Raw genomic sequence first — 67,939 nt, forward strand, 5'->3', positions numbered from 1 at the left:
GGAGGAGGAGGGCACAGGGAAGGAGGAGGAGGAGGACACTGGAGGAGGACACACCGTGGAGGAGGAGGAGGACACACAGTGGAGATTGAGGAGGACACACTGTGGAGGGGGGGAGGACACAGTGGAGATTGAGGAGGACACACAGTAGAGGAGGAGGACACACCGTCCGTGTGTGACGGGGATGGGGTTGGAGTCTGTCCCCTTTGGAGAGTTGTCTGTTTGGAGCTGAGAGTGCAGCTGCAGCTAAGCCCCGGTTTGGAGGGGTGGCTGAGAGGCCGGCTAGGGGCTGCCTTGGGTTGGGGGCAGCAGGGGAGTGCAGGCCTAGAGTTGCTCCAGGATGCTGGGCTAGTGAGCCAGTGCGTGACCCAGGGCCAGTGTCCCTTGGAGATGGCCCGAGTGCCCCGCTCCACTGAGGACCACGCCAGTGGGCCGCTGAGTGACGCAGAAGACTTGGTTGGGCTACAACGGGCCAACCTTGGCCAGGCTCATGCTTGGGGTGGAGAGAGGACCCTGTGTCTGTGGGGTGCTCTGAGTGGACATGCAGGGAGGCGGGGTGAGACCAGCAGACTGCCCGGGCCACCAGGGTGTGAACCCCGCCTGGAGCCAGGAAGGAGTCACTGGGGCAGCTCTCCTTAAGGGCAGAGTCCCGTGGCCAGGGTGTGTCAGGCTTGCAGGGTGCCCGTGGCAGTGTGGTCTGGTATCCTGGACTGGGGAGGGGTCTCCTGCCCTGAAATGAGGGGCTCCGAGGACAAGGACGCCAGCCAGTGATGATGTACTCCGCGGGGTGGTACCTGGGACCCCCGTGGAAACGCCAGGCCCCTGTCACCCTCCGTGGTCCCCTCTGCCAGCTCTGGCCGGTGTGGCCCTAGTGCAGCAGTGCTGGTACCAGGCGGGTGACCTCCACCACAGCTTGGTCTCGGGACCCTTCTGTCCCCCGGTCCCTGAGGGTGGGGTCTTGTCCCCCGGAAGTGTCCGCCTGGGTGGCGTGTGCGTGCGTGTCCCTGCTCATGCTCTCTGCCTGCTCTCTCTAGGGCTGAGGGTCCTCGCCCCGTGACCTTCGCCCCACCAGGATCTGAGCCCCGAGCACCTGGGCCCGCCATGCCACTGCCACCTGTGAGCCCGGGGCCTCCGCTGATGCTGCTGCTGCTGCTCCTGGGATGTGTGTGGGCCACGGGGGGCTCTGCCCAGGCCGGCCGGCGTCCACAGCCGGCCTTCCAGACCTTCGCGGTCAGCGACTGGGGCCTCACCCACCTGGTGGTGCACGAGCAGACGGGGGAGGTGTACGTGGGCGGGGTGAACCGCATCTACAAGCTGTCGGGGAACCTGACGCTGCTGCGGGTGCACGTGACGGGCCCCGTGGAGGACAACGAGAAGTGCTACCCGCCCCCCAGCGTGCAGTCCTGCCCGCACGGCCTGGGCAGCACCGACAACGTCAACAAGCTGCTGCTGCTGGACTACGCCGCCAACCGCCTCCTGGCCTGCGGCAGCGCCTCCCAGGGCATCTGCCAGTTCCTGCGGCTGGACGACCTCTTCAAGCTGGGGGAGCCGCACCACCGCAAGGAGCACTACCTGTCCAGCGTGCGGGAGCCGGGCAGCATGGCCGGCGTGCTCATCCCCGCACCGCCCGGCCAGGGCCAGGCCAAGCTCTTTGTGGGCACGCCCATCGATGGCAAGTCCGAGTACTTCCCCACACTGTCCAGCCGCCGGCTCATGGCCAACGAGGAGGACGCCGACATGTTTGGCTTCGTGTACCAGGATGAGTTTGTGTCCTCACAGCTCAAGATCCCGTCGGACACGCTGTCCAAGTTCCCGGCCTTCGACATCTACTACGTGTACAGCTTCCGGAGCGAGCAGTTCGTGTACTACCTCACCCTGCAGCTGGACACGCAGCTGACCTCGCCGGACGCCGCCGGCGAGCACTTCTTCACCTCCAAGATCGTGCGGCTCTGTGTGGACGACCCCAAGTTCTACTCCTACGTGGAGTTCCCCATCGGCTGCCAGCAGGCCGGCGTGGAGTACCGCCTGGTGCAGGATGCCTACCTGAGCCGGCCCGGCAGCTTCCTGGCCCGGCATCTGGGCGTCTCGGAGGATGAGGACGTGCTCTTCGCCGTGTTTGCCCAGGGCCAGAAGAACCGCGTGAAGCCCCCCAGGGAATCGGCGCTGTGCCTGTTCACGCTCCGGTCCATCAAGGAGAGGATCAGGCAGCGTATCCAGTCCTGCTACCGGGGGGAGGGCAAGCTCTCGCTGCCCTGGCTGCTCAACAAGGAGCTGGGCTGCATCAACTCGGTGAGCACAGCCTGCGCTGCCCCAGGGGGACGTGGATGGGAGGCGGATGCCGCCGGGACCCGGTGGCTCTGGGTCATGCTCGTTCTGCAGGCTGGGGTTCCAAGGCTCAGAGAGGCAGATTGGGGCCCCATAGACCCCTCCCCGGACCCCACTGTCCCTAGGGAACTCTTGATCTCCCCGCAGCTCCCTGGCTGTCCACGTGCCTTCCAGACCCTCGACCTCTAGTCCAGCTGTGGCCTTTCCAGGATGCTAGGGTGAGGATGCCCAGCCATAGCCATGCTGGCATTCTGTGGTCAGGGGAGGTGAGGCTGGCCGGGTCTGTGCTCCACCAGCTGCTGTGCTCTCGGGGACAGGAGCTGTTCCCTCCATGAGGGCTCCCGGCTCAGGCCAGGTCGCCTGAGCGGGCTGCCAGCCTCCAGCCCCACGCCTCCACCGGGCCTGGGGCCTCCTCTGGCTGCAGGTCTCCCATCTCTGAAGTGGACGCAGCAGGTCAGGTTGGCAGGGCCCTCTCCCACCCCCAGGTCTGCCCAGGAGTGTGAAGGGCACCTCCCTGTGGTTTCTGGAGAAATGCATGTGTCCCCACGTGCACACCATGCTTTGGCCTCTCTTTGGAGTGCCTGCCCAGCCTCGCCCTCTCTCCTCTGTCTAAGACCTGCCTCTTCCTCCCCCAAGGGCTCTCAGCCAGCCTCAGCCCGACCCAGCATTCCCTGCCCTGTTCTTGGGTGTCCTCTCCTAGCAAACCCTGTCCCCAGAGGGGGACCGTCCGGCTGACCTCTTGGCTGTCCTGTTGCCCTCCCCATCCATTCGCTCTCTCCTCTGGCCTCAGAGGGAGCAGCCCCCCTCCCGCCTGGCCTCTAGCCAGCTCCGGAACCTCCCTGTATCGATTGCTTCCTGCACACACAGCAGCCAGCCCCTTCCTGTGCCTTGAAGGTGGGACCCGCGCACTCCTGCCTTAAATAAACCTGCACTGCCTCGGCCCTGGCCTTGCCCGACCTGGCCTTGCCCGCCTTGGCCATCTCCTCTGTCTGGTCTTGGGGCCCTGGAGTGGGTGGCCCTGCCCCTCCTCCCCTCCCCTGTGCCCAGGCCCCTCCTGGACACGCTTGTTGGGCCTGGGCAGCTCTCAGAGCTTCGGTGTGTCCAGCGAGCCTAGGAGTCCCCGGGCCTGTGTGGTAGTAGCTGTGTCTGGGTCTGATGTCTGCGTGCTGGCTCCTGGAGGGCCCTGCCGGTGGCAGAGGTGGCCTGCCTGAGCCTGGAGAAGGCGCTGTGGCCCGGCTCTCATCCTGTGCCCTCTGCAGCCCCTGCAGATCGATGACGACTTCTGTGGACAGGACTTCAACCAGCCTCTGGGGGGCACAGTCACCATCGAGGGCAGGCCTCTGTTTGTGGACAAGGATGACGGCTTGACGGCCGTGGCCGCCTACAGCTACCAGGGCTACACAGTGGTGTTCACCGGCACTCGAAGTGGCCGCATCCGCAAGGTCAGGCCCGTGTGTGCAGTGGAGTGGGTGACGGGGTGGGGTGCCTGTGGGGATGCCCCGGGCCCGCTCCGCGGGTGACGGGATCCGAGGGGTCGCCCTGTGATGTGGAGATGGGCCTGGTGAGGGAGGAGGGGTCTGAGGGGCCGCCCTGTGGTGAGGGAGGAGGCGGATGTGTTTCTCTGCCAGGCTGGTGGCCTCCCGCAGCCAGGGGCCTTCCTGCCGGCCCCTCTGGGGGTTCCAGGGTGGGTGGGGCAGGTCCCGGGCCCCATGCCTCCAGGTCCAGCCTGGGTCCACTTGGCAGTATTCTGGGGCCGAGTACTGAGGCCAGCTGTGTGCCCAGTGCCCTTGGAGAGCTCCTGCTTGCAGGGAGCATGGCAGGGCAGGCTGGCGGCCTCTCCCCACACTGGGACGCCGGGTGATCTGGTGTCTGCTGAAGCAGCACTCTGCCTCATCCTCATCGCCTCCCGCCCCCGCCTGCCAGGCCAAGGGCAAGGGCGAGGGGAGGCCGCCTTCTCCTCCGCCCCGCCCTGGCGCCATGGCACGGTGCGCGGAGCTCAGGGCTGTGGTGCCTCTCTGGTTTCTAGCTTGTCCTTTCCACCTGGGAGTGTGGAGTGCTAGGTGGAGCTGGGCTGGAGGGGGGGGGGTCTTGCAAGCTGTGGGGGTTGGTGATTGCCCCACAAGGCATGGTGAGGACAAATTCCTGGCTGCGCTGAAAGGTGGGTGCTCCGAGGCCCAGGCAGGAGCAGGGAGGCAGGACTGGCATGACGGGCGGTGCCATGGGTACACGGCCTGGGGTCAGCGCAGGGCGCACAGGGTGGGGTCCCCTGTGGGTCCTGTTCTCAGCCAGAGGCTTTGGGGATGGGGGGCGAGCCCCCAGATGAGGGCAGGTCCTCTGGTGTGAGTCTGGGCGCTGTGGATGGGCCCTTCTTTCTGTGCCTGGGAGACCACGGGTTACTGAGCCACAAGAGCTGGGGGACCCTAAGGGTCACCGTCGTGTCCAGGAGGCCGTCACAGTGAGGCTGTGTGCCTGTGTACCTCGGCGGGGCCATCACCCCGCAGCCCAGAGCCCTGTACGTGCTGCCCAGAGCCTTCCCCTTGGGCACTGGCTTTTCCTGCCCAGGTGTCGTGGGCAGCTCTTGAGTGGATGTGCTTTCTAGGGTGTCTGGAGTCCCTTGCCAGAGGCTGAAGCCTGTGCTTGGGGAACTAGGGCTCATTTGTTTGGAGTTCTGCAGTGAAGCATGTGTGTGCTCCCTACCCCAGGACGGAGAGATGGCCTGTGGGGGGAAGGGAGCCCCTTCTGAGGGCCCAGGACGGAGAGATGGCCGGTGGGGGGAAGGGAGCCCCTTCTGAGGGCCCAGGACGGAGAGATGGCCGGTGGGGGGAGGCCGCCCAGCAGCTGCCCAGACCCACCGGGGTCTTTTCTCAACGTGGTGCCAAGGGCCCAGATTAGGCTTGTTCTGTCACGTGCTGTGACCTCCCGCCCGCCCAGCCTTCCTGACCCTCAGTGTACCTACTTCCAGGTTTCACAGGCCCCTGCTCCCACTGAAGTGCTCGTGGAGCATTCCCACTCCGGCATGGCTCAGGGGCCTCATAGCAGCTCCATTGTCTGTCTGACAGATGGGGAACCCGCTGCAGCACCTCATGGCTCATGCTCGGGGCTGCTGGCTGAAGCATTCTTGCTCTTGTCTCCCTCTCTGTGGGGCCATTTGGGACGCGGCCGGGCCTGCAGAGGGCCCTCCCTCCTCTCGGTGGTCCTCTGTGTCCTGCTCTGGGCCCTCAGCGGCCCCTGTGCCCTGAGTTTCCATTCCTGCACCGGGGCGGGCCTGGCTGTCTCCTCCATGGCCCGCGGCCCCAGAGGCCGTGAAGGACACTTGCTCCCTGTGGGTGTGCAGGCTTCTCTTGGCCGGACCTGGCCTTTGGGAGGCAGAATTCCCACCGTCCTCACCTCCCCCGCGCCACACTGCTGGGTGTGGGTGTGCCTGGGCTCCTGTGGCTGTGGCCAGCCCTGGCTTGGGCTGGTCCTGGCTCCTGGCCTGTTTACATGGAGGTTCCTCCTGCCCCGGGGATGTACTGCGGGAGCTCTGCGTTGCCGTGGGAGCCTGGATGCGGGGGGACCCCAGCCCCTGGCCTGGCTCAGAGGCCGGCCAGCCAGGTTGGCCCCTCCCCTCTTTCCCAGGCCTGGGCCTGGCAGGGCTTTAAAAAGCATCTCGGGAGCTCGAGGGCTGGGCTGGCCCTGGCCGGGCCCTGCCAAACGGGTTGTTGTGTAAAATTGTAGCCGGTTAATTTAAGACCTGCCAACTTGAGCTGCTCAGGGTTGGCTGCGGTGCCCCTGCCCCTCCCTGTAGGGGTGCCCCAGCGACCTTCCTACCCCTGCCCCCACCCTTCCCAGCGTGCTCCCCTAAGGACTCTGTGCTCTGTGGGTCACCCCGGGTGGCCCCGGGGATCCTGTGGAGCTGGCCCAGGCCTCTGCGGAGGAGGCCCGTGCGCCCTGTGGTGAGGAGACGGTCATCTGAGCCCTCGCTCCACTGCAGGGCCTGCTGAGGCTCAGCCTGGCCCTCCGGCAGCCTTGCCATCTGCCTGAGCGTCCGGTTTTTCAGGGTGATCTGGGTATCTGTGTCTAGTGTGAGATCTCTTCATTGTTGAATGCTGGCTACTGGCCTCGTGTGCCCGTGCCCACCGGTTGTGGCTAAGGACCCAGGCTGGTCATTGTGCAGCTTGGTCCCCGGCGTCCGGAACCAACGCTGGGCACAGGGTGGCCAAGCTCCATGCCCTTGGGCCTCCTTTCCTTCACAGAACCTGGCCATGCCCCTCCCCAGGCGCTGTTTGGCCGCCATGTCCCTCTGTGGCAATGCATGTCCACTTGTGGGCTTCCTGCTGCAGTCCACTGGTGTCGGAGCAGGACTACAGAGCTCCTCCCTATACCTCAGACCCCCACAGCTTGCCACCTGCTCCTGTCCAAGCCTCTGGGCCTCAGTGCTCGCTGGAAGCCCTGAGAGCTGGTTTCCTCTCGGGCTTGCAGCCACGGCATCTCCCTGCTTCTCAGCCATAGGGGGACAGGCTCGGCTCAGCTCCCGCAGTGCTGCTTCTGGAGCTCTCTGGACTCTGGCTGCAGCCTCGCCCGGCCCTCCAGGGCCTGAGCTGCCCAGGCCTCGGGTGTATCCGGCAGTCTGCGCTCGGGCGCGGTGTGGGGCTGTGTCCTGCTGAAGTGACAGGCGTGAGGGTGCACCGGCACCGGCAGCACGGTCTGCAGAGCCCCTCAGGAGCCCTGGCCGACCTTGGGCTTGGGCTGAGCCACGCAGGTGTTTTCTTTGTCTGCCTGCGGCCGGGCGAGGCTGCCTCCTTGAGTGTCGTACCTGCACCAGAGCTCTGCTCTGCGGGGTGACATGGCTTCTCGTGGCTCTGTTGGAAGCACTGAACGGGGCACCCGTCCAGGAGTCAGAGTTCTCAGGCTCCTTCTCCCTTTCACCTCTGGATCTGAGGACCGGGTGGGGGCGGGGTCTGCTGAGCCGGTCCTCAGCTGGCTGTGGGGTGGAGAGGCGAGCTGCCTGCCCCCGGTGTGTGGGGTGTGGGGTGGCCCTTTCACAGGCAGGGCCTCCGCTGGCCGTGCTCTCCTTTCTGGGTCCTGCCAGGGATAGCAGGGGTGACATTGACGTCGGGAGAGGCCTCCATGCCCTGAGTCCTGCATGTGCTGTCCTTGCTGCGTGTCTCAGAGTCGCTGGTGCGTGAGCGGCCACCAGCTCTGCTTCTGCTTCCCAGCAGCCAGCGGTCTCCCCGTGCATGCTGGGAACCGCGTGGCACAGGGTCCCCAGCCCTGCCGTGCTCCACGGGCTCCTGCTGGAGCCGCTGCCCCCCCTCCCCCGGGGCTCGGGGAGCTCAGGGAGCTGCCGAAGTTTGGCTCAGGTGACCAAGGAGCAGATGAGGGTCAAGGGGCCTCTCGGGTCCCAGCTGGAGACCAAGCCCATCAAACCTGTGCAGTTGGAAGCCATGCCACACTGTTTTGGCTTCTGATCAGTGCTCTCTTGGGGTTGGTGTGGTGTGGCCCCCAAAGCAATCAGTGGCTTGGCCCAGTAGCTGTGCACCTACCCCATAGCAGAGCCGTGGTTTGGGGGTCTCCTTCTGGGCAGTTTCCATACCTTCTTTGCTTTGCGTTTGTGAGCTCCTGAGTTATTAAACATCCTGTAGGGTTGAGGCTAGAGCTGGTTCAGGCAACTCCTGCTCCCTGCCTCCTGTGGGGCTCCTGGGTCCCCGGGCCCCAGGGCTCCAGGCCTCTGCGGGCTGGGAAGAACCCACTGCTGGCTTTATCAGCATCAGAACCCTCCTGGCCCGTGAGTGTAGCCAGACCCCAGGAGTGGGGCTTGCCCAGCAGGAAAGAAGCTTGACAGGAGTGAGGAAGGTCACAGAGAAAAGAGGGCCCCCCACCCCCCAGACCTCGCAGGGTCCTGGGAGGAGAGTGAAAGAGACTCCCACACCTCTGCTGCCCTCCTGTGACCACCTCAGCCCTAGAGACCAAACTCAGATCAGCCAGTACCCCCCGAGTAGGGAGGGGGGGTCTTGGAGCCCAGCCCTGGCTGCCAGCACCGGGTGGCAGGGCAAGGCACTCTCCCCACCCAGGTCAGGGCCACGCTAGGCAGGCCCCTGCCTCGGGCAGCTAGGGCGCGTGCCGGCCTTGGCACACAGCCTGGATGGCCCAGACATCTTCCTTCACGCCCCCGCCTGCCCTCACCCGGAGAATGGGCCCTTTGTTGGCTCCAGGCTGGGTGGACAGCTGACCTGGCCGGGCTGTCAGCTGCCTGCTTGCTGCAGCAGTTGGCTGGGCCCCGGTGGCAGTGGAGCAGGCAGTGGCCTCGCTAACCTGGGCCCGGGGCTCCCCGCACAGGTCAGGCCCACTGCCCGCTTCTGCAGGAGGATCGGGGTGCTGTGGGGTGGTGCCTTGTTTGGGGCAGGTTCGTGCCTGGCTCCTTCCTCATCAGCTCGGAGTCCGTAACAGACTCCCTCGAGGACCAGGGCAGCAAGTGCAGAAGCTGAGTGGCGGCCGCTGTGTCGCCTTGCGCTGGGGTGGGCCGGTGTCGAGGACCACACGTTCTGGTGCTGAGTTCAAGAAGGCTGGGGCAGGGATGGAACTGAACTCCTGGCTGCAGAGGGGTCCCCAGCCTGAGGGCAGTCGCCTCAAACGTGGAATCCACCCCAGAGCGTGGGGTCAGGTGGAGGGGAGACCCTGGGCCTCTCCCTTGCTCTGCCAGGAGTCCAGCTGCCATGCAAGGGGCTGCCACACAGCTGCCCCCAGGTGGTGGCCCTCGAGTGGACAGCTGGGGCCGGCCCATGAGCCGCCCTGGCCCTGTGCCTGCCCTCCTGGCCAGGGCTTAGGCTCTGTCCCACTTTGGGGTCTTGGCCTGTGGTTCCTCTGGCGAATCTTGTGTGTCTCAGTTTATCATCTGCGAGGTCAGTGAAATGGCTGAGCCCTGAGGTCTGGGAGAGGAACGCAGTCGCTGAGGACGCATTGCCAGCCTGCCTCCCCCACCACACGTGGGGCCCTGTCACATACACACACACCTGTGTCCAGTGGGCCCGTCACACGCTTGTGCTACGGTGTAGCCAGGGACCTCACCACACATGTGCACAAGAGACTCCAACACACGCCTAGCGTGGGACAACCCGTCACGTGTGTGCCTGCGAATGCAGGGCTTCACACACGTGTGTGCACACGGCACCATTGTATGCACGTGTGCCCGGGCGTCACTGCATGCATGTTTGAGAGGCCCGCCAGGCACGCGTGCACGTGGGGCCCCCACAAGTGTGCGTGTGCTCTCAGGCTGTGCCACGTGCAGTCAGGGCCCTCAGCATGTGAGGTTCCATCACATACGTGTCACAAAGGGACCCCATCCCATGTGCACACAGTTTCTTCTGAGCCAGGACTGAGGCTTCTCAGCACTGAGCCTGGACTGTCACCAGGCACCACACCTCGCCTCAGAGACGATGGGTCAGGCTTATCCATGACTGGTCCTCACAGTGAGTCTCAGCTGGGCCCTGCATTGCTGGGCAGGTGGACGGACAGCTGGGCACGCATGCCTCTGCTGCAGCTGTCCGTCATCTGAGCACAGGCTGCGGGGGTGGGGGCAGCGGGGGCAGCAGGGTGTGTTGGAGCCCGTGCAGGGCCTGCCCACCTCCCTTGCCTGGACTCCGTGCTCCGCTCCTGCCCTGCTTGCCTGGGAGATGCTATGCCCCACCTGGGAAAGGGGGGGGGATGGCAGGCTGGGCAAGGCTAGGGCCCAGTCCAGAGCACTGCTCGGTGGAGGGTAGGGTGATGGGGAGGCTGCGCTCTGGGCAGTCCACTGGGGTCAAGTTGGAAGTGGTCTCTGGTCAGAAGGGCCAGCGTGGGTAGCAGGAGGGGGCTGTAGTCCTGATACAGCTGGATGGAGTCTTGTCTTGGAAGCTGGCATCCCGTCCTGCCGCCTGCTCCCACTCCCCGGTGCCAGCCCCAGGCTGGTCTACACCGTCTTAGCATGCCATTCCTCTTTCTCATGAATGACAGGCCTGTGGGAAACAGAGGCAGAGAGCCACAGCTAGATGTCTGAGTCAGGTTTGGACCGAGGCAGTGTGGGTCCAGTTTGGCTCCTGGCCTGGGTCCTGTCAAGGTCTTGGTCTTGCACGGCCTGGAACCCATCCTGGTCCGAGCCCTTTCTAGAGCTGGGTCCCGTCGAGGCCTGGGTCCTGGCCTGGTCTAGCTGGCCACAGCCAACCCAGCTTCTGTGATGGGCCATGCACCAGTCTCCGACACAGGGGCCATCTGCCCCTGTGCTCTCTGAGCTGCCCACCCGGACCTGGCTGTCGGGCAGGACTGGGTGGCCATGGCTGGCAGCGGTGGGCAAGTCTGAGTGAGTCCTTCCCCAAGTACGGATAGGCAGGGCGATGTTCTCTCTCTGTCCCAGCCCATCTCACTTCCTGCGTCCCTCCTCCTGAAGTCTGCGAGCCACAGTTGGGGCAGCAGTAGAGGCAGGCCCTGCGGATCCGCGTGCCGGCGGGGCCAGCCAGGCCCCCCCTGCCCGGCTCTTCCAGGCTGGCGAGGTGGGGAGGCAGCTGAGCGGATGTGGGGGTGGCCTCCTCTCAGGAATGCAGCCTCCCCCTCCGTAGCCAGCAGCCTCTTGGCTTGCACACACCATGCCCCACCCTGGCTGGCCGCTGGCCCAGCCGGAGCTGGGGCGGGGCTTCTGCCCAGCTCTTCTGCCCCAGGCCTGCCCTGTCCAGTTCCTTGGGGCACAAAGAGGGTCCTATGCCAGCCCTGGCCCGGGCCTCTGCCTGGGGTGGAGTGGAGATGGAGAGGAGGGCAGCCACTGGGTCAGAGGCCTGAAGAGGGTGTGGAGGGTGTGGAGGGCTGGCTGCACAGTGGGCAGGAGGAGCAGGCCATAGGCCCCGTGCCCTCGAGAGCGCACTGGGCCCAGCCACGCCGGGCAGACGTGCCCTGTGAGTCCCAGCTCTAGAACCCCCCGGGTCTTTCTGTTAATTAAATACATTTGTTTGGTAAAAGCAACTAAAAATACTTGGGGCACCAAAGCTGTGGAGAGGAGCTGGCTAATGAGCACACGGCTGTGGGATCTGGGTCTATCCCCCAGCCTCCAGGAGGCCTGCTCTGCCGCCTTCTGCCGGAGTGTCTGCCCTTCCTCCAGATGGGGGGGGGGCTGGCCCCACCCCCTCCGGCAGGGGCCCCGCCCCTTTCCCGGCTGCCCCGCCCACATCCTTGCAGTCTCCAGGCCTCCACTCAGCCTCAGCCTGGCTGCCCTGCCACTCTGGGTTCTACAGCCTGTACCTGAGTCTGGCCCTGCATCTGGGGGTGGGTGCCAGGCTGTGGATTCTCCAGCCTGCGCATCCCCAGTCTGTACTGGGGCGTTGGGGACCGGTGAGGAAGCTCGCAGGGGCGAGGCAGGGGCGGCGGCCTGATGGAGGGGGCCGGGCGTTGGCTCACCCCCACTCAGCCTCCCTCCCTCCCTCCCTCCCTCCCAGATCCTGGTGAACATGGACAAGTCCAGTGGCGTGCCTGCCCTGGCCTATGAGAGTGTGGTGGTCCAGGAGAGCCACCCCATCCTGCGAGACCTTGTCCTCAGTCCCAACAACCAGTACCTGTACGCCATGACAGAAAAGCAGGTGGGTACCGCGGGCTGGAGGGTGGCCTGCCAGCGAGGCAGTCCCTAGGAAGCCGGGTCAGAGCCCAGTGTGCCCGCCAAGGGCTGCCAAGAGAACAGTGTGGACACTGGGGTGGGGGTGGGGGTGTTGGTTCCTCCTCCCCCCGCCCCCCCGTCCTGGCCCTTCTCAGAGCCATGGGCTTTCCTTGCTGGCCTCACCTGCTTGGAGTCTGCCTCTGCTCTCTGCACAAACCGTGGGGCCCACGGCAGACCCAGGGCGGCTGAGGCGGCCTCCATCTGGATGACGCTGGCTTTCCCGCCTCTTTGCCGCTCTGTCTCCCTCCTGAGTGTGGAGAGTCCGTTCCCGGGGCCTTCCAGGGGCTGGGGCACTGGGCTCCGAGGTTAGAGAGCCCGCCCGCCCCCGGCACGGATGGGGCTGGCCTCAGTCTCCACACGGAGACCCCCGGCCCGGTGGGAGCACTGTGGAGCCGGCCCTGGGCTCGTCCTGTGTGGGAAGCCGGTTGGACCTACTTGGCCAGGGCCAGGCCCCAGCACCGCGTGCTCTGGCTCCTCCCGTGTGGGCTCCTCCCCAGTGACGCCCGCTCCTCCCCAGGTGACGAGGGTGCCTGTGGAGAGCTGTGTGCAGTACACCTCGTGTGAGCGGTGCCTGGGGTCTCGGGACCCCCACTGTGGCTGGTGTGTCCTGCATAGTGTGTGAGTCGTGGTGGCCGGGTTGGGGGCCTGACGCCGGGCGCGGGAGGCCCGCTGAGCTCCTCGTGTGCTGCCGCTGCCCTCGCAGCGGCTGACCAGGGTGTTGGAGGAGGGTGGTGGTGGATGCCAGGCCCGGGACCCCTCCGTGGCGGGCTGGCTGAGGTCACCTGGCCCTGCCCCGAGCCTGCACCCTCTGCCTGCAGCTGCTCCAGGCGCGACGCCTGCGAGCGGGCGGACGAGCCCCAGCGCTTCGCCTCCACGCTGGTGCAGTGCGTGCAGCTGACCGTGCAGCCTCGCAACGTCTCGGTCACCACGTCTCGGGTCCCGGTGAGTCCGGTCACGGGGACGGGGGGGGATGGGGGGCCATGGGGAGGGGCCCCACTCACACAGGCCTCCGTGGCTCAGCTTGTGCTGCAGGCCTGGAACGTGCCCGACCTCTCAGCCGGGGTCAACTGCTCCTTTGAGGACTTCACCGAGTCCGAGGGCGTCCTCCAGGACGGCCGCATCCACTGCCGCTCGCCCTCGGCCCAGGAGGTGGCACCCATCACCGGGGGCCAGGGTGAGTGTCCCCCGCCCAGGAGACCCCGGAGACGCTGCTTAGAGCCGGCTGATGGTGGTAGGAACAGGGAGGCGGAGGAGGGAGTTGCAGGGTCAGGGCGCTGGTATCACTAGCTGGGGGGCCTGTGGGGGCCTGCGACGGCCGAGCCGTGCCCAGCAACTCTGCACACAGTCCACAGCCCACTAGGGAGGAGACAGGCGTCCAGAGTCCAGGCCTGCTTCTGGGTGGAGAGGGGTCCCGGGCTTGGTGGCCTGCAGCTCGTGACCCTGCCGGTGCTGCCCGCAGGACACCAGCGGGTAGTGAAGCTCTACCTGAAGTCCAAGGAGACAGGGAAGAAGTTTGCATCCGTGGACTTCGTGTTCTACAACTGCAGCGTCCACCAGGCGTGAGTGCACCCGGCCACCGCGGCCCCTGCTCCCGTGACGCCTCTGCCGGCGGGCCTGATGCCCCGGGCCTTGGCTGGGCCGGGGCGAGGGGGGCCGAGGCCAGCGAGCACTCTGGTGCCTGCTACCTCTGAGCCTGGCTGTTGCTAGACCACCAGGTGTCCAGGTGCCTGTTCCTTCTGAACCCTCTGAGGCTCAGGTCCACTCTCCTTCCCTGCCTCTGCGATGCGTGCCTTTGGGGTTGGAAGGCCCCTGGCAGAAGGCAGAGTTCTGCACTCCTCCGAGATGAGGTGACATGGCCCTGCAAGCCCCACCCCCTCGGTTGTGTTCCTAGCTCTGGGTGCCCCTCCCCATCCGGTGGGTAGGTGGGGGTTGGCGGGGAGACTGCCCTGTCCTCCAGAGGGCGAGCCTGGGTGAGGCTGTGTGGACAGCCTGCTTGGCTCTGATGGGAGCACGTGTGGACCGAGTTTGTAAAAACAAGAGTAGACGACACAGCTCCTCCCCTGTGCCGCTCACTTCTGCGTGAGGAGTCACCACAGCGGTGGGATCGGGGATCACGCACAGGGGCAGGGGCACAGGGGTGTCCGGGGCCTGCCCTTACGCCTACCCCGCCCTCTCCCGCAGGTGCCTGGCGTGTGTCAACGGCTCCTTCCCCTGCCACTGGTGCAAATATCGCCACGTGTGCACCAATAACGCTGCCGACTGTGCCTTTCTGGAGGGCCGTGTCAACGTCTCCGAGGTACGCTCGTGGGACCGGGCTCGGGTTCGGGTTCAGAGGCCAGGGGTCCACAGGTGCCTGCCTGGGCAGCTCCCACACAGAGGGGTGGCCAGCAGGTTGGCCGACAAGGACGCTGGTTGGAGTGCCCAGGTTTTTTGGGCTCCCGGGATGTGGGAGCTGCCTCCACAGCCGGTCCTGGCGTCTGGCCTCTGCGCGTGGGTGCCTGGAGGGGACTGTCTGGGCACAGGGAAGAGGGTAGGTTCTGGGCCCCAGAGCTGGCGTGGAGGGTCTGAGGTGTGAGGAGCCAGCTTGGTGGAGCGTGTGCCCCGGCAAGGTCCTCAGAGGCAGGAGGAACTGGTTGGATTAACGGCGTGGTGCTGGTGGGCTCTGGAGTCATCTGCCGTGCGCGTGGTAATTGCTAGTAATTAGGCAGCAATTACTTTGCAGCCTGGGCAAGGCAGACTGTGTTTGTGAGCAGCAGGCCGCTCCTCCTGGAGCTGAGGTCCTCTGCATCAGGACGGGCGGGGGCCCCTGGGCGGGGGGCTTGGATGCCCTGGGCGTGGTGCGGGACCCGTCAGCTGGAGAGGAAGAGGGGGGCGTGGCCTCCCCACCGTGGCCCTCAGGGTCCAACTACTGGACCAGCCTTCTTTGGAGGACCTGAGCCGCAAAGGCAGGGGCGTCAGGCCTCCAAGGTGCAGGGCCCTTGCCTTCCCCGTACCCCTCTCTCCGAGGCCTCCTCAGACCGTGGGCCCTGTCACCCTCTGCACTTGTGAGCAACTCAGAGGCAGGCCTGGGGCAGACGCGAGCCTGTGACCAGGGTGGCTTTTCCAGAAGTGTGGTTGGGAGACTTGCCAAGGCTTCCAGGATGGTGGGCCTGGCCACAGCAGACGCCCTGAGTCCCCACAGGGCTGCCGGCCCAGGCCAGGCGCCGAGGTTGAGGACGGTGGCCTCCAGGCAGCAGAACAGACTCCCCCGGAGTCAGTGGCCCTGGGTGTCCGCAGAGGCGGCCATGGTGACCCTGGGCCTGGGAGGAGGTAGGGAGGTGGCACTGGGTGTCCTTGGCTGTGGCCCTGGGCTTGTTTGCAGACATTTGTGAGGGATGCAAGGCTTAGATGGAACTGTGAGGAAAGCTGCAGGTGTGTGTTGATGAGCAGCACCCCGCTTCCCACCCCCAGTTTGGAGGCCCCATGTGGACGCAGACTGTCACAGCCCGAGCACTCTCCTGGTTCCCGGGTGAGCAGGGCCCCCACCCGGCCTGTGCCCTCACACTTGCCAGAGTTTGGTGCAGCACTGGGCACAGGGCCTGGAGGAGCCCCCACCGGAGGGGGGGTCAGGAGGGGGGGCTGGCACTGTCCTGGGGGACGGCTCAGTTCTGTCCGCGAGGGGCCCTGGGAGACTCCTGCTCTGCCTGTCCTCCCCAAGTGAAGTGCAGCAGACCTCGGCCCTGCGGGGCCTTGGCTCCCAGGAAGTGGCTGGCGAGGAAAAGCCCTGCTTCCATTCCAGCCACCAGCTTCTGCCAAGCACCACCTGCCCTTTAAAACCAAAAACTTTGATTTGCCCTCCCCATTAGCAGGGCGTGAGCTCAGGACTTCACACTTACTGGACAGGCACTCTACCACTTGAGCCCTGCCTCGAATGGTCATTTTCTCAAGTTACCTCTTTCCCCCACCCCCACCCCCTGGATTTGTTTGAGCTCAGGACTCTGAGCTTCTGTGGCTTTCCTGCTCGATTGCTCTGCTGGTGCTTTGCCACTTGAGCCACGCTGCTCAGCCTGTTTCTTACTGGTTATTTTTATTACCCAGGCTGATCTCAAACCATGAACCTATGAACCTCTGCACCTCTGCATCTCAGCCTTCTGAGTAGCTAGAATTACAGATGTACAATTGGCTTACCTTGCTTTGGGGGCACCATTTACTATTTTTGGGGGGGGCTGGCTATGGGGCTTAAGCCCTAGACCTGGGCGCTGTCCCTGAGCTCTTTTGCTCAAGGCTAGTGCTCTACCATGTCGAGCCACAACGCCACTTGGTTTTGTTGTGGTTTAATGGAAATAAGCATCTCACAGGCTTTCCTGCCCAGGCTGGCTTGAACTGCGGTCTCAGATCTCAACCTCCTGAGCAGCTAGGATTGCGGAGTGAGCCACCAGTACCTGACGCCATAGACAGAATTTTCATAAAATCAAGATCGGGACCTAGCGGATGAGGGTGATTTAAACACCACTGATGACAGTGTGGGCCAGCGCAGGGCTTCTCCATGCTGTGTGCTGCACACGCAGGGGTTTGATGTTTTTATCTTGGGGCCATAGTTAGACTTGGCTTGGGAAATCCGTGCAGGTCCACTCGAGGTGGGCAGCCTTCCATATTTTGACTCATTGTGTTGAGGAAAGAGCTCTGGGTCACAGGGAGGAAGTGCCCGCCTGGCCAGGGAGGGCTCCCTGCCTCGGCCATCTCCCAGCTGCATGCCAGGCCCGAGCCTGGGACCACACCATCACCCCCGTTGAGAGCCAGCTCCCAGGGGCCTGAGCCCTGCCCAGCCTGGCACCGCACAACCATCCCCAGAGGTGGCCGAGTCCCAGGGCCGCAGGCTCCTCCTGGGCGGCTGCTGGAGAGAAGGACGCCGCCGGGCCTTTATCCTACTGTGTGAAAGCAGTTCCTGCGCCCCTTCCCATAGCCTCACAGCAGCACCTGCAGCGCAGGTCCCTGGGCTGTGGAATGCAGAGGTGGGAGACACCCTCGGGCGTGCAGCGGAGGTGGGGTGGGGTCCAGGCCCCACAGCCCACCTCTGTGGGGCCAGCTTGGTGGCTGCTCAGCTTAGTAATCGGGGTGGTAAGGGCCAGCCCTGGCCTTGCACCGCCGGCCGTGGGGTCCTCCCTGCTCCCCTGGAGCTCGCGGGCGGCCGGTGGTGTTCCCTGGCTGACGCGATGGGGAGAGCCGCGTGGGGCGAGAGCTCCTCGAGGCTGGAGGGCAGGCTGGGGTGGACCCCAAAGGCCTCAGCGCCCAGGTCTGCCCTGCCGGGTCCCATCACGAGGCCTTCCAGGCTGGGATGAGGGGCGCAGCCGCCAAGTAGCGAGGAGAAGGGGGGGCTGTGGCTGGAGCACGCCTTCAGTGAGTCCCTCTGGCCTGTGGATGAGGGAGCACGCCTAGTGGGCGGTCAGCTCCCTTACACAGCCCCACAGCGCTGTCCTGGACCCACCCCCACCGTGGGAGCCGTCAGCAGGCCTGGGGATTCCGTCTCCACCGTCCCTATTTAAAGCCGCCCCAGGCTCCCGCGGGCCGGCTCTCCAGGGACTGCTGCCAGCGGTGCTGCAAGGAAGCTGGGCCTTGCATCAGTTATTGTTGCAGAACGCAGGCCCAGGCGGGGGGGGGGGTGGCTGTTTTTCTGTCGGCTCCAGCTATTTTTACCTGCTCCCCAGGTCCCCAGCTGAGTCTCCAGCGGCAGCACCCCACTCTGGGCTCCTGCCTCAAGGGCCTGTGCAGCTGCAGGCCAGATGGGGCCCCGTGGCCTCCAGAATGCTGGGGTCCTCGGACATGGAGCCAAGGCAGGCAGACTGGGTGGCAGGGGGCAGAAGCTGAGGGCAGAAGCCGAGGGCACTGCCCCGGGGCCCTCAGATGCCAGTGAGGACGGCGCCTCCAGCTCCACACGCCAGGCCCGGGCAGAGCCCCTGCTCACTCAGCCTTGTCCCTCAGGACTGCCCCCAGATCCTGCCCTCCACCCAGATCTACGTGCCGGTGGGCGTGGTGAAGCCCATCACCCTGGCTGCACGGAACCTACCCCAGCCTCAGTCAGGCCAGCGCGGGTACGAGTGCCTCTTCCACATCCCCGGCAGCCCTGCCCGGGTGACAGCCCTGCGCTTCAACAGCTCCAGCCTGCAGTGCCAGAACTCCTCGGTGAGGCGGGGGCGGGGGCGCTGTCCTGGGTGGGTGAGGCAGGAGGGCTGGGGTGGGGCCAGCTCTGCTGAGCCTGGCTCCTGCGCTGTGGCACCATCAGGTGCAGCTTGAACCCCCTGCCCGCACTCCCCGGATGTAGGAGTAGTCCAGGTCCTGGGCCGTGGCTGGGCCACATCTGTGGGCACAGCTGCAGATCCTTCAGGCAGCCAGTTGGGGTGCGGGGCCTGGCGCTGTGGCCCCCGGGAGATGCTCCCACGGCAGTGCTGGCATGTGCCAATGGTCCGGGCTCCCTGCTGATGTGACGACACCCGCCAGGAGCACTGGGGCATCTCGGGGTGTGGCCTGGGTGGCCGGGGAGGAGGTGCCTGCTCCGAGGCCTGGCCTCAGGTGCACTCTCTCCTCTGGCTCCCTGGGCTTCCCGGTTTGTCCAGTCAGCAGTGTGGAGCACCTCCCAGGGTGGGCTCTGGGCACAGTAGGGGCGTTGGCAGGGCCCTAGGGAAGGGCCTGATAGTCGGCTTCTCTGGCCCTCTGGCTGACAGGTCTGTCGTAGTGGGAGGGGAGCCTGCTGGTCGAAGCTGGTTCCTTGGCTGAGGGTGGTGGCTATGTGGCCCTCCACCTGTGGCGCCATGCTCTGTACCCGCCCCCCCCAAGCGCCTGTGTCTCCTGTTCCCCAGCCATGGGCCCCTCCTCTCTAGGTCCATGCTCAGCAGGAGAAGGGGGCGTGAGGGATTAAACAAGGGTGGTTTGTCCAGGGTTGTCCCCTCCAGCCAGGCTGAGGGACGGAGCTGGCTCATCACTCCGGAACATGGGACAGCGCTGGAGCCCAGCCTGCCTGGGACGGCTGCAGGACACGGACGCCCCACTTTGGGCGGAGTTTGCAGTGTTCCTCCTGCTGTCCGGGGGGCTGTCTGGGGTCCTGGTTCCCCAAGAGAGGCTGAGACTGTCTCCCAGAGGCTCCCAGGGAGGAGCGTGCTGGCTCGGGGAGCCGGCCGCCTGGGGGAGGAGTCAAGTGACTGCCTGGGCTTCAAGCAGCAAGCCCACGCGTGGCCGTTCTCCAGGGGAGAGGCATGCCGGCCCCAGCCGGCAGCCCTGCTCCTTGCACCCCGGCACTGACGCCGTGCCCGTGCCCGCAGTACTCCTACGAAGGCAACGACGTCAGCGACCTGCCCGTGAACCTGTCTGTGGTGTGGAATGGCAACTTTGTCATTGACAACCCCCAGAACATCCAGGGTGAGCGGCGGGGCTGGGCGGGGCCCTCAGGGCGGGGGGTGGGGGGACGCGCTGACCCGGCCTCCCCCGCAGCCCACCTCTACAAGTGTCCAGCCATGCGCCAGAGCTGCGGCCTCTGCCTCAAGGCCGACCCGCGCTTCGAGTGCGGCTGGTGCGTGGCCGAGCGCCGCTGCTCCCTGCGCCACCACTGCCCTGCGGAGGTGCCCGCCGCCTGGATGCACGCCCACCACGGCAGCAGCCGCTGCGCAGACCCCAAGATCCTCAAGGTAGGCGGGGGGCCGGGCCCTGGCCTCCCCTGGCGCGGGGCCTGGCTGCCGTGCCCAGCGTCCGTCTTCCCGCAGCTGTTTCCGGAGACGGGCCCTCGCCAGGGAGGGACGCGGCTCACCATCACCGGTGAGAACCTGGGCCTTCGCTTCGAGGACGTGCGGCTGGGCGTGCGCGTGGGCAAGGTGCTGTGCAGCCCCGTGGAGAGCCAGTACATCAGCGCCGAGCAGTGAGTGCCGCAGGGACTGTGGAGGGCGCCCACCAGCACTCCGGAGGGCGGCGGGGGAGCAGGGGTGGGGGCAGCAGCCACTGAGGCCGCCCTGCCCGCCTGCCTGCAGGATCGTGTGTGAGGTCGGGGACGCCAGCACGGTGCGGGCCCACGACGCCCTGGTGGAGGTTTGCATCCGGGACTGCTCGCCCCACTACCGGGCTCTGTCACCCAAGCGCTTCACGTTTGTGGTGAGTGCCGCCGGACGCTCCTGCCTGGAGAAGGTGGTGGGGGCCGGGACCTCGGAGGTCTGGGGTGGGGCCTCCCCGGGGAAGGTGCTCTGTCCGCTCCCCTCCTGGGCTGGGACACCCGGGGTCATGGGCATGGAGGCTTCCTGGTAACAGGTCACGTCACTCTCCGGCAGACCCCGACCTTCTACCGTGTGAGCCCCTCCCGTGGGCCCCTGTCAGGTGGCACCTGGATTGGCATCGAGGGCAGCCACCTGAATGCAGGCAGTGACGTGTCTGTGTCCATCGGGGGCCGGCCGTGCTCCTTCTCCTGGTATGTGGTGACGGGGGGGGGGAGGGCGCGGACGCATTGGGCGGCAGGGACACACACACACACATGCACGCACACACATGCACGCACACATGCATATGCACGTACGCACACACTGCACCCACTGGTGGTCCTGATCCGGCTGTCCCTGGCCGGGTCCCCTCCCGTTGCCTGGGTAACGGGTATGGAGAACCTGGCTGGGGTGATCACTATGGAAACTCAAGAGGCAGAGGTTACCATGGAGACCGGGGCTGCCTCTGGAGAAGCAGTGAGGAGGGCGGGGCCTGGCGGCCAGAGGCCGGCACCCCCTGCACCCCTGGGCTGGGGGAGGGGACAGGACTCCCCTGGGAACAAAATATGAAGCATTTAAAAAAAAATTAAGAGAAAACAGACATCTTAACAAAAGCCTTGAGGCCTGAAGTGGATAATTTTAGATTAGGGAGATAATGGAAGGGCCCTTTAAATATTTTCCTGTGGTAATTACTGTTCTCAGAGTGATCATTGGTGTTTGCAGCTGAGCCAGGCCTGGCAGCTCTGGGCATCCAGGCTGTAGTGAGAGAGCGGGGTGGGAGGGGAAGGGGCAAATGTACCACCGCCTGGTGCCAAGGGGGAGGCAGAGGCAGGGCACAGAGTCCAGGTGAGGGTCTCCTGAGGAGAGAGACAGGGCTGTCCTTTCTCTAAGGTGGAGCCCATGAGCAGAGCAGCCTGAGGTTGGAGCCCAGTTGGGGGAAAGGGAAGAGGCCCGTAAGCCAGGCCCCGCCTGAGGGGCTGGAGGCAGGGGGTCAGCCGTGAAAGGCTCTAAGCTTCTGGCACAGGTGGCTACCTGGAGACAGAGTGTGCCCTGTGTGTGGTAGTGGGCTGGCTCACTGTGGAGCCCGCACCCTGCTCGCCCTGGGGGACGGGGGCCAGAGTGCCCCCGCTCGTGCTGGGAGATGGGGGGGGCTGGGAGGGGACTGGGAGGGGGACCAGGAGGGGACGGGGCCAGGGCGCCCCTCACACGAGCTCGCCTCAGGAGGAACTCCCGGGAGATCCGCTGCCTGACGCCCCCGGGGCAGAGCCCGGGCGGCACTCCCATCGTCATCAACATCAACCGGGCCCAGCTCACCAACCCCGAGGTGAAGTTCAACTACACGGAGGACCCCACCATCCTGAAGATTGACCCTGAGTGGAGCATCAACAGGTGGGCACGGCTGCTAGCCGCCACGGGGGGGGGGGGGGACTGAGCCAGGCCCGGTCCCTGCCAGCCGCCGTGGGAAGGCGCCGTGAGTGGGACACTGGCCCGGCATGTGCGCTGAGCCCCCGCTCGCTCATCTAGTGGTGGAACCCTCCTGACCATCACGGGCACCAATCTGGGCACCGTCCGTGAACCCCGGATCCGGGCCAAGTACGGAGGCGTGGAGAGGGAGAACGTGAGTCCGTGACCCCGCCCCTGCCTCGCCCACGGAGGCCCTCTGTCTTCCTCCCGGGGTGGGGGATTTGAGGGGCCTGCGCAGCCCCCTCGGGCAGGGCTGTGTCTCGGGAGCCCCAGCGCAGCACGCTCGTTCCGTCCCAGAGCTGTGTGGTGTACAATGACACGACCATGGTGTGCCGGGCCCCGTCGGTGGACAACCCCACCCGCAGCCCCCCGGAGCTGGGGGAGCGGCCCGACGAGCTGGGCTTCGTCATGGACAACGTGCGTGCCCTGCTGGTGCTCAACTCCTCCTCCTTCCTCTACTACCCCGACCCCGTGCTGGAGCCGCTCAGCCCCACCGGCCTCCTGGAGCTGAAGCCCAGCTCTCCCCTCATCCTCAAGGTGGGTCCTGGCCGGCGCAGGGGGGCCGGGGGCTGGGAGCGGAGACCCGGACCTGCCTTGGCTCACCCTGCCCCGTGCAGGGCCGGAACCTGCTGCCGCCAGCCCCTGGCAACTCACGGCTCAACTACACGGTGCTCATTGGCTCCACGCCCTGCGCCCTCACTGTGTCGGAGACGCAGCTGCTGTGCGAGTCGCCCAACCTCACAGGACAGCACAAGGTCACGGTGCGTGCCTGGCCCCCCTCCCCTGGCACAGAGCTCAGCACACGCCAGTGCCTGCCTTGCCAGCCCCGTGCCCAGTCCAGCCTGGTCTGTCCAGCGGCTCGCGCCCCCCAGGCCGGCGCCCGTCCTCGCCCTCGCCCTCCTGACGCCCTCCACCCCGCCCGCCCGGCAGGTGCGCGCGGGCGGCTTCGAGTTCTCCCCAGGGATGCTGCAGATGTACTCGGACAGCCTGCTGACGCTGCCCGCCATCGTGGGCATCGGCGGGGGCGGCGGCCTCCTGCTGCTCGTCATCGTCGCCGTGCTCATCGCCTACAAGCGCAAGTCCCGGGATGCCGACCGCACCCTCAAGCGGCTGCAGCTCCAGATGGACAACCTGGAGTCCCGGGTGGCACTGGAGTGCAAGGAAGGTATGCTGCAGCCGGGAGGGGCGGGGCAGGGTGGAGGGGAGGGGAGGGAGGAAGGGGGGGGCCAGCGGGAGGGGGGCCCTGCCCCCACGTCCTTCCCTCTGGAGGTGACACAGAGCACATCCCCGAGCAGCGGGACCAGCACCCCACAGCTCAGGAACGTTCTGTGGGGCCTGGAGTGAGAGGACCAGGTGTGCAGGTGACAGGTCTGCGTGAGGGCTGCTGGCCCGGGACGCCTGCAGATGTCCCCTCCGCGCTGTGGTTGAAGCAGGACGCCCAGCCCTGCGGCACCTCTGTCGTGTCAGGACTGACTGGTGTTCGTGGCACCAGGACTCACAGTGGCTTCTGCTTCAAAGACCGGGGCCAGAAAGACTAGACTTGATCTTGGGCAGACAGCTGGGGGATCTGGGGGTGCCGGGGGGGGGTCTTGACCTGGGCCCCTGTCTCTCCGCAGCCTTTGCCGAGCTACAGACAGACATCCACGAGCTGACCAGCGACCTGGATGGCGCAGGCATCCCATTCCTGGACTACCGCACCTACGCCATGCGTGTGCTCTTCCCCGGAATCGAGGACCACCCTGTGCTCAAGGAGATGGAGGTAGGGGCCCCCTCGGCCTGGGGCCTGGGCCGGGGTGAGCCTGCAGGAAGGCTGACAGCAGATCCAAGAGGAGCCAGCATGGGTCAGGGGCGCCCGGGGGCTGGGACCTGGAGGCTGGGGCTGTGGCCTCTTGGCCGCTCCACTCCCCCTGGTTAGCAGGGCACCAGGCAGGCCTCAGCCAGCCACATCCAGCTGGGCTCCCAGCAGGTCCTCCGGAGCTGGGCTGAGGCCCTGCCACTCACTTCTGGAGGTTCTGGGTGTTGAGTTTTTTAGGGTGTCACCGTTTGGCACGTGGTGGGTGAGGTGTTGACAGCTGTGCAGAGAAGTGGGCGCCTGAGGCCTCAGGGCCCCCTGTAGGCCAAGAGCCCGGTCCAGGATTCAGGCCCCAGTGTGGGGGCCCGGCCCTCTGCTGTCTGCTACACCCCCACGGCTCGGCTCGGTGTGGGGAGCTCCCCCCTGTGCCCTGCCTCTGTGGGTGGCAAGTCCCCGGGGGCCTGGCTGGCCCGCTGTCACTCAGGCCTAGACCACGGCTGCTTTGAGCTCTTCTCCCCGCCTTCCTGTCCCCTGGTCCTGAGGCATGGTGGCGCACAGGCTCTGTGTGCTCAAGACAGAGGCCTGGACTGTCCTCGGCACCCTGCGGCCAGCGTGACTTCCCACCCATCACCCAGGCCTGCCTGCCGGCCCCGCCCCGCCCCGCGTGGCTCCTTTCCCGTGGCCTCAGCCCTCCCTCGTCCCCAGGTGCAGGCCAACGTGGAGAAGTCCCTGACGCTCTTCGGGCAGCTGCTGACCAAGAAGCACTTCCTGTTGACCTTCATCCGCACGCTGGAGGCGCAGCGCAGCTTCTCCATGCGTGACCGGGGGAACGTGGCCTCGCTCATCATGACGGCGCTGCAGGGCGAGATGGAGTACGCCACGGGCGTGCTCAAGCAGCTGCTGTCGGACCTCATCGAGAAGAACCTGGAGAGCAAGAACCACCCCAAGCTGCTGCTGCGCCGGTGAGCCGGGCGGGGAAGCCACCGCCAGGGCCGTCGGTGCCGCCCTGGGGTCCTGCCCAGGCGCTGTGGAGTCGCTGGGCCCTGCCTGCCGCGGCTTCCCCACCACCAGCTAGTGCCAGTGGGTGCCATCTGGGCCAGTGTCATCGCACTCTGGGCTCGGGGTAAAGTCTCGGTGTCTTCATGACCCTCCCAGAGAAGCCCGATGCCCACTTTCGTGGCACTTTTCAGAAAGGCGGGGCCTGTGGGCCAAGGTGTGGCCCAGGGCTGGAGCTGTGGGTTGAGGGCATGGGCAGGGGCCTGGGCCTATGGCCCAGTGGGCCAGGGCATGGGCTGGGGCTAGGGCATGGGCCTGGGCCTGTGGGGAGAGGGCGTGGGCCTGGGCCTGTGGGGAGAGGGCGTGGGCCTGGGCCTGTGGGGTGAAAGCCTGGGCCTGGGCCTGTGTGGTGAGGGTGTGGGCCAGGCCTGTGGGGCGAGGGTGCGGGCCTGGGCCTGTGGGGCGAGCCCGTGGGCCTGGGCCTGGGCCTGTGTGGTGAGGGCGTGGGCCGGGGGCTGTGGGGTGAGGGCGTGGGCCGGGGGCTGTGGGGTGAGGGCGTGGGCCGGGGGCTGTGTGGTGAGGGTGTGAGCCGGGGCTGTGGGGTGAGGGCGTGGGCCGTGGGCTGTGGGGTGAGGGCGTGGGCCGGGGGCTGTGGGGTGAGGGCGTGGGCCGGGGGCTGTGGGGTGAGGGCATGGGCCGGGGGCTGTGTGGTGAGGGCGTGGGCCGGGGCTGTGGGGTGAGGGCGTGGGCCGTGGGCTGTGGGGTGAGGGCGTGGGCCGGGGGCTGTGTGGTGAGGGCTTGGGCCGGGGGCTGTGGGGTGAGGGCGTGGGCCGGGGGCTGTGGGGTGAGGGTGTGGGCCGGGGGCTGTGTGGTGAGGGCTTGGGCCGGGGGCTGTGTGGTGAGGGTGTGAGCCGGGGCTGTGGGGTGAGGGCGTGGGCCGGGGGCTGTGGGGTGAGGGCGTGGCCGGGGGCTGGGCCTGTGGGCCAGGGGCAGGGCGGGTGGGACTGTGGTTCTGGCTGTGGTGCAGACAGTGCATCTGTTGCGTCTGCATCCGTAGGACTGAATCTGTGGCTGAGAAAATGCTGACCAACTGGTTCACGTTCCTCCTGTACAAGTTCCTCAAGGTAAGCAGTGCCCGGCTTGGGGACTGAAGTAGGCAGCAGGGTGTCCCAGCTGAGAGCTGCCCAGGGCTGGGGAGGCACAAGGACCAGGACTGCATCGCCGCCGCCTCCTCCGAGCAGCCTCAGAGTGGACACTCCTGTCTAGAGCAAGTGCCTGGCCTGGAGTCGCCAGGTATCTGGAACTGGCCACAAGGGGCAGGGCAGGGCAGCGACCTGGGCAGGGCCTCCAAGGGCCAGTGCCACCGCCAGCCCTGGCCCAGCTGGAGGATCAGAGGGCTCCTGTGGCTAGCGTGGTGAGAGGGGCGCTGGGCTTCCTCTGTCATCTCCTGAGCCCAGGTGGCCCAGGGGCCTAGGATGTGTCTGGCAGCATAGCTGGCCACCAGTGCGCTGGTGCCACCCCCTGCTCCTCCCTGCTCCTCCCTGCTCCTCCCTGCCCCTCCCTGGCTTGCTGATGTACATAGTGCATAGGTCTGTGCACAGGGCACCCTGGTCTGCCGCGAGTAGATGGGCGGGGGCTGTGGAGAGCAGCCGAGGCCAAAGCCCCGCACGGGGGCTGGGAGCCAGCTGGCAGGGCCGTGGGGCGAGGCGGGCACGTGGTGGACGCAGCAGTCCGGCCCTCAGCCAGCCGCCCCATTCCAGACGGGCAGCATTCCTGTAAATACGCTGTTCTGCAGACTTGGTCATTGGCGTGCGTGCTCATTCATGGGGCTCCGTCACCCGGGAGCAGCAGTGCAGAGTGGGGCTGAGCAGCGCCGGCCGCTGGGGGTGCGCTGCCCGTCTCGAGTGACCCCACTTGGTCTGACTCCACACCCAGAGCAGCGGGCTGCAGCTCAGCGCGTCTTGGCTGAGGGCCGACATTGGGTCTGAGCCTGTCTGGTGCCAAGTGGCGGGAGGCAGGCTGGCCTGGGGAGAGCTGGCGAGGCGTGGCCTCCACGGCCTGCAGTGGGCCAGGATCAAGGCCGAGCTGCCTCAGGAAGGGGCTGTGTCTCCTGGAGCTGAGGCTGAGGGGTGTGTGGGGTGGGAGAGGAGGGGGCGAGCAGGGCGCGGGGAGAGGGGTGGGGCACAGCTGGCCGAGCTGACTGGGGTCGCGGGGTCCCTGGAGAGCCGAGTCTACACAGCCTGCACCTCCGCTGGTTCCTGTGTGGCCTCTCCAGTCCTCAGCACCGGACACCTGGAGGCCTCACTGGGGCCTCTCTCCTCGGAGGCCTGCTTCTGCCCCAGTCTGTGGCCCCGTCGGTGGCCATTGCTCTCCTCCCTCCCTCCTCTCTCTCTTCTCTCCCACCCCCTCCCAGGATCGTGTCTTAAACTCCATCTCTCGCTCTTGAGCATCAGTTTTTCCTCACAGCTGACTCCCCAGCTCTCTTTGTTTGGCTTTTTTGGTGGTTAATTGGAGATAGGGCATTGCATGTGTCTGTCTGGGCTGCCTCTGCAGTGGCCGGGTTTACAGACAGGAGCTACAGCGCCCACTGGCCCTCAGGCCCTCGTTTTGAGAGCAGTGTGAGGCGCGGGTGAACTGAGGCCCCGAGGCCTGCTTCCCGTGATGGCTTCACAGGCTTCCGGCGTTCGGGTGTGTGAAGAGCTTTGCATCCACCAGGAGTTGCGTGGCGTCTTGAGTTTGGATCGTTCTCAGCCTGGCGAGAGCCGTAGGTCGTGTCTGGAGGGGCGGGGCAGGGTGGGGCAGGTCACAGGGATGGGCTCGCCCGCCTGCCCGTGGTGTTGACGAGGCTTTCCACAGAGGATGTGGTCTCTGGGAGGCGTCTCAGGGACACCCTGTGTCCCAGACCTTGTCCTGCCCTGAAGCCCAGGCCCATTCCTGTCAGGTGCTAGCAGTCCCTCCCCAAGCCCCTGGCGTTGCTGGTCCTTTGGGGACCTTCTGCAAGTGGCATTACCCAGTGTGTGTCCCTGTGACTGGTGGTTCCGCTCAGCAGGAGTAGGGGCAGCCACCTTGTCCTTTAGCAGAGGGAATGAGCGGTGGTGACAGTGCCCCCCAGCCACGGCTTCACGACAGACTGGTTCTAACCAGAAATCATACACATGAACAGTCTGAGAGTTTCAAAGGCCTGTCGGGCTGAGAAGCATGTTGAGTGTCCCTCGCTTCTGCCCTGACCTCAGTCCAGATGGCGGAGGTTTCCCTCCTGCCCCACGCCGGCCTCCTGTCCTCCTGTCTTCGTGTCCGCCTGGCAGCCCTGGCCCAGGCACAGGGCAGTGACATGCCTAGGAGAGGCTGTGCAGCGCTTTCCTCCTGTAAAAGGAAGTTGTTGACTGAATGAGGAAAGCAGTCAAGGGCTGAGGCTGCTGCAGTCCACAGCGGAAGCAAATCTCCCTGAAATTGTGAAGAAGAAAAAGAAACCCGTTTAGTTGTTCAGGCTCATAGAGCTGCAGGGGCTTCGGCCAGGTGCACTGTGAAAGCGGAGTATCTGGAAAACATTAGGTTTGCTGGCAGTGACACACACTCGCATGCTCTCCCCAATGGGGACGGGGACAGTGGCCCTGCAGCAGTGTCACACACGCTCCTGCTCTCCCTGTCGGGACAGTGGCCCCGCAGCAAGGAAGAGGGTTACGCTTGCTTGAGGACACCTGGATGTCACGAGGAAGACTACAGGCTGCGACCCCCGACGGTCACGGGGGGAGGAGCACGGGCTGGGGCGCGGCGAGCTTTGGGGGACACACTTTTTAAACAGCTTGATCTTCTTCATCCCTGGCTGTCTTTAGAGAGGAAGCTTTAGCTGCACAAGGCACCCTTTCTCATTTGGCACACATGACCCCCTCCAGCATGAGGGTAGAGAGGCTGGTGTGCCTGCCCACTGAGCCGCTGACCCCGCCCTGCTCTGGTCACGTTCTCCCAGTCTTGTCTCTGAAATGAAGGCAAACACCTAGAAGTAGAAATTACTTTTGCTTGAAAAGAAAGTTTGAGATGAAGTCTTGCAGTGTTGCCTCTGGTCCAGAAGGCCCGTCCTGAGCAGCCCTCGTGGTGCCGCGTCTCTCGGGCTCCTCGGGCTCTGTTTTTTGTTTGTTTTACGTGTGCACGGCGTGCGTAGGTGTACGTGTGAGAGAACGTGTACCGGGGCTTGAGATGGGAGCGTGGGGCACTGTCTTTCAGCGTTCTCATTCACTCGTGTTCTACCACTGGAGACAAGCTCCACTTCCAGCGTCTTGGCGATAAATGTAGATAAGTCTTAACAGGCTTTGCTGCCCCTTCATCTTGAGAGTCTCCTGAGTCGCTAGGATTACAGGTGCAAGCCACTGGTGCCTGCCTGAGAAACCCTCGTGTGGAACTGCTTCTCCTTAGAAGGTGTGTCTGTGGCGCCATGCGTGCGGCTCTGCCCCCCCCCCCCGCCCTCGCCCCTCGCCGGGCAGAGCCGCAGCCCCCTTTGTGAAGACCCGGCAGCTGCTGTTCTTCTCACGGGGGCCCCGCGCTCTGCAGCGTGGCGCTGCCTCTCCCTCGGCTTGCGGTGTGCGCTGCCTCTGCTGGTCACAGTCGGGCTGCAGTGGGCTTGCAGAGGAGTGGGTGCCCGGGGAGGAGGCTTCGCGGGCTGCATCTTCTCTGCTGTGGTCACAGTCTCATCCTCCAGCAAAGGCTCTGGGGCTTGGAGGTCTCTCGGGTGGGGTGGCGGGGGGACGGGGCAAGCGCAGGCTTCTCCATGACGGCTCGGCTGTCTTCAGAGGCTGAGGGAGGGGCAGTGCTGTCCCTTGCTGGCACTGGCCCTAGGGCTTGAGCTCGTCCCGTTCCCAGCCTCTCTGCTGGACACTGGCACTCTGCCACTTGAGCCACGGCTTTGCTTCTGGTCTGTTCCTTTAAGAGACTCACGGGCTTTTCTGCAGTCCTCAGATCTCTGCCTCCTGAGCTGCCAGCTTGTATTTTTTCCTTTGATGCCAAACTTGAAAACAGATATTTTTATCCTTTGCACGCACTCTCTCTCGGGATATTTCTTTCGGCTTTGTCTCTCCTGGGTGCTGTGTTGGCAGAAGGGAGTTGTGCCGTGTGGCATGAGGCAGGCTCTCGCCCTGCCTTCTCTCCCTCGTGCATACGCCCGGGCAGCTCTGCGCGCTCTCCTGTCCCCTCCTCCCTCTCCTCCCTCCCTGGCCTGTTCCTCCCTCTGGACCCCCAGCTGAGGTTCTTTGTTGTGTCAGCGGTCAAGGCTGGGTCAGGACTGAGCCAGTGGACCCCTGTCTCTTGGGGGCAGGTGGCTTGGGTCATCTAGGTGTGGCTTGAGCCCTGGCCCCTCGTGTGGGCCTGCTGTGTGGGCCGGGCGGCGGCACCGTCCTCTGGCTTGCAGAGGCTGTCGCTGCGTGGCAGGCTGCGGTCTCGAGAAACCTCTTCTGGTTCGCTCTTACTCCTGGTCAGAGGCTCTTCCAGGAAGAAGGGCAGCCGTCAGTGGCTCTTCACCTCCCCCCTTCCTGCCCCTGGGCCTTCCCAGCCGAGTTAATGAGCCAGGTTTGCAGGTGCAAGCTGACTTCAAAGCCGGCGTGTGTTTGGAAGGTGCCTGGGGCCTCGCTTCGGCAGCTGCCTCTGCAGTGACCACAGGCTGGCGAGGAGCCCTGGGCACCTGGGTACTGGCAGAGCCGCTGCTGAGGGCTGGGTGTGAGGAGGCTGTGCGAGACCCGGCACTGCACAGTGGGCAGGGCCACCCCGGCACGCCCAGGCAGCGTGCCGCTTTGAGTCCATCCGCTCATGTTGGGACTGACCTGTCCCGGGGCGGGATGTGGGTGAGCGGGTGCTGCCTGGTTCTCTGGGCTTCTACCCTAGAGAAGGGGAGACACTCGCTGTGGGGATAGCAGCTGCAAAGGCCCTGTGGCGGGATGAAAGGCGCCCTCGTGGCCGCTGTGGCTGGAGCAGACGTTGGAGCCCGGCTTTGCGGCGTGGGCCGTGGACTGGCTCCGTGCTCTCGAGCTGACCGCCTCCTGGAGTCCCGGCCGCGGAGGGGCATTGTGGGTGTTGTCCAGAGTACGGCCAGCTGCAGTGGGTGAGGCGGGGGTGGCGAGGCCGCCCCGCTCCTCGCGCTGCGTGGGGGGCGGCTGCCCCTCCCGGGGCCTCACGCGCTGGGCTCCGCAGGAGTGCGCCGGGGAGCCGCTGTTCATGCTGTACTGCGCCATCAAGCAGCAGATGGAGAAGGGCCCCATCGACGCCATCACCGGCGAGGCCCGCTACTCACTGAGCGAGGACAAGCTCATCCGGCAGCAGATCGACTACAAGACGCTGGTGAGCCTGCGCCCGGCACAGCTGGCAGGGCTGGGGGGCAGCGGCGAGGCTAACGCCACCCCACTTTCCCCAACAGACCCTGAACTGTGTGAACCCCGAGAACGAGAATGCCCCCGAGGTGCCTGTGAAGGGGCTGAACTGCGACACCGTGACGCAGGTCAAGGAGAAGCTGCTGGACGCTGTGTACAAGGGGGTGCCCTACTCTCAGCGGCCGAAGGCGGGGGACATGGACTTGGGTGAGGAACGGCTCCGACGGCGCTCACGCTCAGGGTGGGAGGCCCCGGCGTGCTGACCAGAGGAGTGGGCCGCCTCCCGGGGAGGATCGCGGGGAGGAGCTTGGGCGCTGTGGGGTGGGGTCTTCCCCGGGAGAGCACCCTGCGCTCCCTGGCCTTTGGGAAGCTGCAGCCCGCGGGTCTTGGCCCTAGCTGGGGAGCTGGGGCGATGGCAGGGCTGTGGGTGGAGGTTGCTGGGGCAAGCCCAGGCTGGACCCCGGGGCGGCCCCTGCAGCCCAGCCGGCGGTCAGGAGCCGGCCCCTCCTTGTGTCTCTTCCGTGGCGTCAGGCCCGGGGCACGAGCAGCTCGTTCCTGCCGTCCCGTCCTCCCTGTCCTGGGCGGAGTGGGCCCGGGGATCCTGGCCCGCCTCCTCCAGCCCCCGCTCCCCGCAGAGTGGCGCCAGGGCCGCATGGCACGCATTACCCTGCAGGACGAGGACGTCACTACCAAGATCGACAGCGACTGGAAGAGGCTGAACACGCTGGCACACTACCAGGTGCTCACTGAGGCACTGGCCGGACAGGAGGACAGGGCCCGAGGGGAGACGGCCCCGGGGGGGTCAGGAGGACAGGATCAGAGGGGAGACGGCCCCGTGGAGGCAGCACCCCGTGTCAGGACGGGAGGAGAGACGGCCCAGCGGAGGACTACACCTGACTAGAGGCACATGGCCACAGGCGTGGACTGGCCTGGGCAATTCCCCTGTCACCCTCAGACCTAGGACCAGTGGTGTCCCTTGGCCCCCAGCAGGTGACGGACGGGCGGCTTGGTAGCATCCTGTACTCATGGGTTCCTGCCTCTGCCACAGGTGACGGACGGATCGTCGGTGGCTCTGGTGCCCAAGCAGACGTCTGCCTACAACATCTCCAACTCCTCGACGTTCACCAAGTCCCTCAGCAGATATGGTGAGGGGTCCAGAGGCCAGGGTGGGCACCTTCCTTCCTGCACCAACCAGAGCTGGAGACCAAGGGGGCATGGTGGCCCTCTGCCCCGAATGTTGGAGGCTGTGCCTCTCCCTGTGGCCTGCCTGTCCCTGTGGCCTGCCTGCCTCTCCCTGCTATGGCCTGCCTCTCCCTGTGGCCTACCTGTCCCTGTGGCCTGCCTCTCCCTGTGGCCTGCCTGTCCCTGTGGCCTGCCTCTCCCTGTGGCCTGCCTGTCCCTGTGGCCTGCCTCTGGACTCACCTGTGCTGTCACCTACAGTCTCCACCCAGCAGCTCTGGGGCTGCACCAGTGTCCCAGCTTCAGACCAAGACTGAAGGGGCCAGGCAGGGGCCTGGGGTGGGGGCGAGGCTCTGGGGAGGCCCCGGCTGCAGGGCACCGGGTTGACAGCCCCCCACCCCGTGCAGAGAGCATGCTCCGCACGGCCAGCAGCCCGGACAGCCTGCGCTCCCGCACGCCCATGATCACGCCCGACCTGGAGAGCGGCACCAAGCTGTGGCACCTGGTGAAGAACCATGACCACCTGGACCAGCGCGAGGGCGACCGCGGCAGCAAGATGGTCTCCGAGATCTACTTGACGCGGCTCCTAGCCACCAAGGTGGGTGTGGCGCGTGGGCTGCCGTGGTGGGTGGGCGTCCCGCCCGCCCTCTCCCGTCTGAGCCCGCCGTGCCGGCCCCGCAGGGCACGCTGCAGAAGTTTGTGGACGACCTCTTCGAGACCATCTTCAGCACGGCGCACCGGGGCTCCGCCTTGCCTCTGGCCATCAAGTACATGTTTGATTTCCTGGACGAGCAGGCCGACAAGCACCAGATCCACGACTCGGACGTGCGCCACACCTGGAAGAGCAACTGGTACCTGGGTGGGCCCTGGGGAGGCGCGGGGAGCAGCACAGCCGCCTGGAGCCCTGGGCCTTTGGCTGCCCTTCTGGCACGTTCTTGACTGCCCTGGCCACCGCGTCCTCCTCAGGACTCTGCCTGTTCTCTTGCTGCCCCTGGCCTGGGGTGTCCGCAGGCCTGGCTGCCAGGGGAGGCCCCGGAGCCCTGCCCAAGGCGCTGGGGCCCTGGCGGGAGGGGCCAGAGCTGCTGTGGTTACCACCAGCCTGGCCGGGGCTGCCCAGCTCGGCCACACCGATGTTCTCAGCTCACACTGCCCAGAGATAGCTGTGGTCTCCAGCCTCTCGTGGCCACAATCCATTTCCAGCGTCACCTCCATGACAGCCCATGTGGTGGCCTTCTCTGAGGCGGGGCTGTGGGCACAGTGGGGCCGCTCTAGAGCAGGGAGTAGGCCCACTACCAGGCTGCGGGGGTCCTGACTGGTGGGCCAAGGCCATTTGGCCAGCCTGCCATGTGTAGGGTGCCTGTTCACCTGGATGTAGGAAGTGTTCTGTGGCTGGGAGGGAGGCTCACAGGTGGTGGACAGGCCGGTGGGGAGGGGGCTCACAGGTGGTGGACAGGATGGTGGGGAGGGGGGCTCACAGGTGGTGGACAGGATGGTGGGGAGGATCCACAGGTGGTGGACAGGATGGTGTGGAGGGTCCACAGGTGGTGGACAGGATGGTGGGGAGGGTCCACAGGTGGTGGACAGGCCGGTGGGGAGGGGGCTCACAGGTGGTGGACAGGATGGTGGGGAGGGGGGCTCACAGGTGGTGGACAGGATGGTGGGGAGGATCCACAGGTGGTGGACAGGATGGTGTGGAGGGTCCACAGGTGGTGGACAGGACGGTGGGGAGGGTCCACAGGTGGTGGACAGGATGGTGGGGAGGGTCCACAGGTGGTGACAGGATGGTGGGGAGGGTCCACAGGTGGTGGACAGGCCGGTGGGGAGGGGGGTCCACAGGTGGTGGACAGGATCAGAAGGATGCCGGGGTGGCCAGCCTCTCCCTGGTAGTGGCCCCGCGTGGTCAGCTGACCGTGCTCCTGTCCTCAGCCTGCCCCTGCGCTTCTGGGTGAATGTGATCAAGAACCCGCAGTTCGTGTTCGACATCCACAAGAACAGCATCACGGACGCCTGCCTGTCGGTGGTGGCCCAGACCTTCATGGACTCGTGCTCCACGTCGGAGCACAAGCTGGGCAAGGACTCGCCCTCCAACAAGCTGCTCTACGCCAAGGACATCCCCAACTACAAGAGCTGGGTGGAGAGGTGGGTGCCGGGCTGGGTGGGGGCGGGGCCCGCGGTAGGCGGGCTGGGCCTACTCCTGCCACCCCGCCCCTCTGGCAGGTACTACGCTGATATCGCCAAGATGCCGGCCATCAGCGACCAGGACATGAGCGCCTACCTGGCCGAGCAGTCCCGGCTGCACCTGAGCCAGTTCAACAGCATGAGCGCCCTGCACGAGATCTACTCCTACATCACCAAGTACAAGGACGAGGTGAGCCTGCCCGCCTCGCCGCCCCGCCCCGCCCCGCCGCCCCTCCGCTCCTCCGCCCCTCCCACCTCTGCCTAGGTTTTGTGGCCCCCAGGGGCAGCTAGGGTCCAGCGCGGTGAGCACAGCTGCCTGGCCAGTGGGCGGTTGTGGACGACAGAGGGGCGGTAGTGAGCAGGCACTGAGACAGGGCAGGCCGGTGGGTTCCGGTCCAGAGGAGCCCCGGCTGCTGCAAGCTCTGGGAGGGGCAGGCCTTCCGCTGTGGCCAGGACCTGTGGGTCCGCGTGCAGGGCTGGGAGCCACCAAGGCAGTGCTGAGGCGGAGGGCTGGGACAGCTGGCTGAAGGCAGGGGACTCTGGGTTTCAAAGCTGTGGAGCTGTGGGTTCTGGAAGGTTCTAGGACCAGGTCAGATGAGGAGGTCTTGGGACAGGAGAAGGGCCGAGCTGAGGCAAGCAGGGATAGGAGGGGCGGCGGTGGCCTCAGCACATGGTCAGCAAGGAAGGGGCCAGCCGGCAGCGGGCCGAATGGTCTGTGATGCCGTGAGGGCGCTGGAGGAGCCCTGGAGGGGGGCCAGGGGTGGGCACGACCTGGGAAAGCTCTTCCATGCTGCAGTCTGTTTCCACGGCCAGGGGTGGGGTGGGTCGGGCCTCTCCGCTCTCCCTGCCGGCCAGCGTCGTGGCAGTGCCCGGGGGCCTCCATGGGCCGGCGTGGCAGTGCCTCGCCGTCCTGTAGCCGTCTAGCCCAGCCTCGGGGGAGCCGCCCTGACCCCAGGCCCCGGCCCCACCCACAGATCCTGGTAGCCCTGGAGAAGGACGAGCAGGCCCGGCGGCAGCGGCTCCGGAGCAAGCTGGAGCAGGTGGTGGACACGATGTTGCTGAGCAGCTGAGGCCCGCCAAGCCCTGCACCCCCGCCCCAGGGCCTGAGGGGCCACCCCGCCGGAGGCAGAGCGCGAGAGCGGGCGGCAGGGAGGCTGCCCTCGGCCCTGCCACGTGCCGCCCGCTCGGGCCAGCGCCGCTTCTCTCCTCTCCCTGTCGGGAGGGCGTGGCGCCCGTGTCTGGCCACTCCCTGCCTGGACTTCCGCCACTCCAGGAGCTGCCCGGTGGCTGTGGTGGGAGAGGAGTGGTCTCTGCAGAGCCCTGCAGAGGGCTAGCAGTGCCTCGCACGCCCCCGGAGCTCAGCCGTGCCTGCCTTCTCCTGGGCCACTGGTGGGCAGTCCAGGGCCTGGCCGGCAGTGGAGGGAGAGGCAAAATGCCCAAGGCTGGGCTCGGCACTGCAGCGAGGGCCGCCCCGCTCACATCAGCACCTGTGCCAGCGCAGGGCTGCCACCCTGAGATTCACCGCGTGCTCTGCGCGCCGGGGCCGGAAGGCCATATCCCCCGGGAGCGGCCACTCCCTCCCGTGGAGGGTGCAGACTCGTGGGTGGACCAGGCAGCCCCTCTGTACTCAGGGCTGAGCCTCGGGGGCCCCGGTCACAGAGCGCATGCTCCCCTTATTTATTCCCTCCACGCCTGCCCCCGGTGCGGCCCTGGGCTGCCCACAGAGCTGGCCACGCCAGGGCTGGCCAAGCTCTCGACCTGGCTGGAGCCTGTGACATCAGCTGGCTGGCCTCTCATCCCTGTCCCTCCCGTCTCTGTGTCCTCCTCGTCTCTCCTCCCTATCCTCTGTCCCCACCTTGGTCCCCATGGCTTCCAGGCCCCTCAGGACACTGGGACTCTGGGGGCCGTATTTTGCTTAAAGGGGAACAAAAAACCTGCTGTACTCTGGCCAAGGGGCAGGGCCTCGTGGGCCCTCCCTGGACTCCATGGACCACGAGTGACAGCCTTGACCCAGAGGCTGGAGATGGGCTACAGTCCGCCCTCGTCCTCCGTGAGCAAAAGAACAAATTTTTAATGAAGAAACGACCCCCTGTACATATATATATATGTGTGTGTGTGTGTGTGTGTGTGTGTGTGTATATATGTATATATGTGTGTGTGTGGCTCCAGCCTCATCTTCAGCCCAGTGGGTCCTGTACAGTGAGTAACTGAAGGGGAAGACGCTGGCACGTGAGGAAGGGGGCGAGGAAGGGAGTGCAGGCCGCTGGGGAGGCCTGGCCGCCCGCCCCGAGGGCCTGTGGATGTGCATGGTCGTGCTAGAGTTTAGTCTGAGTTGATCTTTTTCAAACTGCAAGTGTTGAGTACTAGAGGTGGTTAGACACTTTTTTATGTTTTTTAAATTAATCGGTAATCAGTCACTTGTTCAAGCAAACGAGCGGCCCACTCCCTCCTCCAGTTCACGTTTTCAACGGTACTCAGTGTCAGCTAACTGCGGCAGCCCCTGCCCTGGGGTCAGCGCCCTCGCATTGGGGTCACTGTCAGCAGAGCGGGCTCCCCGCGTGGGCTTCTGACTCAGGGAGCTCCTCCTCTGGCGTTGTCCGTGGACCTGTCCTACTCGACGGCCCCTTGGCTGGCAGTGGGCTGGTTTTCCGGAAGCCCCTGGTATCGCCAGGGGTGATACCCATCCCTGTGTACCCCCTCCCATGCCTCCAGGCCGGGACTGGGTAGAGACTCAGTTTCCCCAAAGTCTTCCCTGGATGCTGGCTTCAGATGGAAGCCAGAGTTCTTCCAGCTCCACCCAGGCCACACAGCAGCCTCCCAGCTCCTGCCCACGCCAGCTCCTCCCTGAGCCCGTCAGGCCTCCGCAGAGGAGGGGTGGCCTCCCTGGCCCCGCCCGTGGCCCTGTCCATGTGGTGGTGGTACCTGAGCAGCCCTGCAAGGCATCTGTCTGCAAGCACTTTAGCATCCTGTTTACATGCGAGTTGGCCGCTGTGCCCCTTGCCAGACACAGCCTTGGGCTCCGGGCCCGGGCACCCTGCAAGCTGGACAGCGCGCTCTGCGGCCCCCCGTTCATATTTCCTGGGGGCTGGGGAAAAGCATGCCGTGCTGCAGGTGGTAAGACGCCGGGCCCTTGTGCGCCCCAGCTCCCTGGCCAGCCTGCACAGCGGAGCCTGTGGGGCCCCCCTGCCCAACCTGCTGTGCCCTGGCACCTGGCTGGACACCTCCAGCCTGCCCTGCCCTCCACCTGCCTGGCCTGCCTTTTGGCCTGAGGGGCAGAGTGGGTGACAGAGAGGGGCCGGGGCCCAGGGCAGGCCGTACCCCGGCCCGGGTCTGCCGGCTCTCGTTGGTGCTACACAGCTAGAATAGATATATTTAGAGAGAGAGGAAGATATTTTTACGACAAAGGCCACAGTTAGCTTTCCTTTAACTCTGTAGAACCCCAAAAGAACGGCCCTCGGCCTGAGCGGCCAGGCTTGGACGGGGCCCTTGCAGGCCGAGCAGGTCCAGCCGCAGACGTGTAAATAGACGGCTATTTCCTATTTTACTGTTCTTCAGATTTAGTACTTGTAAATAAACACATTAAGGAGAGATTAAACATTTTTGCTAAATCCTGCCTGTGAGTTTTCCTTGCCCGGAAGCGTAGCTGGGAGGCGTGGGGGCTGTGGCCGCCCACAGCTTGTGCTCACCGAGGCAGCAGAGCCTGGCACACCCGCTCCTGGGTCTCAGCCAGTGCGTGGCGCAGCCCTGGGTGCGTCTCCGTCTTGGTCTGTGATGAAAGGGCAGAGGCCCTGGTGGTGGCACACGCACAGAGCCATATCCGCTGTGTGGGAAGAAGAGAGCTGGGACCCCAGGCGCAGGTCTCCCCTTCTGTCGTGGCCAGGAAGCCGGTGGTCAGTGGTGTTGTGTCCGGGCTGCAGCGCGGGGGTCTCCTGCAGGCTCCCTCAGTCTTGGGTGAGTCTGGGGGCAGCATCACTCTCATGTGTACACAATGGGGTCCTTGGAGTCCCTGCTGGCGCCTGGCTTTTCCAGGGAGCCCAATGGCCACCTTACACCGTGTCTTGGCTGCGCCATGTCCCTGAGAGTCCCAGGGGCCTGCACCTCTGGGCAGGACTGGCCGGGGACAGTGCCTTGGCATCTGAGGCCGGCACGGGGGCCCCCGCGGTCCTGTGGGGATGGCACCGCTCAGCTGCAGCCCAGGACGGTGGGGGTCACGCTGGCAGGAGGGGGTGTTGTCTGCACTCCACCAAAGACCAGGTGGACATGGGGAAGGCCCCCCACCCAGGGCTCCGTGTGGTGCCTGCTGCCCTGCCCAGCTCCCCGCTCCTTCCCAGGCCTCTGCCAGTCGCCTATAAATCATCATCAGGCTTTCCGGCACTGCCAGGCCGTCCTGACAGCCAGGGCGTCAGGCTTGGCGACCCGTTCTGTGACTAAAAAGAAGTACACATAACCACCAAGAAACTGCATAGGAGACAAACGTACCCAGCGTGGCCCTGTGGGGTGTGCCGTGGCCTGTTCCCTGGCTCAGCACCCCCTCCCACAGCTTTTCAGCTAATCAGCCCTGCCTCAGTTACTCTCGTTAGTGAGTCCTTGAAGGCCCCAGCCCCCACGCCCCTCGGGGCTGCAGCCGGCACCCAGCTCTGATGAGATGAGATAGTGTTGGAACCAGATCTGATTGCTGTGCACGCAGCTTGGCTTCCAGAGCACCGAGAGGAAGAGAGCAGCCCGGCCAGCCATGACCCAGAGTCCCACAGCCAACCCCAGGCCAAGCCGTGACCCTGGGTAGAGGCGGTGTCGCAGGCCCGCTGAGCGGGGGGCTGCACTGGGCCACAGGGCCGGGGAGGGCTTAGAGACACAGAGGAGCCAGTCAGCTGCTCTGAAGCCTTGAGAAGAGGACAGGAAGGCTCTCGGGTGTCCACGGAGGCCACGGGACTGGACTGTAAAGCCCTGGGGTCACTGTGCACCCTGGAAGGTGGCCCGCCTGTGCCTGAGGCCTTCTCTGCGAGCGCCCTGTCTGCCTATCCCCCAGGCCGAGGGCTGGCACTGCCGCCTGGCACAGTGGTTTGAGAAGCCTGATGTGCGCGTCACCCTTCTCCCTTGGCTGCCCGGGGTCTGAGCTCACTGCTGATGGACGTGTCCCCCGGGCCAGCCAGGGCGGGCGTCCACATGTGCGTTGCTCGCAGGGCACCTCTGCGGCCCCGTCGGGCTGAGGCTCCGTGTGTTTTGGCCCCCCCAGAAGCACCCCTGCCCTGCCCAGTCCCTGGGTCTGGCAGGGGCCATTCCTGATGAACGGAGGGGGCCCGCCACGGGCCAGTGGGCCAGCCAGGACGGAGAACCCCCGGGTAGCCCTGCGTCTCGGCATCCTGTGAGCCCTGCGGCGTCTTTCTCTGAAGGTTGCTGCTTGACACCACTGCCAGGTAAAACTCACCACTGGTGAAGAGCCAGGGCTCCAGGCAGAGGCTCCGGCTGTGAGGACAATATGGCAGCCTGGCCCAGAGCCCTCTCCAGGGATGGGCAGGGCAGGTGGGCCGGGGCTCTAGGTCAGCTGACCCTGGGGTGAGGGCGTCTGAACCGCGCTGCTGCGGTCACACTGTCCTGTTAGACTCGGTCACAGCGGCCGGAGGTCCTGCAGTGAGCACGCTGAGAAGCTGCCACAACCTGAGCAGGAGTCAGCCGCCCAGCCGTGCAGGCTGAGGTCTGTCACACCTGTGAGCAGGGGACACCGCAACCTGCCCGGCCCACAGCTTGGTCCTGCAGCCGGGAGACCGGGCAGGAGCAGCCCCTCACGGGAAGGGGCCCCTCACGGGAAGGGGCGCCTGCGGGGTCCTCACAGTACTGTCCAGTTCTGCCCCTCCTGGGGTTCAGCGAGATCACGAAGGGACGGGAGGACAGCTCAGAGCCAAGAAGGGCGTTGCTCTGAGCCGTGCCGAGGCTGGGCGCGGCGGGGCCCTGGCAGAGCCGGGGAGCCGTGCTCCGGGCACCTGGAGCCGAGCCAGTCTGAGAGCGGAGAAACACATTTTGAGAAATATAAAGAAACTGGTTTCCTTTGTGCTCTCTAAGAGGCTTTCTCAGCCAGTGAGTGCAGCGCAGCTTGTGCTGCGAGCAGAGTGGAGTGAGCTGGAGCTTCATGTGTGTGTGCACACATGCACGCGTGTATGTGTGCATGTGTGTGCATGTGTGTGCATGCATATGTGCACATGCGTGTGTGTATGCATATCTGTGTGCATGCGTGCATGTGTGTGCGCGCGTGTGCGCAGGTGCGTGTGTTCGTGTGCATGTGTGCGCGTGTGCTTGTGTTCATGTGCATGTGTGCATGTGTGTGCATGTGTGTGTGTTCGTGTGCATGTGTGTGTTCGTGTGCATGTGTGTGCACGTGTGCATGTGTCCATGTGCATGTGTGCGTGTGCGTGCGTGTGTGCATGCGTGTGCATGCGTGTGCTTGCGTGCATGTCTTACAAAGCCTCCACCCCACGCTGGATCTGAGTGGAGGAAGGCTGGGCTCTTGGCAGGAGGCTGGAATGTGCAGGGCGGCCGGCAGGCTTGAGCTCTGCCCAGGGTGATGGCTGCTGGGGTTGGGGGACACTGGTGACCGCAAGATTGTGCCATCTGAGGTCCACGGGCCATGACCATGTTGCCATCCACAAAACTCAGCCCGAGGGCGGCAGGAAGGGCTGCTGACCCCGCTGGGCCGGTGGTGGTCAGAGAGATCAGGCTGGGCCTGTGATGGAGCATGTGCAGAAGGGTGTAGGGAGCCCCTCTGGCCGGGGGGTAGGAGTTCACCAGCTGGGCAGGAGGAAGGAGGGAAGAGCTCTCCTGCCATGGGACCCTCCTCCTGGGGCGGAGGGCAGAGGCAGAGGACGCCAGCCCCGAGCCGAGGAAGAGGCGCTCCAGCACCCACGCTCCCTGCAGCTGCCCCTGCTCAGGCAGCTGAGGGATTAAACCAACTTTGTTGGGATTACTGCTGCCAATCAAGTTCAAGTGCATTTTTAAGAGCTTGATTTTCGGTCCTAGGTTTTGAATAAAATCATCAAGTCCAGTCAATTAAGCTCATTAGGGCGGGTGGACTGCCTGGCGTGTGCTCTGCCATCAGATTTGGAGAATTAATTAGGGGCCTGCCTTGTCAGGATTAGCTGCCCCAGCCTGGGGCTCAAGACAGGCCCAGAATCTCCCCAGTGGGACAGAGATCTGGGCGGTGCCTTGGATCCAACGTGGAGGGCGAGCAGACCTGGAACCCCTCTCCATGGCATGCAGTCGGGCTCGGCCACCCTGGGGTGGCAGGTTGGCGGCTGGGGGGCTTTGGGGGCCACACCCAGTCCCACACACCGTCCTCAAGCTCTTCTCCATGTCTCGTGCAGAGGTATCTGTGTCCCCCTCGCTTCCCGGCTGGTGGGGACCAGCTGGCCCAAACCAGTGACAGCATAGCCGAAGCCATACCCATGCGGCCGCCCCAACCCTCCTGTGGTCTCTCCTGGCTCTGAGGGCTTCTGGATCCAGCTGTGCCTGAAGCTTTCTCCTGGACTTTTCAGGAACCTGAGCCAGGCCATTCCTCTTGCCAAGTTGGTTGAAAGGCCAGCTCTGCCCTTTGCAAGCAAGGGTTGACTCACAGCTGGTCCCCTCCAGAGGTGGGGTGGCAGAAGAGTGTGGACAGTTGGGGACCTTGGGGGGGCAGAAAGTCCCTCAGTGCCATAGCCCTCGCCCCACAGCTGGTGGCCGCCATCTCCCAGCCTGGTGCTGTGCCCGAGGCCCAGCTGGGTCTGTTTGGAGGCTTCTTCCTCAATCCCCAGAGGAGGGCGGAGAGACAGTGGAGGGGGCCTGGATTCCCCAGACAGGCCTGCGACCCTGGCTGTGGGGGAGAGGGCATGAAAATGTGAAGATAATGGAAGGTGTGACACAGAGCTGAGGGAGGGGAGAGGAGGGGACACAGAGCTGGGGAGGGGAGGGGACACAGAGCTGAGGGAGGGGAGGAGACACGGAGCTGGGGAGGGGAGGGGAGGGGACACAGAGCTGAGGGAGGGGAGGGGACACAGCTGGGGAGGGGAGAGGACACAGAGCTGGGGAGGGGAGAGGAGGGGACACAGAACTGAGGAGGGGAGGGGAGGGGACACAGAGCTGAGGGAGGGGAGGGGACACAGAGCTGAGGGAGGGGAGGGGACACAGAGCTGGGGAGGGGAGGGGAGGGGACACAGAGCTGGGGAGGGGAGGGGACACAGAGCTGGGGAGGGGAGGGGACACAGAGCTGAGGGAGGGGAGGGGAGGGGACACAGCTGGGGAGGGGAGGGGACACAGAGCTGAGGGAGAGGAGAGGAGGGGACACAGAACTGAGGAGGGGAGGGGAGGGGACACAACTGAGGGAGGGGAGGGGACACAGAGCTGAGGGAGGGGAGGGGACACAGAACTGAGGGAGGGGAGAGGACACAGAGCTGAGGGAGGGGAGGGGACACAGAACTGAGGAGGGGAGAGGACACAGAGCTGAGGGAGGGGAGGGGACACAGAGCTGAGGGAGGGGAGGGGACACAGAACTGAGGAGGGGAGAGGACACAGAGCTGAGGGAGGGGAGGGGACACAGAGCTGGGGAGGGGAGGGGAGGGGACACAGAGCTGGGGAGGGGAGGGGACACAGAGCTGAGGGAGGGGAGGGGAGGGGACACAGCTGGGGAGGGGAGGGGACACAGAGCTGAGGGAGAGGAGAGGAGGGGACACAGAACTGAGGAGGGGAGGGGAGGGGACACAGCTGAGGGAGGGGAGGGGACACAGAGCTGAGGGAGGGGAGGGGACACAGAACTGAGGAGGGGAGAGGACACAGAGCTGGGGAGGGGTGGGGGGGACACAGGGCAGGCATGTCTGGGTGGTTATGTCAGGATGGGCAGGCGGGGCTGGGCTGGGGCTGGGCTGGGGCTGGGCTGGGGCTGGGCTGGGCTGGGCTGGGGCTGGGCTGGGGCTGGGCTGGGCTGGGCTGGGGCTGGGCTGGGCTGGGGCTGGGGCTGGGCTGGGCCTGGGGCTGGGCTGGGCCTGGGGCTGGGCTGGGCTGGGGCTGGGGCTGGGCTGGGCTGGGGCTGGGGCTGGGGCTGGGCTGGGGCTGGGGCTGGGGCTGGGGCTGGGGCTGGGGCTGGGCTGGGGCTGGGGCTGGGCTGGGGCTGGGCTGGGGCTGGGGCTGGGGCTGGGGCTGGGCTGGGGCTGGGGCTGGGTCTGGGCTGGGGCTGGGGCTGGGCTGGGCTGGGGCTGGGCTGGGGCTGGGGCTGGGCTGGGCTGGGCTGGGGCTGGGCTGGGCTGGGCTGGGGCTGGGCTGGGCTGGGCTGGGCTGGGCTGGGGCTGGGGCTGGGGCTGGGGCTGGGGCTGGGCTGGGGCTGGGGCTGGGGCTGGGCTGGGCTGGGCTGGGGCTGGGGCTGGGGCTGGGCTGGGGCTGGGCTGGGCTGGGGTTGGGCTGAGGCTGGGCGTGGGTTGGGCTGAGGCTGGGCTGGGGCTGGGGCTGGGCTGGGCTGGGCTGGGGCTGGGGCTGGGCTGGGCTGGGCTGGGGCTGGGCTGGGGCGGGGCTGGGGCTGGGCTGGGCTGGGGCTGGGCTGGGGCTGGGGCTGGGGCTGGGCTGGGGCTGGGCTGGGGCTGGGGCTGGGGCTGGGGCTGGGCTGGGCTGGGCTGGGCTGGGCTGGGCTGGGCTGGGCTGGGCTGAGGCTGGGCTGGGCTGGGCTGGGCTGGGCTGGGGCTGGGCTGGGGCTGGGCTGGGGCTGGGCTGGGGCTGGGGCTGGGGCTGGGGCTGGGCTGGGGCTGGGCTGGGCTGGGCGGGGCTGGGCCTCCTCCTGACCCTCCCGTGTCGGGGGTCTCATGAGGGCAAAGCTGATGGGATCTGAGACCCTGTTTTGTTTTTGCCCATCCTGGGCTTGAACTCAGGGCGTGGACGCTGTCCCTGAGCCTCTTTGTGCTCAAGGCTAGCACTCTGCCATTTGAGCCACAGCGCCACGTTCAGCTTTTTCTAAGTAGTTTCTTGGAGTCTCATGGTCTTTCCTGCCCGGGCTGGCTTTGAACCACAGTCCTCAGATCTCAGCCTCCTGTGTAGCTGGGGTGAGCATGGCTGCTGAGCTCGGGGCCTCTGGGAAGCCAAGGCTGCCGCCATAGGACGTCAAGGGCAGAAGGCTGGAGTTGGGGAGGAAACATGGATGGATGAGGCCGGTCACTCAGCCCCTCTGGAGCGCTCGGCTCTCCCGGCCCGTGGCCTGGCCTGACCCACAGTTCCCGGGGGCCTCCCCCTCCCCCGCCACCGTGAGGGCTGTGCCCTGCCTCTGGGCCTTGGCGCTGCCTGCTGCAGTGTTAGCTCCTCCTGGGCCCCGGCAGGCAAGCCCAGGCCAGGCGTGTAACCGGCCCTGCAGCAGCCCACCACGAGCAAACTCAGATTCGCACACGCGCCGGTCACCCGGATGGCACCCAAGGGCAGTGTGCTGTCTTCCCCTGCGCGTCGTGCCGGGCCGTCCGGCCTCTGTCTTCTGTTCTTTTCGCTGTATCGACTCTGAAGTCTGGCCCACAGTTTCCACGTAGAGCCCACATCCGTTCAGATGCTGAATTTTCATCGGAAATAACTCGATCTGCATTTAGACTTGATAACATTCACCGTTGAGAGAGATTTACATTCCCAAGTGCTTCCAAAACACCTGAACGGATCTGAGCGTCCCCTTCTCGACGGGCACCGGCTGTCCAGAGCGTGCCGTGGACACAGGGGAAGTGAGATCTCTCTAGAGCGTGCTGTGGACATTGGGGGGAGGTGACACCTCTCCAGAGTATGCTGTGGGCATACGAGGGGAGGCAAGACCTCTCCAGAGCGTGCCGTGGGCGCGGGGGAGGTGAGACCTCGCGTTGTTGGCCTGCTGAGCTCAGTGCCGTTGGCCCATGGAGCCCGCCCCGTCTGCAGGGCACTGCTTACCTCTACTAACAAGATGGAAGCCTCGGTCGTTGTGTTTTGTTCTAGATCTTTCTCCATGCTGTGCTCTAAGTGTGGTTTCCTAGCGCGTGTGACAGTGGCTGGGCAGTGACAATTGCCGGGGAGTGGGGGCACCGTCCAGGCCGGGCACCAAGCCAGGCGCCGGCATCTCAGGGGGATGCAGAGGCTCCGGGCGCCGCCCTGGTCCGGGAAGAGCGCTCCGATCACGTGGAGTCTGGGTTCAGGGGGGCTGATCTCCCAGCCTGGGCTTCAACGTGGCAGGGGCGGGGGGGGGGGTCCGTGGGCATGCTGGGGACACGGGGCATAGCTCTGGGAAGGTGGGGACCCTGGGACCCAGATGGGTTTTCCTGGGAACCCCAGCCAGAGGGATGCTGGGCGCTGGATTCAGGCCTCTCACATGGCGCTTCTCCATGAATGACCTCTGTAGCCATCGCCATGGCACACGGCCCTGGGGGACTCAGGGCCATGCTCCGCCCTTCCTGAGCTGTGAGACTTCACCTCTGTCCAGGGAACTCGGTGTCTCCGGGGTCTTCAGGCCGGGCTTGAACCCAGCCTCCTCTGTCTGTTGTCATTTTTGGTCTGTCATCATTTTTGGTCTGTCATTGGGGCTTGAACTCCAGGCCTGGGCGCTGTCCCCGAGCTCTTCAGCTCAAGGCCAGTGCTCTGTCTCTGGAGCCACGGCGCCACTTCTGGTTTTCTGGTGGTTAATTGGAGATCAGAATCTTCCCTGCCCAGGCTGGCTTTGACCCGCAATCCTCTGATCTCAGCCTCCTGACCAGCTGGGATTCTAGGCATGAGTCACTGTGCCTGGCTTCGGTCTGTTTTAAAACATAGCCAATGTGCATTTCTTGAAAAGCTTACTCCAGGCTATTTTGTAGTTTGAAGTGGTTTTTCTTCCAATAGGAATTTATTATGAGCTTCACAATGTGATACCATGACGCTCTGTAATTATTCACTCAATTCTACTTACTTTCTAATTTCTGGTTTACTTTTCCAGACTACAACATCCAGGGAGATTTAAGATAATGTTGGCAATGTCAGAAGCCCTCATCTTGTTTCTGTGGACATCTCTCTAGTGCATTATGCTAAATGTGACTTTTCCTTTTAAATTCAGTACACTTATCATATTCTGGAATATTGTTTTCTATCTTTAGCTCGTAACAGCTTTATCAGGAATGAATTTTTGATCTCACCTTTTGTACATCTATCAAAATAAAAGGCTGACAAATTAGACCAAGGGCCTAATCCATGTGTACTGTTTCTGTGGGCTGTGCCTCTTCTACTAGACAATGATTAATAAGACAAAACAAAATCCCATACTGTGCAACAAAAACTGAAGGTGGCTCAGATTCTTATCATCTGAACGCTACAGAAACATCTTTTTCTAGTCCTCAGTCTAGATAACCCTGAGTGTGTGGGGTTAGGTGTTTTGAATTACTGGTGTGATGCTCTTAAAAATAATATCAACTGGCCGGGAGTTTGGCCTAGTGGTAGAGTGCTTACCTAGCATGCACAAAGACCCGGGTTCGATTCCTTGGTACCACATACATAGAAAAAAGGCTGGAAGTGGTGCTGAGGCTCAAGCGGTAGAGCTCTAGCCTTGAGAAAGTCCAAGGACAGTGCTCAGGCCCTGAGCTCAAGCCCAGGACTGAAAAAAAAAATAATATCAAACCATCCCTGAATTCCTTTTAAACAAAGTTGGCCTCTCTGCCATGTAAGGGAGAGCAAAGCAGAGCTTGCATACGAGGGCGGGGGTGGCAGCAGCTGGCAACCGCTGGCCCGCTGGCCAGAGCTCCCACACGGACAGCAGAGATCCCGGCACTCAGTGACCCCGCGTCAGCAGGCAGCGTGGTCTGGAGACCCAGGAGCAGGGAAGAGGTGTGGGGCCGGGCGTTTGACCCACATTCTGCGCTGGGAGAAGGGGTGAGGCCAAGCCTTCTTCCTGGTGTCGTGGGGACGTGGGGACGCCTGCCCCGGTGTCACAGTGCCTGGGGAAGGCGTGCCCGTTGGAGAGCTGGTGTGCATGTGGCCGGCTGGGGTGTGTGTGGCTGTTTTCCTGCAGAGCGGCCCTGTGGCCGCTCCTCACGGGCCCTGGGGTCCTGGGCTGCCCTGAGGTGCGGCACAGGCTGTCAAAGCCTGGGGGACTCCAGGTGGACAAGGTGGATGGTCCTCTATGTCCCTCCCAGAATCAGAGTTCCGGCCAGTGTGCAGTGGGGTGGAAGGCAGAGACCATGGCCCCCCACCGCCTTTGAGTCAGCCCTGAGGGCCCCGCGGTCACCGGGACGGGCAGAGCTGGCTGGCTGGCAGGCTGGTGCCCGGGCAGAGACGTCCTAGACTGCTGGAACCCGCGTGACGCGGCCTTCGCCGAGGACTCTGCCCTGTCCACGGCGCCGTGGTTGCTTGCTCGCCCGTGGTGCGGCTGCTGAGAGCCAGGCCCGGGCTTCCCCAGCCCTGCACGCCCGGGCACACCGAGCCCCGGACCTGCGTCCTCTTCCCAAGCGGGACTCCCGGGGTCCCATGCTTTTGGTGGCTTGGTGCCACCCCGCCCCTGGAGCGAGGCTAGAGGACAGAGCCCCCCCCCCCCCACCCCCCCGCAGCGCTCTTCCCCACAGCTCCTCCCCCACAGAAGGCTCTGCGCTTCCCAGGGTTTGGGCTTCCGCGCAGGCAGAGGTTTCACTCCTCACCTCGTCTCCTCTGCAGGACTTGGATGGCAGCTGCACTGAGCGCGCGCCTTTTGGCAGCCATGATGTGGTCTGTGGTGTGGGGGCCGTGGGAGAGGATAAGGCAGCAGGAAGGGCCCAGCGCCTCCTCTGCTTCCTCTCAGGCCAGAGGCCACCTCAGCCAGGACAGCTCAGGGCCGGTGGAGCCAGGCGAGCCAGCAGGGGGCGGCGGAGAGGCTGTGCCCTTGTGCTGGGTCTGCTCTCTCTGACAAGGCTTCTTCCAGCCAGGAAAGGGCAGGGGCCCCGGGGGACTGCATAGACCTGGCTGCCCCCCCAGCTGTCCCCCCCCAGCTGTCCCCCCAGGCTTCCCCCCCAGCTGTCCCCCCCAGGCTGCCCCCCCCAGGCTGGCCCCCCAGCTGTCCCCCCCGGGCTGCCCCCCCAGGCTGGCCCCCCGGGCTGTCCCTCCATCTGCCCCCCTAGTTGTCCCCCCAGCTGCCCCCCCGGGCTGTCCCCCCCAGGCTGGCCCCCCGGGCTGTCCCCCCATCTGCCCCTCCAGCTGTCCCCCCCAGCTGCCCCCCCAGGCTGGCCCCCAGGATGCCCCCCCCAGCTGCCCCCCCAGCTGTCCCCCCAGCTGTCCCCCAGCTGTCCCCCCAGCTGTCCCCCAGCTGTCCCTCCATGCACTGAGCTGTGGGCACGGGGCGTTCAGACCCTCGTCCGGGCTCCTCTGAGAGTCAGGACGCAGGCAGGTGCCCAGCGGAGTCCTGGGGCCACGTGGTGTGGCTTGAAGAGCCACAGCTTCCTGGGCCTTTTGCCTGCCTGGGCCTGGCTCATTGTTGTGTGTGCACCTGTCATTTTAAAACAGGCATCGCTGCTAGAACTCTCCTGAGCACCTCTCCCTCCTCCTCTCCCAGCCGCCCTCCACCTCTCCCTCTCCCAGCCGCCCTCCTGCCTCCGCTCTGTCCTCTTCTCCCCCCCGTGGGAGTGGAGCCACCCCCCTGGATCCAGCATCTCACCGTTCTACTGTGTGGCTTGAGCCCAGGCCCGGGAGCTGTCCCTGAGCGGCTCTGCTCAAGGCTGGGCTTTCCACCTTCTCTGAAGGTTGTCCTGTCTGGGGGGGGGGGCGGCGTGTCCCCGGCCCAGCCCGCACTGCCCGCTGGACGCCTGTCCTCTCCCGGGAAGCTCTCCTCCAGGCTCTCACCCACTCTTTTGTTGGGGTGCTTGCCATGTATTTTTTCTAACTCATGGCAGCTCACACATATTCCTTGTAATAATCTCTTGTCAGTTACCTGGAGAACAGACATCTTCTCCCTGTCTGCAGCTTGTTTTCTATTTTGACGGTGGTGCCTTTTGTCTCACAGAAGATTTACATTTTAATGCACTCAGCCTTTCCATTTTTTCCTTTACATTTGCAATTTTCTGTCGGAGACAATAAATCTTCCCACTGAAGTCACGGGGCATTTTCTATAAGTTGTTTTGTTTTTCTATAAGTCTTCTTATGGTTTTTCTTTACTGTTTGATTTGGCAATGTGCCTGGGATTTTAAATGCCGCAGGACCGAGTTAAGGTGCTGTTTCTGGAGGGACGGGATTCACAGCCCTCGGCCTGGTCTGCTGGGCCCCCTTCTCAGCTCGACGAGCTGCATCCCCTGTTTCAGAGCGTCGCCACTTTCCTTTTATCCTTTATCCATCGCATAAATGTTACGATTAGCCTGTCATGTTCTTTAACATTCTCTGGTGGGGTTTAGTGGAGATTAAATTAGTTTATACATCAGTGAGAGAGGATTGTCATTTTCACGACATCAGCTCTTCTCACTCTGAGCGCTGTGCATCGGGCTAATTTGCTTTGGTCTTTTTTTTTTTTTTCCAGTAAGGGCTGATAACTTTCTGTGCAAGGTGGTCCATGACTTCTGTGAGCCCCCAGTCCTGAACACGTGAAATGACTGCTGGGAACGTAAGCCAGGGTTAACACTGGGGAGTCAGCGCGGCGGCCCCTCAGAAAACTCCTCAGAAAACGTCAGCGCGCACGGATGGTCTGGAACCACCAGACCTCTGCCAGGCATTGCCCACCCATGCTCCATATCCCCCTCCCCCCTCCCCCAGGTTCCTCCCCCTCCCCCCTCTCCCTGCTTCCTTCCTCCCCCTCCCCCTCTCCCTGCTTCCTTCCTCCCCCTCCCCCTCTCCCTGCTTCCTTCCTCCCCCTCCCCCTGCTTCCTTCCTCCCCCTCCCACACCCCCTGCCTCCTTCCTCCCCCTCCCCCTCCCCCTGCTTCCTTCCTTCCTCCCCCTCCCCCTCTCCCTGCTTCCTTCCTTCCTCCCCCTCCCCCCTCTCCCTGCTTCCTTCCTTCCTCCCCCTCCCCCTCTCCCTGCTTCCTTCCTCCCCCTCCCCATCTCCCTGCTTCCTTCCTCCCCCTCCCCCTCTCCCTGCTTCCTTCCTTCCCCCCCTCTCCTCCTTTATCCATTTATTCTTCATCCATCCATTCTCCCACCCACCCAATCAACAAATATGTCTGCCTGCCTGCCTGCCTGTCTGTCTGCCTGTCTGCCTGCCTGCCTGTCTGTCTGCCTGCCTGTCTGCCTGTCTGTCTACCTATCTGCCTGCCTGCCTGCCTGCCTGCCTGCCTGCCTGCCTGCCTGCCTGCCTGCCTGCCTGTCTGTCTGTCTGTCTGTCTGTCTGTCTGCCAGCCTGCCTGCCTGCCTGTCTGCCCACCTATCTGTGTTCGAGCTGTATCACTAGACAACAGTGAAAAGTGAAGACTGTGTGCGGCCTCTCCTGCTCTAGACGCCATGGCGGTGGACGCAGCCCCAGACGGGGTGGGGCTGGTGGCCCTGGCGGTGGCCGGCGGCAGGCCCTCTAGGCCAGTCTTAGACTCAGACGACAACAATGGTGTCAAGAGTTATTTTCACGTCGTGTTGTTTTCTCTCCCAGCCATCACCAGAGAGCACAGCTTCTCCTTCCTCTGCAGCGTACACACCGTACACGAACACATGCACACGTAGACATGTCTCACAGCACAGCACACCACGCTCTACATCCCGTGTGCACACAGCTACTTCCTCACACCTCAGGCTCACTGGCGGCCGCTGGGCCGTGGAGCGGATGCTTTCCTGCACTAGGCTGCGTGCGTGCCTCCACGTTTATTTTTCCAGGTGTGACAGCAGTGGTGACGCCCCTCTCCCGGGGGCCGGGCCGTGAGGCCGGCGTACCCAGGGCCAGCGGTTAGACGTGACATCGTGGGACACTTGGGCGTGGTGACATCGTGGGACACTTGGGCGTGGTGACATCGTGGGACACTCGGGCGTGAGAGCCTTCTCCTCAAAGTCAATCCAGTGTCTAATTATGGAATCAGTACTCTAAAGCTTCGGGAAACTTAGACAATGCAGAAATGCACGAAGGGGGAAAAAAGCACACAAAACCATCCCATCCACCATCTGGATAACCATCCCTAATATTTCACTTTATAATCTTCTGTCATTTTCTATGCATATAAATAGATAGAATTTCTATTTTCAACAAAGAAGAGATTATAGCGTGCACCCATTTTGTAATGTGCTGTTTTCATTTAAAGGATGTGTGCTGTCCATCTTTTCGTCTCAATGAATGCAATTTTACAGCAGGTTCCCCTGGCTCGCTTGTTATAATTTACTCAACCTGCATTACTCTTTACCATGCTCATTTTATTACACGGTTAATGTCTGTTTGTGGTAGGAAATTTTAAACCGGAGATAAGCAGTGAGGAAGAAGCCGCAGACGCAGCCGCTTGGTGGTTGGCACTAAGTAGTTTGGTTTGTGTCCTTTCCAGTGCGTCTTACAAAAATGGGTTTTTCTCCAGACATAATTTCTTTTTTTTTTTTTTTTGCCAGTCCTGGGCTTGAGCTCAGGGCCTGAGCACTGTCCTTGGACTTTCTCAAGGCTAGAGCTCTACCGCTTGAGCCTCAGCACCATGTCTGGCTTTTTTTCTATGTATGTGGTACCGAGGAATCGAACCCGGGTCTTCATGCATGCTAGGCAAGCACTTTAACCACTAGGCCAAACTCCCGGTCCCTCCAGACATAATTTCATCGCGTGTTCTTTTTAGTGAACAACACCACCCTCACCCATGTTCCTGCGTCACGCCAGCCCCCACCGTGGTTAATGGCTGCATGGAACTCCACTGCACAGAGCATGTCATCTGCACTGTGATCTCCTGTTCGCTGTCATTTTTCTCTCCCTTACAATAAACAGCTTGTAGCTAACTCTTCTTTAGAGACAAATTTCTACGTGAACAAATGGGTCAAAAGTTATGCAAATAGATATAGAAAAGAAAATCCTTCTCTAACAAGCTGTACCACTTGATATTTGCTGCAAGAAAGAATGAGTGCCTGCACTCTGTACTCCTGGCAACACCGCTTGTAATAATAGGAATAACGCAGAGCCAATTTCATAGGTGAAGAATGGTGGCTTGTTGTTTCAATTTGCATGTGCTTGAATACTAACGAGGCTGAACATTGTTTTTCTTTAAATGCCTTTTGATATTTGTATTTCTTTTGCTGAAAATTGTCGGTTCATACTCGTTGCTCATTTTTCTATTTGTATGTTAATATTTTCTTTGATTATTTATAAGCTACAAATATTAACTCTTTCCCCGGATTATAATGATTTCATCCAAACTCATCATGTCTTCACTGTTTTTTATTTTTCATTTTGCTTATTTCATCTGTTTAAACCTACAGAAGTTTAGTGTGTGTGTGTGTGTGTGTGTGTGTGTGTGTGTGTGTGTGTGTGCGTGTGTTCTGATCCCAGGGTTTGAACTCAGGGCTTGGGTGTTTCCCTTTGCTTCTTTGTTCCAGGCTGGTGCTCTGCCTTTCCCCCCACAGTTCTGCTTCTGGCTTTTTGAAGGTGTCACAGGGATTTCCCTGCCTGGCCTGGCTTTGAGCTACGATGCTCAGATCGCAGCCTCCTGAGTAGCGGGGGTCACAGGCGTGAGCCCCTGGCGCCCAGCTGGTTTAGAACGTTCACGTAATCATTTTTATTCTCGTGTAAACGTTGCCTTTGGTGGTGTGCTCAGCAGAACATCTGGTATTGGTGTACACACGTCTAGATGGTGTGGCTTTTTTTTTTTTCCGGTAGCGCTGTGAATGCCCCAGGCCACATCTGCCAGGCAAACACTGCCACAGAGCTGCCACCCCAGAGCGTATCCCTGTCAGCGAGTTTCTCCCGTGGGTGATTGTGCCTGGATGGCATTATTAACCAGGGCCACTTTTCACCAGGAAGAACTGAGGCCTCTCACCAAGGAGAACTCGTGTCCGTGGCTGGCGCTAACCAGGGTACTCTGGAGTGCAGGCTAGGATCCCCTCACCGCAGCTGAGAGCAAGCACCTCTTTGGCTGGCGTCTTCTCAATATGTTCCTCTCTGTTCATGAAATACATCTCCCTGGTCCATGGCTCAACCTTTTGGAGGTTGAGAAGAAGAAGTTCTCTTCTGGAAGTGACAGAGGAGGCGGTTTGGGTAAATCTGTGTGAAGCCATGTGAAGATTTAGTCCCACAAAGACAAGGTAGGTGCCTGCATTGACTCAGGTCTCTCTGCCTTTCAGAAGGGTCTTTCCAGGAACTCCACAGTTAAAGGTGGAGGTGTCTCCTGCTTTTCTGGAGTGGAGTTTTCTCAGGTCACTCACTGGCTTTGTGCATTCCCTCCCTTTGCTTTGGATTGCTGTTGACTATTCTGTGTGTGTGCGCGCGCGCGCAGCGCGCGTGCACCTGTGCTAGAACTTGAGCTCAGAGTCTGAGTGCAGTCCCTTAGCTTTTTTGCTCAAGACATACGCTACCACTTGAGCCATAGCTCCACTTCCTTTTCCCTGGAAAATTGGAGATGAGTCTCATGGACTTTGTGGTCCAGGATTGCTTCAAACCTCGATCCTACAATCTCAGCTTCCTGAATAGCTAGAATTATGGTTTGCTCCAGGGACGGGGCAAAAGAAGGCATACTGGGTCTGTCTGTCATTCTCTCCATTGCTAGAGTCTGTCTGTCTTTTACTCTATTGCGAGGGTCCCCCAAACATAAATGCATATATATAATCTGTTAATCATATATCTTTATTGCTTTCTTTTTGTTTACCTACTTGGTTTATCAAGAATGCAAGAAATAAATGTAGTCTCTAGGAGTTTGGCCTAGTGGTAGAGTGCTCACCTAGCATGCATGAAGACCTGGGTTTGATTCCTTGGCACCACATATATGGAAAAAGGCAGAAGTGGTGCTGAGGCTCAACTGGTAGAGCTCTAGTCTTGAGAAAGGCTAGGAACAGTGCTCAGGCTCTGAGTTTAAGCCCCACGACTGGCAAAACAAAATGTAGTCTTCAATTAGAAGAATATTTTCACTCCCTCACCTTTCCTAGAGTTTTTGTTTTCTGCACTTAAATGTGGTATGATTTGGTCTATAAAACACTGGGGTCTTGTTTTTGGCTCCCCCTTTGTGGTGTAAGGCCCTCCTGGTTTGCTGTGCAGAGCTACTGAATCTGAAATGGATAGGGGGCCCATGTGCTCCTGACTGGACATGCGAGCACACTTTTTATCCTTAGTGTCTTTGCTCTACAGGCATCTCTTACGAATAGCACTGAGTTGGGAAGGTTGACTCTTTAATTCTGTGGTTACTGTCAACACTTACGGATGGACGGGGTGAGTCGATCCAGGCCCTTCCAGTTCCACGGCTGTTTCAGGCCAGGCCAGGCCTGGGGAGGCGCCTGCATTGTCTTCTCCACTTCACTGGCTTCAGCTCTTTGGGGACCATCTTCAGACCCTGCCTTTCTAATCCCCAGATTCAAGCGGGAAACGCAGCCCCTTTTGCAGCCACTTCAGACACGCCTCAGAGTGTTTTCCGATCCCACTTGGTCTGCCTCCACTGGCAGTGGAGTGTGCTGCTTCCCCATGGCAGGTCTGGCCCCAGCGGGGCCTCGTGCCTGCAGAAGGACTCTGCCCCCCAGCCGTGGGCTGGCCTGGGCTGCGGGCGCTGGCCGGTGACACGGCCTGCGCAGCCTGCCGGAGGTCGGCGCGGTTTGGGTACAATGTACACATGATGAGCATGGGCACCGGGCGTGTGTCAGTGCATTCGTGCGTGCAGCTACCACCAGCCACGTCCCCTCCCTCCTGTCTGTGGTCAGTGCCGTCCCCACCACAGCACTGGCCACTACGGACCTCCTGCTGTCACCAGAGACAACTTTGTGCTTTCTAGAGCTCTAGGGAGTCTGGCGGGCTCTGAGCCTTCCCAGGTGCTGCAGAGCTCAGTGGGCTTTGGCTTGGGCACCTCTGCCCTGCCTGATCCTGGCGTGGGCCTTCCTCCGTGGGCCTCAGCCCGGCATCGGGGTCCTGGTGACGCCTGTGGGCTGGCTCCCTGCGTCTCCACACCAGCGATATCTCCACGGCTCTGTGCTGTATGGCTGGAGGAGGATGGGTTTCAGCTGCCAGGGCCACGTGAAGCAGGAGGGCCATGGGGCTCAGTACTGTGGCACTGGAACCTTGCGGCCTGAAGAGGGGGTTGTGTGCCGCCCTGCCTTGGGGGAGTTCGGAGCTGTGACTGGAGCTTGCAGGGTATAGCTGTGTGTCCTTGTAGACTTTGGGGTGTAGCTGTGTGTGTCCTAGTACACTTGCGGGGTGTAGTGTGCGTGTGTGTCCTTGTAGACTTGCGGGGTGTAGCTGTGCATGTCCTTGTAGACTTGAGGGGTGTAGCTGTGTGTGTCCTTGTAGACTTGCGGGGTGTAGCTGTGTGTGTCCTTGTAGACTTGGGGGGTGTAGCTGTGTGTCCTTGTAGACTTGAGGGGTGTAGCTGTGTGCATCCTTGTAGACTTGCGGGGTATAGCTGTGTGTGTCCTAGTACACTTGCGGGGTGTAGTGTGCGTGTGTGTCCTTGTAGACTTGCGGGGTGTAGCTGTGCGTGTCCTTGTAGACTTGAGGGGTGTAGCTGTGTGTGTCCTTGTAGACTTGAGGGGGTGTAGCTGTGCGTGTCCTAGTAGACTTGCGGGGTGTAGCTGTGTGTGTCCTAGTAGACTTGCGGGGTGTAGCTGTGCGTGTGTGTCCTTGTAGACTTGCGGGGTGTAGCTGTGTGTGTCCTAGTAGACTTGCGGGGTGTACCTGTGTGTGTGTGTCCTTGTAGACTTGCAGGGTGTAGCTGTGTGTGTCTTGTAGACTTGCGGGGTGTAGCTGTGTGTGTCTTGTAGACTTGCGGGGTGTAGCTGTGTGTCTCCTTGTAGACTTGCGGGGTGTAGCTGTGTGTGTGTGTTCTTGTAGACTTGCGGGGTGTAGCTGTGTGTGTCCTTGTAGACTTCCGGGGTGTAGCTGTGTGTCCTTGTAGACTTGTGAGGTGTAGCTGTGTGTATCCTTGTAGACTTGCGGGGTGTAGCTGTGTGTGTCTTGTAGACTTGCGGGGTGTAGCTGTGTGTCTCCTTGTAGACTTGCGGGGTGTAGCTGTGTGTGTCCTAGTAGAATTGCGGGGTGTAGCTGTGTGTGTCTTGTAGACTTGCGGCGTGTACCTGTGCGTGTGTGTCCTAGTAGACTTGCGGGGTGTAGCTGTGTGTGTCTTGTAGACTTGCGGGGTGTAGCTGTGTGTGTCCTTGTAGACTTGCAGGGTGTAGCTGTGTGTGTCCTTGTAGACTTGCAGGGTGTAGCTGTGTGTGTCCTTGTAGACTTGCAGGGTGTAGCTGTCTGTGTCCTTGTAGACTTGTGAGGTGTAGCTGTGTGTGTCCTAGTAGACTTGCGGGGTGTAGTGTGCGTGTGTGTCTTGTAGAGTTGCGGGGTGTAGCTGTGCGTGTCTTGTAGACTTGTGAGGTGTAGCTGTGTGTGTCCTAGTAGACTTGCGGGGTGTAGTGTGCGTGTGTGTCTTGTAGAGTTGCGGGGTGTAGCTGTGCGTGTCTTGTAGACTTGTGAGGTGTAGCTGTGTGTGTCCTTGTAGACTTGCGGGGTGTAGCTGTGTGTGTGTGTTCTTGTAGACTTGCGGGGTGTAGCTGTGTGTGTCCTTGTAGACTTCCGGGGTGTAGCTGTGTGTCCTTGTAGACTTGTGAGGTGTAGCTGTGTGTATCCTTGTAGACTTGCGGGGTGTAGTGTGCGTGTGTGTCTTGTAGAGTTGCGGGGTGTAGCTGTGTGTGTCTTGTAGACTTGCGGCGTGTAGCTGTGTGTGTCCGTGTAGACTTGCGGGGTGTAGCTGTGTGTGTCTTGTAGACTTGCAGGGTGTAGCTGTCTGTGTCCTTGTAGACTTGTGAGGTGTAGCTGTGTGTGTCCTAGTAGACTTGCGGGGTGTAGCTGTGTGTGTCTTGTAGACTTGCAGGGTGTAGCTGTGTGTGTCCTTGTAGACTTGGGGAGTGTAGCTGTGTGTGTGCGTCCTTGTAGACTTGTGAGGTGTAGCTGTGCGTGTCTTGTAGACTTGCGGGGTGTAGCTGTGCGTGTCTTGTAGACTTGCAGGGTGTAGCTGTGTGTGTCCTTGTAGACTTGCAGGGTGTAGCTGTGTGTGTCCTTGTAGACTTGCAGGGTGTAGCTGTGTGTGTCCTTGTAGACTTTCAGGGTGTAGCTGTGTGTGTCCTTGTAGACTTGGGGAGTGTAGCTGTGTGTGTCCTTGTAGACTTGGGGAGTGTAGCTGTGTGTGTGCGTCCTTGTAGACTTGTGAGGTGTAGCTGTGTGTGTCTTGTAGACTTGCGGGGTGTAGCTGTGCGTGTCTTGTAGACTTGCAGGGTGTAGCTGTGTGTGTCCTTGTAGACTTGCGGGGTGTAGCTGTGTGTCTTGTAGACTTGCGGGGTGTAGCTGTGTGTCTTGTAGACTTGCGGGGTGTAGCTGCGTGTCTTGTAGACTTGCGGGGTGTACCTGTGCGTGTGTGTCCTTGTAGACTTGCGGGGTGTAGCTGTGTGTGTCTTGTAGACTTGCAGGGTGTAGCTGTGTGTGTCCTTGTAGACTTTCAGGGTGTAGCTGTGTGTGTCCTTGTAGACTTGGGGAGTGTAGCTGTGTGTGTCCTTGTAGACTTGGGGAGTGTAGCTGTGTGTGTGCGTCCTTGTAGACTTGTGAGGTGTAGCTGTGTGTGTCTTGTAGACTTGCGGGGTGTAGCTGTGCGTGTCTTGTAGACTTGCGGGGTGTAGCTGCGTGTCTTGTAGACTTGCGGGGTGTAGCTGTGTGTCTTGTAGACTTGCGGGGTGTAGCTGTGTGTCTTGTAGACTTGCGGGGTGTAGCTGCGTGTCTTGTAGACTTGCGGGGTGTACCTGTGCGTGTGTGTCCTTGTAGACTTGCGGGGTGTAGCTGTGTGTGTCTTGTAGACTTGCAGGGTGTAGCTGTGTGTGTCCTTGTAGACTTTCAGGGTGTAGCTGTGTGTGTCCTTGTAGACTTGGGGAGTGTAGCTGTGTGTGTCCTTGTAGACTTGGGGAGTGTAGCTGTGTGTGTGCGTCCTTGTAGACTTGTGAGGTGTAGCTGTGTGTGTCTTGTAGACTTGCGGGGTGTAGCTGTGCGTGTCTTGTAGACTTGCAGGGTGTAGCTGTGTGTGTCCTTGTAGACTTGCGGGGTGTAGCTGTGTGTCTTGTAGACTTGCGGGGTGTAGCTGCGTGTCTTGTAGACTTGCGGGGTGTACCTGTGCGTGTGTGTCCTTGTAGACTTGTGGGGTGTAGCTGTGTGTGTCTTGTAGACTTGCAGGGTGTAGCTGTGTGTGTCCTTGTAGACTTTCAGGGTGTAGCTGTGTGTGTCCTAGTAGACTTTCAGGGTGTAGCTGTGTGTGTCCTTGTAGACTTGGGGAGTGTAGCTGTGTGTGTGCGTCCTTGTAGACTTGTGAGGTGTAGCTGTGTGTGTCTTGTAGACTTGCGGGGTGTAGCTGCATGTCTTGTAGACTTGCGGGGTGTAGCTGTGTGTCTTGTAGACTTGCGGGGTGTAGCTGTGTGTCTTGTAGACTTGCGGGGTGTACCTGTGCGTGTGTGTCCTTGTAGACTTGCGGGGTGTAGCTGCGTGTCTTGTAGACTTGCGGGGTGTAGCTGTGTGTCTTGTAGACTTGCGGGGTGTACCTGTGCGTGTGTGTCCTTGTAGACTTGCGGGGTGTAGCTGTGTGTCTTGTAGACTTGCGGGGTGTAGCTGCGTGTCTTGTAGACTTGCGGGGTGTAGCTGTGTGTCTTGTAGACTTGCGGGGTGTACCTGTGCGTGTGTGTCCTTGTAGACTTGCGGGGTGTAGCTGCGTGTCTTGTAGACTTGCGGGGTGTAGCTGTGTGTGTCTTGTAGACTTGCGGGGTGTAGCTGCATGTCTTGTAGACTTGCGGGGTGTAGCTGTGTGTCTTGTAGACTTGCGGGGTGTAGCTGTGTGTGTCTTGTAGACTTGCGGGATGTAGCTGCGTGTCTTGTAGACTTGCGGGGTGTAGCTGCGTGTCTTGTAGACTTGCGGGGTGTACCTGTGCGTGTGTGTCCTTGTAGACTTGCAGGAGTCTGTGTGCGCTTGTGAGAAAGGCCTCCATGCCTGTCTGTGCAGGGCTCCGTGTGTGTGACCAGGGCCTGGGGTGAGCCTGTCAATTGTGGCTGTCCCTGAACGTCTAATGGCCTCCTGGGCCTGGCTGTCTGGCAATCCGTGGCTGCACAGGGCCTTGGTGATGTGGTGGAGGTGCCGTGTCTCAGGGGGTCGTGCTGGCCGGCAGTGCGTGTGCCCATCCTTCGTGGACCCCACCACCCTGTCCAGAATGGCTCTTCGCCCCCAGGCCAGGCGCTGGCCCTCTGAGGACGGAGAGTCTTCCTCCTCATTGTCTTGTCACGGCAGCTGCCCTCTGCAGGCAGGCAGTGTGGGACCCCAGGGCCTGGGGCCTGGCCGCCCTGTGCTGTCACCAGGGCCACCGGCTGGGGTTAACTGATCGCAGGGAAAAACCCATTAAGCGCCAGCTTCTCCCAGCCATCCGTTATCAGCACAGACGGCAGCCTGGCTGACACCGCCTGCTCTTCTTCACATAATTGGAGAAAGTTTTCCCATTACCCGCGTTGCCTCGGCGGTGAGGGGCTCGGGCCTCCGTGGGGACCCCCTCCCTCCCCCTCCCTGCCCTTCCCTCCTCCTCCCTCCCCCAGCTGACCTCATTTCCACTCCCCAGCTCCAGAAGGGCTGGCTTCTGGGCGCTCTCCCAGCCTGCTCTCCCAGGGGACCCGGGCTGCCCCAGGAGGTGGCATCCCCTCCTCCTCTTCTTCAAAGGTCCCCGAAGGCCATCCTGGTGCACACCCATGTCCAGCTCCGCCAGGCCCTGTCTGTCCATCCTGTCTGCCTGCATCTCCGCTCCAGGGCAGGGCTCCGTCGGGCAGGGACTTGTTCTGGGGAGCAGGGCTCCCCTCCAGCCACAGCTCACCAAACTACTACTGGCCCTCCCCCCTCCTGCTCCACAAAAAAGTGAAGGGGGACAGGCAGGGCGGGTGGGAGGGGGACCCAGGCACGTGGGGGGAGGGGAAGCCTCTCTGCCACTCTAGAATGTGCAAAGCCAGCTCCACAGCTACAGGACAGCCCTGGGATCTGGGTCCAGAGGTGCTGGTTGGGTGGCCGTGACTACCAGATGTGAGGTGTTTGTGACCCTGGGCAGGCCACACTGCTAGAGGCCCTGGAAAAGGCCTCTGCTGCCTCGTCATGGCCCCAGGGGACGGCCGGCCCTGCCATAGCTGACCCATCCCCATGCCCCCCCCCACCCGGTTCTGCATCCCTGGCCCACGGGTTATCTGAGCTGGGGAGAGGTGCGAGAGGGTCCCTGGCCACATGGCTGGCCCGTCCTGCCTGTCCTTCACTGACCTCGGGAGTGGCAGCTCCACTCGCACCTCTCAAAGGCCAGTGCCCCGGCGTCGCCAGCCTGACTCAGCTGTCCCAGGCGGCTCCCGCTCTCACACCCTGACCAGGCCTGGCCCTACTGTCGTCTGACTGTTGGCAGTCAGTCCCGTGTGATGAGCTGACCGGCAGCGGGGGCCTGTGCCCGGCCTCTGCGGCCTTACACTCCTCCACACACACGTACACACACACACCAGCACACACATGTGGATATGGGCACACACATGCAGATCGCGTGTGTACTCACACAGCAGACGCACATATGCACACAGGCCACACGTGCAAGCACACACATGCAGCAGCTTCGCAGGTCTGTGTACACACCACTTTCTCACACGCACACTCAGATGCACATGTGCAAACATGCCTGCAGTGCCCATGTGTGCAAGCATCGTGGGCACAGGCACGCTCCGCTTTGTGGTAATCAGATGTCAGACAGGTCCTCGGGGTGGAGTGGGGGGTCTTTGGACCCCTCTATACCCTAGAGCCTGGCAGGGGCCCACTCCACAGAAGGCTTTGGAACTGCTTGCTGGTTGGCTGGAGATGCTGCGGTTGAGGGGGGGCTGGAGCTCTCCCTGCCTGCCCGTCCTCTGCCCCCCAAACAACTGTGCTATGCTGAGCACAGAGAAAGAGGCGGAGGTGTCACCAAGCCCAGAAGGATCCTGGAAGTGACAGGTGCTTCTTAGCTCCAGGCTTGCCCCAGGCCCAGGCTGAGTCGGTTGCTGCCATAGCCCCCGTTTCCTGGGTTAATTGGGGAAGGAGCGGGAGGGGGAGGGCGGTGGTGGGAAGACGCAAGCTCGCTTGAGAGATGATGAGCTGGTAGATGTTCATGTGAGTGTGTGTGCGAGAGACAGATACACAGAGAAATCAACAAAGAAACAGAGGCAGAGAGAAACAGTGAGGCAGAGAGGTAATCCCAGGGAGACAGAGACAGGCACAGAGGCAATGGCTGAGAGGCAGACAAAGAGGAGGAAGCAGAGAAGGGAGCCGGAGGGAGGCAGAGAGGCCATGGCACCATGACAGCCGGGCCCTGCCGGCCTCCCCCGGCTCATGGGCTGCTGTGCAGAGCCAGCCCCAGAGGCCAGGGTCCCCAGCTGCCCTCCATCCCTGGCTCCTGCTGTGCCTGGACCGCTGTGCTGGGCTGGCTCTGGCTACATCCGTATTGCAGGTACACCGGCAGCTTCCGCAGAAAGCTTCCTCATCCCACTGGGGAGGGGGCTTTCCAGCAGCCCCTCTTGAGAGGCCAGGCACACCCGGAGCCCGGGACTGGGTGGGAGCAATCCTGCGGTGGGCACGTCAAGTCCCAACAGCCCCTCCACCGGCGGCCAGCGCCCTTCAGGGGTGGAAATTGTGCCCCAGCGCCCACAGTCCCCAGCCTCAGGTTGGGCTTCGGACCCAGCGGCGCCCAGCTCTGAGCCATGAGAGATGGTGGTGGGTGGGGTGGGGGCTTGCTCTAGCAGCACCGGCTGGTGTCTGTCTCTCAGCTGCTCAAGCCGGGACCCTCGGCTCCTGGAGGCCAGCATTCAACCCGGGGCATCTGGGACCCGGGCTCTCCCGTGAGCGGCCAGGGCCACGGCGCTCTTCTCTGGCTTTTCACGGCCTTCTTGCCTCAGCCTCTGCCCTTTGCCCCTCTCACCCCCTTCTACTTTTGCTCTCCCTCACCACCTCCACAACCTCAGCCCCCAGCTTCTTCCAGGCTGCTCTCTGGCCTCTTCTCCCTTCATCATCGTCATCGAGGTCTTTGCTGTCCCTTCTCTGTCACCTCTCCAGCTCAGTCCATTCCACTAATGGCAAGGATCAAAGGAGGCTGCACAAGTAGAATGCTTTTATTGGTCTTGTCTCAACACCAGGGGCAGCACCGGAGTTTACTGGTTGACATTAGAAGTGAGCCAAGCGACCTGCTTATATATCCCGAAGGGAACAGCTGGGAAGAGTGCCTGCCCCAGTCATGGCACAGCCCTTCCCGCCAAGGCAGCTTGGTGCTGCTCCTATCATGGCACACCTCTATGCAAATGAATGGCTGCGTCTGCACCAATCACAGCAGCCCTCCACACGAGGGCTGAGTCTGCACCAATCACAGCAGTCCTCTGCATCTGCACCAATCACAGCAGTCCTCTGCGTCTGCACCAATCACAGCAGTCCTCCACACCGAGGGCTGCGTCTGCACCAATCACAGCAGCCCCCCACACGAGGGCTGCGTCTGCACCAATCACAGCAGCCCCCCACACGAGGGCTGCGTCTGCGCCAGTCACAGCAGCCCCCCACACGGGGCTGCGTCTGCACCAATCACAGCAGCCCCCCACACGGGGCTGCGTCTGCACCAATCACAGCAGTCCTCTGTGTCTGCACCAATCACAGCAGTCCTCTGTGTCTGCACCAATCACAGCAGTCCTCTGTATATGCACCAATCACAGCAGCCCTCCACACGAGGGCTGCGTCTGCGCCAATCACAGCAGCCCCCCACACGAGGGCTGCGTCTGCGCCAATCACAGCAGTCCTCTGTGTCTGCACCAATCACAGCAGTCCTCCACACGAGGGCTGCGTCTGCACCAATCACAACAGTCCTCTGTGTCTGCACCAATCACAGCAGTCCTCTGTGTCTGCACCAATCACAGCAATCCTCTGTATATGCACCAATCACAGCAGCCCTCCACACGAGGGCTGCGTCTGCACCAATCACAGCTAGTCCTCCACAGGAGAGCTGCGTCTGCACCAATCACAGCAGTCCTCCACACCGAGGGCTGCATCTGCACCAATCACAGCTAGTCCCCCACACGAGGTCTGCGTCTGCACCAATCACAGCAGTCCTCTGTGTCTGCACCAATCACAGCAGTCCTCTGTGTCTGCACCAATCACAGCAGTCCTCTGTATATGCACCAATCACAGCAGCCCTCCACACGAGGGCTGCGTCTGCGCCAATCACAGCAGCCCCCCACACGAGGGCTGCGTCTGCGCCAATCACAGCAGTCCTCTGTGTCTGCACCAATCACAGCAGTCCTCCACACGAGGGCTGCGTCTGCACCAATCACAACAGTCCTCTGTGTCTGCACCAATCACAGCAGTCCTCTGTGTCTGCACCAATCACAGCAATCCTCTGTATATGCACCAATCACAGCAGCCCTCCACACGAGGGCTGCGTCTGCACCAATCACAGCAGTCCCTCCACACGAGGGCTGCGTCTGCACCAATCACAGCCCTCTGCAGGACCCCTGGGGGTGAAGTGCGCCCCCTCTGGCCTGGGTGGAAATGGCGGCAGGGCCATCCAGGCTTCCTGCAGGTTGTGATGGTGGCAGGGCCGGGCTGGGCTGGGTGAAGCCGTGGTGGCTGGGACTTTGCCTTCCGGAGCCCGAGCTGTGCTTCGACAGCAGGCAGCCATGGTTGCTGTGCAGCCTCCTCAGGGTCTCTGTGGAGGAGCAGAGAGGCCGGGCTGGGGTGAGGGCGTCAGGCCGGCAGGGCCGCTGGACCTCAGTCCTCTGCTCAAGGCAGCAGGAAAGTTCTACCAGCTGTCGGAGTGCAAACTACCCCGTCCTCACAGCTTAGCTCATTTAAAGGAAGAATAAACATGAAGAGGGTGCTTGCAATAAAGGCTTTCCATTAGCATTCGGTGTTGTAACTCTTTACCAGGGGCTTTGCCCCCAGCCAGTACACTTGAGGGGCGTTGGTTCATGTTGTGTCTCAGTAGGACGTGGACACTTAGATGGCTGCTCTAGAGAGAAGGTGCTGGTAGGCTCCCAGGGGCCCCGGGCAGGGTGAGGAGGAGCAGCCGGGAGGAGGTGGGAGCTGTGTGCTGACTGGGCCCCCAGGGGCTGGTGAGTCGGGAGAGGACCAGACCTTCCAGTGGAGACGCGTGCATGCCTTTCTCCTCTGGCTGTGCTGGGCAATGGGCATGGGGAGGCTGAGAAAGGCAACTGCAGGGGCCAGGAGTGAGTAGATGGCCCTGGGGCTGCCGTGGGCTGGGCTGAGCCAGGGGGAGAGGGGAATTCATTGTACCACTGACTGGATTTGGGGACAGAGTGGTTGGGATCCCTCCTGGGCTTCCTTGCTTGTAACTTAGGGGTGCATGCCAGAGGGTTTTGTGGTGACACACTCTGATACCCAGGTGCCCAGGCAGTATGCGACCCCTCCCCATCCAGCCTCTCCACGGGCCTGGGAGGGTCTGTAGCTTTCTGCAGATGAGCTGTCGAGGGGCTTTCCCTTTGGATGGGCAGGGTCTTGATGAGGGATCTGACTAGCAACCTGGGAGGTGCCCGGGCAGTCCTGGGCGTGCAGATGCACACGCATGCGCGCGCACACACACACACACACACACGCATGCACACACACACACACACACACACACACATACACTTGGGAAGTCAGCTGTCAAACACTGTGTTTTAAAATGTGCTTGTTTATTTGGCTTGTTTGCACGCCGTCTCCTCTACCACCTTTATAAATATTTATCAATGTTGTCTCAGTGACATTTCCTGGGTGGTGCGGGGCGGATGTCAGAGGGGAGCTGGCAGGTGGGGGAGCAGCACAGAGGCCCCGGACCAGCCACCGTGGAGGGGAAGCTGCAGGCTGGCTTTGAGGGGAGAGCTGCAGCAGCTCCGACACCGGACCTAGAACGGACAGGCTGGGGTTTCAAAGCAGCACCCAAATTCAGACCTTCTTCCCCTCACGAAGGATGGTGGCCTTGAGCTCCAGAGACCAGGACAAGCATTTTGCTAAACAGTTGTGCTGTCTGCTGGCCCCGGGGCGGGCTGCCTCTGGCAGCTGCCATGACCCTGGCTTCTTCAACAAACACTCTTAAAGGTGGCTCCATGCCTGGCAAGTCTTCACCTTGCCCTCAGGGCAGTGTAGACAACCAAGAAGAAGCCTTTGACCTTGGGGAGTGCAGGGCAAGTTGGCCACAGAAATGCTACTGTCCAGAGAGCCATCAGGAGGGCGATTCAACCACAAGCCTGCATCCTGGCACTGGGTGACCTTGGCTGGCCCGGCCAGAAGGGGTGGCTTCAGTCTGGACCTGGACATGTAGACCACAGAGTAGGGAGAGGGGTTGGGGTAGCAGCCCGGGAGGAGCCTGAGGTGTGCAAGCTGAGATGCATAGATGTGGGGAGCCGTGTCCTCTTGTCTTTGCTGCAGCACAAGCGTCCCCAGACCTTCGTGGCTTTGCCCAGTCACCATTCGTCCAGCTCACTGGCATGGAGGACAAGTGCCACCACCGTTCTTTCTGGTCTGGCTCCCAGGTCCGGGACCTCAGCTGGGAAGGTGGGTCCCTTTCTGCAGCAGCGTCTTCTCTGCAGCCGCTGCCCTGGGGTCTCAAGAGTGAGACCGGAAGTGTGCGAGCCCCCCCGCGCCCGTGGCGAGGGTGCCGTGTCCTTTGTGGCTGGAGGCCTCGGGAGGTGGCCCCCACTTGTTCCTCGTGGAACTGCAGAATTCATATTGCACTGAGTGTGGGGAGAAATGGGGCACAGGGGAGCTGCAGAGCTACGTTTCTGTCTGGAGCCTGCAGGTCATGCATGGCTGTGTGGCAGAGGGGCGGCGGTGGGTGCTGAGTGGAGTTCCAATGGGCTGAGGCCGCGTTGGGCATGGCAGGGCCTGGGAGAGCTGGGGCTTCCGGTGCTCTCAACACCAGCTCCACCATGGGTCCAGAGGCCCCAGGTGCCTGCCTGCCTTCTCTGCCAGCTTTCCCTGGACGCCCGGATCACACGTCAGTGGCCGCTGGGCCTGTGCTCCACCTGCTGGCTTGGCACAGGCCAGCACCTGGGTGAGAAGGCTGTGACAGCCTGGTCCAGCTGATGGGACACGGCCAGGCACCCTACCAGTCCCAGCCCCACTCCTCGGGAGCTGGGGTCCTAGCTCTCTCCCCGCTCCCACCCTCACCTCCTTCTCTTTATGATGCCTGAGTTCTCACATCAGTAAGGATGACCAGGGCCTGGAGAGGCGTGGGGTGGGGTGTGCCAAGCAGAGCTGCCACAGACAGAGCAGCAAGGGTCACAGAGGAAGGCCAGCGGCCAGGGACTGGGGAGAAAGGCTGGCCGGCCAGGGCCTGGGGCAGATGACCAATTAGGGGCTGGGGAGGAAGGCTGGCTGGCCAGGGACTGGCAGAGCAGGAAATCTAGGCACAGATGTCAGAGGGGTGCAGACTGCAACAAGAAGTCACTCACCTCCGAACTGGCCAAGAAAGGGCCCTGGGGTGAGGGCTGCAGAGGCCCCAGACAGGAAGGGGGGTCACAAAGCGACACTAGCAGTTTGTCACCATGACAAGCTGTCCTTGACAGTGTTTGAGCGAAGAAGTCCCCGGCGGATTTCACGTGGTCTACAGGGCTGAGGGTGCCCGGCTGGGCCGGCTGTGTCTCATGTTGGTGCTGGCCAGGGTGGGAGGCGCACAAAGAAAAGGTGCCGTCACTGTCAAGCCCTGGTCATGAGCTGTGGCAGGGGAGGGAGCAGTCCGAGGGAGCCTCCTGGAAGAGGCAGCAAATGCTGGAGGCTGTGTCTGCTAGGAGGGGGGTGCGCTGGGTCTCACCAGGGGCTGGAGCAGAGGAGGTGGTGAAGCAGATAGGGGAGAGCCATGGACACCCCTGCATGTCCATGGAACCCCAGGACCGACCTGAGTCGCTGCTTCTCAGAACCACAGACACTCCTAAGGTCCTACAGCTGAGGACCAGCAACGTGGAGGAAGGATGAGACTGCGATACTGATGGAGAGACTCTCCTGGCCTCCTGGCCTCTGATGTCCATAGCCCCGGGACACCGGGCAGGTGGGAACCGGGCCGTGTCCGTCTGCGTGGAGCCGGGGGCCTGGAGTTCAGGCGGAGTGGCTCGAGTATTTAAACTCTGTCATTGATTATTGCAAGTGGGCTTACAAGCCTTATCGGCTTAGATTTGTATCTGCAGGAGAGCTGTTCATCTTAAATAAATATGTTTTTAATAATCTCTGAGTATTTATGGAGCATAAAGCTGTCAGAGCGCACGGAGACAGGATTCCGGAGTCCCCGCCACCCTGGCGCGGAGTCATCATGGAAGCAGACGCACAGCGGGCGGCCACGCAGCGTTGTCTCCGCGGTGATCTCCGCCAGTTTTCGTTAGGCCGGGGTTGGTTATTTAACCTACTGGAACCGCTTGATGGACTCCCTCTGGGTCCACCTGTGCCCCCAGGTTTTGGAGGAGAGGTCCCCCATTCCGCCTAGTGCCCTGGCCTAGGGACCCCTAAAGGGACCCCTTTAGGAAGGCAGGCCCAACCCTTTGTGGCTCAGCTGGTCCCATGGGCCCCTCTCTACCGGCTGGGGCCAGCTGGGACTATCTGGGCCCCTGAGCTGAGCTCGTCACCCACAAGCCCGTCTCCTAGGAGCTCTTTTCCGTGGATTGCTGCTCATGCTGCCCTTGCTCATTTACTGGTGCTCCCCCAGGAGAAGGCTCTCTATGCGATGGAGCCTTCACAGCCGCCTTGCCCGCCAGAAAGAGCAAACCATCC

General features: G+C 62.8%; 1 protein-coding gene across 1 annotated transcript; it reads left to right on the top strand.

The window, feature by feature from the left end:
* The first annotated feature begins 1,029 nt into the window (after positions 1-1,029).
* Plxna1 (plexin A1) lies at positions 1,030-37,756 on the top strand. The gene is made up of 31 exons (XM_090323946.1): positions 1,030-2,286; positions 3,582-3,764; positions 11,760-11,900; positions 12,492-12,592; positions 12,793-12,916; positions 12,995-13,148; positions 13,434-13,533; positions 14,156-14,270; positions 17,933-18,133; positions 19,267-19,363; positions 19,436-19,629; positions 19,705-19,856; positions 19,966-20,086; positions 20,260-20,396; positions 21,406-21,573; positions 21,709-21,802; positions 21,946-22,185; positions 22,266-22,409; positions 22,579-22,813; positions 23,265-23,407; positions 24,146-24,402; positions 25,494-25,560; positions 30,611-30,757; positions 30,834-30,993; positions 31,422-31,525; positions 31,835-31,931; positions 32,373-32,563; positions 32,647-32,816; positions 33,892-34,104; positions 34,183-34,333; positions 35,118-37,756. Exons 1-31 carry the CDS (start codon positions 1,099-1,101, stop codon positions 35,211-35,213), a joined length of 5,685 nt encoding a protein of 1,894 aa, XP_090180072.1. The 5' UTR covers positions 1,030-1,098; the 3' UTR covers positions 35,214-37,756.
* Positions 37,757-67,939: the final 30,183 nt, after the last annotated feature.

The sequence above is a fragment of the Megascapheus bottae genome, chromosome 33 (genome assembly GCF_031878675.1).
Source record: "Megascapheus bottae isolate mThoBot1 chromosome 33, mThoBot2.hap1, whole genome shotgun sequence".
Classification (NCBI taxonomy): domain Eukaryota; kingdom Metazoa; phylum Chordata; class Mammalia; order Rodentia; family Geomyidae; genus Megascapheus; species Megascapheus bottae.

What these genes read in the sequence shown, in the direction of transcription:
- Plxna1 (XM_090323946.1), top strand. Translation starts at nt 1,099, where the DNA reads ATGCCACTGCCACCTGTGAGCCCGGGGCCTCCGCTGATGCTGCTGCTG. An exon ending in CAAGTCCCTCAGCAGATATG is followed by an intron (nt 31,932 to 32,372) that starts GTGAGGGGTCCA and finishes CACCCCGTGCAG; the next exon opens with AGAGCATGCTCCGCACGGCC. An exon ending in TCACCAAGTACAAGGACGAG is followed by an intron (nt 34,334 to 35,117) that starts GTGAGCCTGCCC and finishes CCCCACCCACAG; the next exon opens with ATCCTGGTAGCCCTGGAGAA.